The sequence below is a fragment of the Microplitis mediator genome, chromosome 7 (genome assembly GCF_029852145.1).
Source record: "Microplitis mediator isolate UGA2020A chromosome 7, iyMicMedi2.1, whole genome shotgun sequence".
Taxonomy (NCBI): Eukaryota; Metazoa; Arthropoda; class Insecta; order Hymenoptera; family Braconidae; genus Microplitis; species Microplitis mediator.
Genome location: NC_079975.1, coordinates 15,041,833 through 15,103,056, shown reverse-complemented (window position 1 = coordinate 15,103,056; position 61,224 = coordinate 15,041,833). Strand labels below are relative to the sequence as shown.

The 61,224-nt window shown below is 31.8% G+C and overlaps 2 protein-coding genes across 4 annotated transcripts; one reads left to right on the top strand and one right to left on the bottom strand.

The window, feature by feature from the left end:
• Nucleotides 1-12,251: 12,251 nt before the first annotated feature.
• Nucleotides 12,252-29,177, top strand: LOC130671788 (uncharacterized). 2 transcript variants are annotated; one of them, XM_057475866.1, is made up of 7 exons: nt 12,252-12,485; nt 13,810-14,093; nt 14,758-14,959; nt 23,294-23,487; nt 24,958-25,177; nt 26,082-26,514; nt 28,259-29,177. In XM_057475866.1, exons 2-7 carry the CDS (start codon nt 13,821-13,823, stop codon nt 28,983-28,985), a joined length of 2,049 nt encoding a protein of 682 aa, XP_057331849.1. In that variant the 5' UTR covers nt 12,252-12,485; nt 13,810-13,820; the 3' UTR covers nt 28,986-29,177. The 2 variants fall into 2 exon arrangements, with proteins under 2 accessions (XP_057331849.1, XP_057331850.1); XM_057475867.1 differs by having other exon boundaries at nt 13,804-14,093.
• A 16,667-nt stretch (nt 29,178-45,844) lies between these two features.
• Nucleotides 45,845-48,513, bottom strand: LOC130671145 (uncharacterized). 2 transcript variants are annotated; one of them, XR_008990476.1, is made up of 3 exons: nt 46,706-48,513; nt 46,413-46,605; nt 45,845-46,048 (listed from the first exon to the last, which is right to left on the bottom strand). XR_008990476.1 is itself a non-coding variant. In XM_057474868.1 (2 exons), exons 1-2 carry the CDS (start codon nt 48,161-48,163, stop codon nt 46,045-46,047), a joined length of 1,755 nt encoding a protein of 584 aa, XP_057330851.1. In that variant the 5' UTR covers nt 48,164-48,513; the 3' UTR covers nt 45,845-46,044. The 2 variants fall into 2 exon arrangements, 1 of the variants encoding a protein (XP_057330851.1); XM_057474868.1 differs by having other exon boundaries at nt 46,413-48,513.
• Nucleotides 48,514-61,224: the final 12,711 nt, after the last annotated feature.

Below are 61,224 nucleotides of genomic sequence, written 5' to 3'. Positions count from 1 at the left end.
TCTACTATATGATTAAAAATATACGAGTGACATAATACATTGTAAAGCAATATAAATAATTATATAGAGCCATTTATCATTAATAATTATATATAGTTTTTTTTACCATGTACTGGATAAATTCCGTATAAACACCTCATCAAATCAGTAGAATTGTTGTGTGAACTCGGTAGAAATGCTGTATAAATTCAGTAGAAATGCCGTATTATTACGCTAACAATGTCATATTATTACGGTAGAAATTTCGTATTAATATCATATATGTTATGTCCAAATAAATTTTTTTTTTTTTATTTTTATAATTATTTAAAATAATTATTTCTGAGCTCCTCTTTGAAAAGCGCGCGAAAACGCAGCGTCAGCTTTTTCACCTTTTTATGCGGCGAAGAATAGTGGGAAGACACCTGCAATAAGTTTAACGAATAAATGATAAACTGTCGTCACTTTCAACCAATGACAATAATTACAAAATTCCCCATCAAATCACCAACCAAAGGTTATAAAAAGCCTGAGCACCCATAGCTCAGGGCTAGTCGGTTCATAAAACTTACGGTCCGCGAATATTCGAACGTCGAAATTTCGTGTACTCTTATTGCAGGAATCCACCCTAGGCGTTGAAAAGTCAATAAGAGGATTTTTAATAATTTTTAACTTAAACCCTATTGCAGGAATCCGCATCTGCGTTGAAAAGTCAATAGGGCACTTCTTAAATAATCTAGACTAATTCTTATTGCAGGAATCTGCATCTGTGTCGAAAAGTCAGTAAGAAATAGTCAAAGATTGCTAAATTCTATTAACCTTACTGCAGGAATCCGCCCTAGGCGTCGAAAAGTCAGTAAGGGATTTAAATTTTATATTAAAAAGCCTCAAATATTGATCTACAATTCGATCTGACGCAACTGTAGTAATCGTTCGTCTAGTACAATATTTGTCGGATTTATAGAAACCATCCGGTACGATCGAACCAGTGACGCAAATCACGTGAATTTGCGATTCCATCTCGTGCCGAGTTAATTTGCGCATAAAATCACTTTTCGGGTGTGAAAAAGGACGCATTAAAAATAAATTGAAATCTTATAAAAATATCTGTTAAGAATAAATAATCCTATAATATAAATTAAATATAAAGTTGTGAAAACTTAGAGTGAACAAGTGACGTTCAGTAAAAACATTGTAATTTGAAATAATTAATAAAAGATCAAGTTCATCACTTCAACCTTGCGGTTTCATTCGAAAGTAGTACATAAGATATCATCCTACCAACCCAGCCGCACCCATTCTACCAACCCTCAGGAAGGTCGAGTGAGCTGTTTAGTCCTGGAGGGATAATAGCTGCCGCACTAGAAGAATTGACATCGAAAGGTAGGTGAAAGAACTATTTTTCTATCATCATAAAATACTTTGGCTTAAACAAGAGCACCAGTCTCTTCGAAGACGTTTGGGTTCTTAATTTTCGAAAAGATCCACTATAAATAATAAATTATAGGAAGATAATTTCTTCCTCGTATTCTTTATTGTTGTCCGCACCCTCCAACCCGCTTGTCCAAAATTACTATCGCTACCAAAGGGAGAAATCCCGGATAAATAATTAAAAATTAAGCGGCGGACATAACATATACATGAAGTATTAATCTTATAGAAATGCCGTATAAGCTTCGTATAAACGCAGTATAAGCTCTGTAGGAATACCGTCATTAAATTTCACAAACATACCGTATAAATACGGTAAAACTACTTGTTATCGACTACGTGTATGCTTTTTTAATACAGTGTTCAAACCGTATCATGAAAACCGCGAGGGTATTCTTCAGTTACGTTGGTTATATAATATATATATATATATATGTAAAATATATATATATTTATATATATATATATATATATATATATATATATATATATATGTAAAAATTCAAATTTCGCGACGACTGCGCGTGTCGCTACCCTCCTGCGCTAAGAACATTACCAGCGCAGAGATGGTAATGTATCGTTTATTTATTATATTACAGAAAGCTACTTGAAAGTAATCGATAAATAAATATATATTAGGGTGTCCGTTATTTCCCAAATCGATTTTTATTTACCGATCACCCCCTGAATCTTTAGTTAATGACCTCTAAAAAAATATCCAACACAATGAGGCTCTTCATTTTCACATTAAACCGTGCCCAAATCATTTTATATTTCCCATTTAAATAACATGGGATTTTTAGACTTTTGACTCTTAATTTTTTTTCTCAGAAACAAATGAGAGTAAAAATTCAATCAAATCATATTCTGATAGGAAATTGAACGTTCTACAAAAAAGTTCTCTTATGAATTTTCGATGAAATAACTCCTTCAAAAGTTATTTAACGTTAAACTTGTGTTTGTTATCAATCCTATAATATTTTTAATTCTATTTTCATTTTTACCGTTTTTGGCTATAAAATCGTTAAAATAAAAGATAGTTGTTATTATCACCAGAGTACCGATGATCATTTCTGTAGATTTCATGGCCTAAACAGAAAATCAAGGGAAAAAAAAACATTGTTTTATGAGAAATAATAGAAATAACATACCTTTCCTCATACAGACGAACTTTAAAATGAATTAATGGTAAGTGATGAAATAAAAATGTAATAACTTCTTTGTCTATAATATTATAAGCAGATTTATTATCATTTTTGCTTTCTCTATAATTTTTTTTTAAGAAAGCTATGGTCGCATTAGGATATTTTGTTTTGTACTCATTTACAACTTAAATCAAATATTGTTTTTGGTCTTCTCGTGTTGTCAAAACATTAAGTTGAAGGTCTTTAATTAAAGCTTATTAGAAAAGCTTTTGAATACTTTTTACTGGAATTGTCTATCAGTTTTAGTTTTAATGTTATATGAACTTCAACAGTGAATAAAAACTGATTTTTTCGAAAACTCGTGGAAATTTCAAACAGCCATAACTTCACAACTATTTGAACGATTCAGCCCATCTTTGAACTTGATCAAGATAATCGCCTATAGAATAAGTGTAGAAAATTTCATTAAGATCCGATAAGAACTGTAGGTGCTATCGTAATGACAAGACCAGCTATAATCATACGTCGTAGAGGTACATTTGATACATCATAAGTAATAAAAGAAATACTTTTAAAATATAAAATAGCTGTGAAATTTACAGGTTATTTTGTGCACAATAAAATACAACTGACGAAATTTGATTATAATGGGAAATGCATAAATGATGTTGAATGAAAACCATATTTTCAACATTTTTTGATTCCATTAAAATTTTCAAGGCTATCAAATTATTTGAAGAAATGGTCAAAACATCAAGTTTAAGGTCATAAATTAAAGCTTATTAGACAAGCTTTCAAATACTTTATACGGAGATTATCTATGAGTTTTAGTTTTGAAGTTATATGAACTTGAAAGTGGATAAAATTTTTTTTTTTTGAAAAATAGTGGGAATTTGAAACAGCCATATCTTCTAAACTAATCGAACGATTCAGCCCATCTTCGAACTTAACCGTGGTAATCGCCCATAGAATAAGTGTAAAAAATTTCATTAGGATCCGATAAGGATTCTAGGCGCAATCGTGTTCTCAAAACTTGGTTCTATTACATATATATATATATATATATATATATATATATATATATATATATATATATATATATACATACATATATAAATTTTTCAACGAATGGTATTTTCGAACTCTACTCAACTAATTATGATAGGTTGTGACAAAATTCCTTGAAAAATCGACCATGAAGACAAATACAATACCTAGATTTTTAAAAAAATCTACCTAAAAATATTATACACGGAAAAAAATAAACTTTAAAAATTACTATTTGAAATTATAACCCGGAACCCGGTTGTCAATATGGGGAATTTTTACATTCAAATAGTTAATTTTATAATACGTGTCGTCTATTTTCTGAGTATCAGTTATGATTTTTAACGTTCAAATAGTAATTTTTCTTATGTAGACAATAAATTTTCATACTTATCCGGTAATTATTAACGTTTTGATCATAAATGAAAAATTTACTATTTAGAATGAAGGTATTTACTGATCACTTCATCATTATATTACTTGTCATTCTCAATTTATATAGTTCATTTTTTTCCGTGTAGGATTGATAACAAACACAAGTTTAACGTTAAATAACTTTTGAAGGAGTTATTTTATCGAAAATTCATAAGAGAACTTTTTTGTAGAATGTTCAATTTCCCATCAGAATATGCTTCGATTAAATTTTTACTCTCATTTGTTTCTGAGAAAAAAAATTAAGAGTAAAAAGTCTAAAAATCCCATGTTATTTAAATGGGAAATATAAAATGATTTGGGCACGGATTAATGTGAAAATTAAGAGCCTTATTGTGTTGGATATTTTTTTTTAGGTCACTAACTAAAGACTCAGGGGGCGATCGGTAAATGAAAATCCATTCGGGAAATAACGGACACCCTAATATATATATACTTTTATTAAGAATTCTTTATAAAATTTATTATATTTAATTCTTTACGTATTTTTATCTTGTATTAATTTATTACATAATGAATTGAAATATTGTTAAAAATGTAAAAATGTATATTTTTATATAGATTCTTAATTATTATTTTTCCTATTATTATTTATCTTTTTTTTTTTATTTTAATATTTTTTATCATTAATTTCCTTTTTATATATATATATATATATATATATATATATATATATATATATATATATATATATTTATTTAATAACAATATCGATAACAATGAAATTTTAAATTTCCTTAACACATTAAATTACACATAAATATCGATAAAATATTTATTTTCTAAAATGTCGCGATAGTTTACCCAAGTATTCGCACAATCTTCATAAATATATCCCGGTTTTTGATATATTAACACTTCACTACACTTAATGCAATTTCCCGAAATTTTATACGGATATAACCGATGCCAATTTTGATTGCAATATTCAAATCTTTTAGTAAAAATCATTAGACAGTCTTTTAAACAATTTTCGCACATAGATGCGTTGTCAAAATCGTTACGATAAAACTCTTTGACTATTTCCTTTGGCATGGTACAACATGATGTTATCAAACTTGCGTAGAATTTGAAATTTCTTCCAGGAATTCTGGTGTGTGGAATTCCGTACAATGCGTCCAATTCTTCATCTTTTTTCATCTGTTTTAGTACTCCAGCAGGAATTTTCATCTGTAATAACACTTTTAATTTTAAGTATCATCACTAAAATATTTAAAAATTAAAAAATTTGTTAGTCACAAGTTGTTAGTAATTTTAGAATTGAGTTTAAAATTATTTTATGAGGATAAACGGAACATGCTAAATGTTTTTTGGATAGTTCTTGCTTCATTATTTCCTTCTTCATTTGTTGGTAAACTTGGATAAATTTTTTCATCTGTTGATGGTGCTGATGGTTCAGTATTTTCAATTGTTGTTTGAATTTCTTGATTTTGGGTTGGTTGTCGAATTATAACTAATTCAACATTTTCATCATTGTTTGAATTTGTATTATTATTATTATTATTATTAATACTTTTATGAATATCCTTAATGTTATTTTCTTGTGCTCTTATTAAAATGTAGTAGGTACAGGTATCCCAAAATGAAAAAAACAAATAAAAAGAGCATCCATGAGTTTTACGAATTTGAAAAGCATGAAGTAATGTGTCAAGTGAAAATTTTATTAGTCGTATAGTCATAATTATACTAAATATTCCCGCACTTGCAGATCCAAAAATAAAAAATTTTCCCTATGTTTCTTTCCATGCTGAATCAGCTAATTGTTGTAATGCATTAGTGTCAAATAAATTTAATATTTGTGACGGGTGAGCTGACGCTCATCCGTCTAATACTAATAACCAAATAATAGATAGATATATTTTAGTTCAGAAAGCAATACATTTTATTGTAGTTTCATGAGGCGCTATACAGCTGCACACAAATATCGCATTACATTAGTTACATTAAGTCTTACTTTTATAAAGACAATGCGATGAGCAGACGTTTCGCGCGGTTAGCAGTTTTGACTGTGTGACCATTTAAATATAGTGGAAACCTAAACATGCAAACCTCTCAATAAGACAATTTATAGATAAATTGAGAAAAATATAGATAGCCCGAACTGGGAATCGAACCCAGACCAATTCGGTATCGCGCCGAGTGCTCTATCAGTTGAGCTATCCGGCACTATACTATATTCCGTTCAATTTGATCTATAACTTATTGAGCCACACCGTCCTTCGTACGGTAATACACCATTTAAATATAGTGGAAACCTAAACATGCAAACCTCTCGAGAATAAAATTTTTTTTGATAAATTATAAATGGTGCGGTCAGTCAAACTGCTATTATTTTAGTAAAACAAAAAAAAAAGTATATTGTAAATAATATTACGCAGAAATTATTGAATTTTATAAACTTGGATTTAAAAAAAAAAAAAAAAAAAAAATTTAGTGTTGAATTACAGAACGTATTGTAATTTGACCATGGAATTTTTTATTCTTATACAAGAGTTGTATTTTGCAGGACGGCATGTTGATTTTAAAAAGGGAACACGCTTAAATTGCAAACGGCGTATGCATTGACGAAAAAAAATTATGTTGACTCAAGAAATTTTTTTTTTGAACCAAAAAAATTATTTCTGAAATATTAAAAGGGGGGAATGTATAAAAAAAATCAGTCTGTCAGTTGACCCTGCGGGCCAGCCCCAAAACTTCCCGCTGTTTTCGAGCTCGTTGAGCTCAACGATCAAAATCGGTTCATCCGATCAAGAGTTATGAATATTTACATACATACATACGTACGTACGTACACACATACATACACTCGGACATCATCGTGAAATTAGTCAGGATAGCTTCCTAGGACCTCGAAACGTCAACATCTGATGGAAATTCGATTTTCGTAAATCGGACCGAAACCAATAACTTCCCGAATTTTTGAAAATTTACAACTTTCTTAGCGGGAAGTTAAAAATGAGGTGAAATTCTGAATGAGTGTAACTTCGTGCAAGTAATAACGTGAAAACAATTGAAATTTTGCAAATAAGTTAATCGACCTGGTCACACAAGAGAACGCCGCGCTGAGTAGGATGTCGAGCATAAGTAAGGGTTCGGAGTGTTATGTCCAAATAATTTTTTTTTTTTATTTTTATAATTATTTAAAATAATTATTTCTAAGCTCCTCTTTGAAAAGCGCGCGAAAACGCAGCGTCAGCTTTTTCACCTTTTTATGCGGCAAAGAATAGTGGGAAGACACCTGCAATAAGTTTAACGAATAAATAATAAACTGTTGTCACTTTCCACCAATGACAATGATTATAAATTCCCCATCAAATCACCAACCAAAGTTTATAAAAAGCCTGAGCACCCATAGCTTAGGGCTAGTCGGTTCATAAAACTTACGGTCCGCGAATATTCGAACGTCGAAATTTCGTGTACTCTTATTGCAGGAATCCGCCCTAGGCGTTGAAAAGTCAATAAGAGGATTTTTAATAATTTTTAACTTGAACCCTATTGCAGGAATCCGCATCTGCGTTGAAAAGTCAATAGGGCACTTCTTAAATAATCTAGGCTAATTCTTATTGCAGGAATCCGCATCTGCGTCGAAAAGTCAATAAGAAATAGTCAAAGATTGCTAAATTCTATTAACCTTACTGCAGGAATCCGCCCTAGGCGTCGAAAAGTCAGTAAGGGATTGAAATTTTATATTAAAAAGCCTCAAATATTGATCTAAAATTCGATCTGACGTAACTGTAGTAATCGTTCGTCTAGTACAATATTTGTCGGATTTATAAAAACCATCCGGTACGATCGAACCAGTGACGCAAATCACGTGAATTTGCGATTCCATCTCGTGCCGTGTTAATTTGCGCATAAAACCACTTTTTGGGTGTGTAAAAGGACGCATTAAATATAAATCAAAATCTTATTAAAATATCAGTTAAGGATAAATAATCCTATAAAATAAATTAAGTATAAAATTGTGAAAAACTAGAGTGAACAAGTGACGTTCAGTAAAAACGTTGTAATTTGAAATAATTAATAAAAGATCAAGTTCATCACTCCAACCTTGCGGTTTCATTCGAAAGTAGTACATAAGATATCATCCTACCAACCCAGCCGCACCCATTCTACCAACCCTACAGGAACGTCGAGTGAGCTGTTTAGTCCTGGAGGGATAATAGCTGCCGCACTAGAAGAATTGACATCGAAAGGTAGGTGAAAGAACTATTTTTCTATCATCATAAAATACTTTTGGCTTAAACAAGAGCACCAGTCTCTTTGAAGACGTTTGGGTTCTTAATTTTCGAAAAGATCCACTATAAATAATAAATTATAGGAAGATAATTTCTTCCTCGTATTCTTTGGTGTTGTCCGCACCCTCCAACCCGCTTGTCCAAAAATTACTATCGCTACCAAAGGGAGAAATCCCGGATAAATAATTAAAAATTAAGCGGCGGACATAACAGGAGATATATGAAAATACGGAGGATGATCTGGAGAATATATGAAATAATAAGATAAATCACTAAGTTAGGAAATACTAGGAAAATAAATGTGTAACTTACGTCAACAAGGGCGAATCGCTCGCAACATTGTTCAAGAGTGGGGGTTGATTCATGTTAAAAATTTTTGTGTTTTGCTCGCAACAGCGAATAAAAAAAAAAAAAATTAACTTGGTAGAATGAATGATTGCAATTGTAAGAGACATAGAGAGCAGGCAAAGATATCGCGAAAACCGAAGCATCAGCTCAAGAGGCTGATAACGACAGACCGATCGTCAAGACGCACACGTGCAAAATAAAGTATCGGAAGAGAGAAATTAATATGCAGATAAATTGTTTTCTCTTCTTCGAAAAAATCAAGTAAAGTTTACACAAGAAGCTCATAAAATTTTAGAAATAATATTCTAACATTAAAGATCGTATTTTATTATTATGGAAAAATTGCATAAGGAATCCAGACGGAAGTTAGATGAATTTTTCTCTCTCTGAATAATTGTTTTTAAGTAAAGAACATAGAAATTAGTCTAAAAAGATTGAAAGTGGAAGCCCGTACGAATTTTTTTTTCTCTCCAAACCAAAAATAGTAATTCGAGCAAATTATATACAACTATTTCTTAGTTCTGGTGTAATAAAATTTTAATTTTACTAACAATGTTATCGATGAAAAAGAAAGAGGGAAATTGGTTGTCAAATTTCTGAAATCAAATAAAATGAAATAATATTTAGTACAACTCGCAAAATTACTTAGAACTAATTTTTATTATTATTCCTCACACTTTTTATTTTTTTTATATATACATTATAAATTTTCTTAAGTAGTAATTACACATACATGTAAATTGTGGCTAGAATTCAAAGAAAATAATAAGCCGTAACAATGGCCGGAGCCCAGTACTAATTAACAAATTGCATAAAATAGACGGCAGAACATGTACGATTTTAAGAGGAATTTTTTTTCATTACCTTACACTTTTAAAGATATTAAATGTTTTCTTAAATTATGATGAGGTTCAAAGGAGAAAAGCGCTGCTTTGAAGAATAAGAAAATCATTGTTAGGAATATTTTCTGGAAAATTCATGGTCTATGAAGCAATTAAGAAATATATTTGTCGCAATTTTTTTCAGTCAGAGTTGTCGATGCATTCTTAAAAAACCGCCTACTTAGTTTAAAAATACAATTTTAATTCTAAAATAAAGCTTTTTGGAAGATGAAAAAAAAATTAATTTTTGTTGGAAATTTTTTTTATTAGTTTTTTTAAATAAGAGGAACTGCTGTTGAAATTTTGAGTCAAAATTGTAGGGTTGTAGGTAGTACAAACAGTTAAATTTAAAATTCGGTTGATAAAGCAAAGACCTTATCTTGTAAAATTGGACAATCATATTTTAGAAAATTAAAGATAGGAAAGTTTTACCCGAATTTTCCGAGTAATCCTTAAAAATTAAAAGCACGTATCGAGAATTATTAATCTGGTAAATCGGTTTCGCAAGAAATATTTGAAATTTAATGGAGTACAATAAAGATACTTACCTGAAAATTACACCGTAACTAGGAATATTGCATAGAAACACTTGCGTAAGGAAATTAGCGTATAGTATAGAGTAAATGTGTAGTAAATATTGTTGAACCAGCAGTCTGGTCTGGGAATCGATGATATTTTCCTTTTGTTGTTCGTGTGGATAATACTCGAATGAAATAAGGTTTGATGTGGATGAAGCGATGGTACTTTTTTTGTCAATCAAATTAGGAAGTCGAATTAGCGGATATGATTTGATCAGTGATCGGCAGTATCGATATTTTTGTTAACGATATCGATAATATTACTAATTTTTTCAAAAAATTAGAAATTAGCAAAAAAATATTGCTAATTTTATTCAAAAATAAGTAATTAGCCAAAAATTATTACTAATTTTTCATAAAATTAAAAAATTCAAAAAAAAATATTACTAATTTTTTCGAAAATAAGTAATTAGCAAAAAAATATTGCCAATTTTATTCAAAAATTAGTAATTAGCCAAAAATTATTACTAATTTTTCATAAAAATAAAAAATTTGAAAAAAAATATTACTAATTTTTTCAAAAATAAGTAATTAGCAAAAAAATATTGCTAATTTTATTCAAAAATTAGTAATTAGCCAGAAAAATTTACTAATTTTTCATAAAAATAAGTAATTAGCCAGAAATAAATACTAATTTTTCATAAAATTAAAATAATTAGAAAAAAATTACTAATTTTTTCGAAAATGAGTAATTAGCAAAAAAATATTGCTAATTTTATTCAAAAATTAGTAATTAGCCAGAAAAATTTACTAATTTTTCATAAAAATAAGTAATTAGCCAGAAATAAATACTAATTTTTCATAAAATTAAAATAATTAGAAAAAAAATTACTAATTTTTTCATAAATTAATAATTAAACTGGAAATATTACTAATTTTACTCAAAAATTAATATTTAGCCAAAAAATTTTAGTAATTTTTATTTTAAATTAGTAATTAGACAGAAAATATTGCAAACTTTTTTGGGAAATTAATAATAAGTGAAAAATATATCTAATTTTTTGAAAAAGAAATTATTTACTGAAAATTAACAATCATTTTTTCTCTTCCCAAAACTTCATATTCTCTACTCAAATTATTTTCTCAAGATTGAGTGTGTTTAGAGTAAAAGTACATCAGTAATTTCTGATTGTAAATTTTATATATTATATTGCTATTTCTTATTTAAATTAATTAAAAAAATTAATTGACAGATTTGAAAAAAATAAATTTTTAAACTTTCTGTTTCGTTTTCCCAAACTTCATATTCTCTACTTAAATTATTTTTTTCTCAAGATTGAGTGTGTTTAGAGTAAAATTACATCAGTAATTTCTGATTGTAAATTTTATATTCTATTGCTATTTCTTATTTAAATTAATTAAAAAAATCAATTGACAGATTTGAAAAAAATAAATTTTTAAACTTTCTGTTTCGTTTCCCAAAACTTCATATTCTCTACTTAAATTATTTTTTTTCTCAAGATTGAGTGTGTTTAGAGTAAAATTACATCAGTAATTTCTGATTGTAAATTTTATATTCTATTGCTATTTCTTATTTAAATTAATTAAAAAAATCAATTGACAGATTTGAAAAAAATAAATTTTTAAACTTTCTGTTTCGTTTCCCAAAACTTCATATTCTCTACTTAAATTATTTTTTTTCTCAAGATTGAGTGTGTTTAGAGTAAAATTACATCAGTAATTTCTGATTGTAAATTTTATATTCTATTGCTATTTCTTATTTAAATTAATTAAAAAAATTAATTGACAGATTTGAATAATTTAAATTTTTAACTTATTTTCCTGTTTCCCAAAATTTCAGCTTTTCTATTCGATTCATTTTTTATTTCTTAATCGAGTTTATGTTGTGTTCAAATATATTATTTTTTTTTGATAAATATTTTTTTTGTTGTTTGGATTTTTTGTCACAACTCGAAAATAGAATTTATTATTGTGAATTACACGTTTTCTCTGTTTCTTCACATATTTTCTGTAGTTCATTCGTTGGTTATCGGTGGCGCTAATACTACGTGATTTCATCTAATACGTTAATATTTCAAGGTCAACTTAACTCTCAGCTATTTAAGCTATAGCTTGATACCGTTTATCAGCTACATATACTCGGTGTATCACGTGTATGCAGTTCTGCAGTCTTTATTAATTTTCACGCGCTCATCACGTGAGCATTAAGCGTCTGTATCGTAAGCTCTACAAGGTAGTAGTTCATTCTTGGTCGTTGAATAGTTTACATCTATTACGATTTATATTATATTTATCTCAAGTATTTGTTTATAAATCTCATCCATTATTGTTGATTATATAATATTTTCATAATCGCGATTTCAATTAAATGTGTTGCCTGTGATTCACATATATTTGCATTATTTGTACTCTGTTTAATATAATTTTTGATCAAGCACCACACAGGTAAGTTTATTTAATCTATTACGTATATATAACGAAGTTTTCTTGTTACAGTAGTATTATTTAGATTTATTTCTCTTAAAATATCTTAATATAGATCAACCACGATTTTTTTTCATTCTTAGAATGTGTTTTATTGAATTTTTTTAATACAAATAATATTTAAGGCTTGTTTACCATGATTAAAAGAGATGATATAAATCGATTTGAAAAAATTTATATAATTTCTAATGATATCAAATTAGTGAATTATGTTTTCAAATTTTTTAAATTAATTTAAAAATTCTTCGTTCCAAATAATTGTGAATCATCAAAAAATTTATTCGAAATTGTATTAAGAAAACCTTACATTATTCTATGATTCAAAATGATTCAAAGATTTAAATCAGGGTGGCCACAAAGAAATGATTTCAAAATTCCCTGATATTTCCCGGTTTTCCAGTAAAATTATTCAAATTTTTCCCTTATTTAGAAACTTTATTCGCATCGATATTCAAAGTTTTTATTATATTTTCATTTTTAATAATGAAATTCGATAATTAAATCATGCGAGAAACCATGAAAAATGGCAATAAAATTAATTTATATTGTCTACTTTTGTTTATTCAATGTTAAAAATGTGTAAGTTAAAATATTTAATAAGAAATTTTATGATTTAAATAATTTCAAAATACACTGGTTACAAAAATTAAGGGATATTACAATAATTTCAAATTTTTTAGTAATTTTCAATAGTTTGTTACTCGAAGAAAAATAGTCTTACAATAAAATCAAATAATTCAACTGTAGCTTCAAGTGTCTAGGTTTCTGATCTGGGTCTTAAAATTTTTTTATTATGCACGGTTTCGGAGCAATCAGAAATCAATCATAATTATTGAAAAAATTTATTGAAGCTCGAAGACCGTTTTTAAGACGAGCAAAAATTTGGTAAATTTCTTTTTCGATAGTTTTCTTATAATTACTCCGGAGCCGCTCATAATAAAACATTTAAAGACCAGATTAGAAAACTAGACACTTGAAGCTACAATTTGCTTTTTTTGTTTTTGTCGTATGACCATTTTCTTTCGAATAACAACCGTTAAAAATCACTTTAAAATTTGAAATTTTTCAATATCCCTCAATTTTTATAACTAGTGTATAATTGAAAATTTTTTAAGTTTTGAATTGTCACAATTTGATTCTTGGATACTTTTCGAAATTCCCAGATATCTCCATGAAATTTCCCGGTTGCATTAAATTCCCTGATAATTCCCGATATTCCCGGTTTTTTCGGTTTGTGGCCATCCTGTAAATAATTGTTTATCATTTCATGTCTTTCGAGGAGCAGAAAACTTAAATATGTCTGAAGATGACTCCATATCTTCAAGCCAGCCGGAAGCACCGATTGTTCTTGGTGTTGTTACAAACATAGAAGGAGCAAAGAAAGAATTGGCAAAACATTGTAGGAAGCGCCCTTATCTAGATGGCACATATTACGTGCCTGATCTAGATAAATCATCTTTAAACGGCATTATTGTAGGGATTTGTCAATTATGTCAAACTGAAAGTAATAAACTCCATACAATAAGTGGATCCCTACAAACTCCGTCTAATTATAATACGCACATTAAGGTAAAATATATACGCTCAAAATTAATAATTTTTCTTTTCATATCAGTTGAAAGCTCTAACCAATAAGTGTCTTACGATTTTTCTATAAATTCACTATTTCAAAAGTTATTTCACGTGCAAGTTTATTCATGGTCAATCGCAATATCATTTAATTTTTCGACGAGAATATCAGTTTTATCACAAAATGTCGTATGACCTTTTTTGTAGATAACTTCATTTCTAAAAAATCATCGCTGGTCTGAATTTCAAAATTTTAAAATGCTTTTTAGTTATTCAATTTACATTTACATGTTGATTTCTTCAGATCAATTGTATTTTAACCATTTTTGATTAGATTTAAGACTTAAAATAATAAATTTGTCGATTAGAAGTTATTTATTCATAATTCACAAAGCATACGAGAAAAAATCATGTTTTTTTAAGTGAAAATCGCCTACCAATAACATTTTCTATGGCTCAGAAAATTTTATCGAAAATTTAGTCAAACATCGAAACTATGGCTGTTTTAAATTTGGTTAATTAAAAAAAAAAAAATTTGCAATAAATATATTTTTCTTTATTTAATCTACCTTTTACTTCGGTTGAGAGATCAATTTTGTTTGATAAGTGAATCGAAGATTAATACTATTTAGAACACATATATTAATTAAAAACATAATTATAGAAAGTTCACGCGGCTAAACATGGAGAATATGTGGAGTATGTGGCTTGTAAAAAAAAAAAACTAAATGAACAAAAAGCGGAGCTGAAAACATATTGTAACTTTTCGCAATCAACGTTTGAAAGCAATATCGTCAATTTTATTTTGGAAACCATGTCTCCTATGAATATAGTTGAGCACCCAGCATTTAAACGAATATTCGATGGTTATAATAAACAAAATTATTTTGATTGATTTTCTTTTAAGTTTAATTAAATACATAATAGTTATTTTTCTCGGGAAAAAGTTATATACATATATATATGTATTCAACTTTTTTCTCGAGAAAAAATATAATTATATATATTAGGCTGTTCCAAAAAAAAAAAATACAAATATATCTCTTTTAACAGGAGTTATCAGAAATTTTCGGCTGGGTTTTTTTCGAAAACAAAATCTCTAAATACAAAACACAGACCGCACTTTGATGCATTACTGTCTAATCTAGCGAACTGCGCTTTAATTGTTTCATAATATTGGTTTGTTTAAGAGAAAAATTCGGCCAAAGTTTCCAATTACTGAGTGTAATAGAGAGAAAAGTGCGAAACCCTGTTAACGTATTTTTATGGGCTCAAAAGTTAATTTATATTATAAAAAAAAATCCTCACCAAATTTCAGCCAGATATCTTTAAAATTGAGCTATGACAAAGAGGGGTTCCCTGATTAGAAAAATGTATTTGACAGGATTAAAAAGGATTAAAATTTTAATAATTTCAAATCCTTCTAAATACTGTAAATCCTTTTTCAAAATTCACGATTAATCATATTAAATACTTTTTAATACTAAAATAATCGAAAGGAGTAGAAGGATTTGAAAGGATTCAACTAGCATTTAAAATTTCTAATGCTATTAAATACTTTTTAATCCTGAAATAATATTTTTATTTCGTTATCTTTTTAGGATATAAAAGGATTCAACCAGTATTTAAAATTTTTAATGCTATCGAATACTTTTTAATCCTGAAATAATATTTTTATTTCGTTATCTTTTTAGGATATAAAAGGATTCAACTAGCATTTAAAATTTCTAATGCTATTAAATACTTTTTAATCCTGAAATAATATTTTTATTTCGTTATCTATTTAGGATATAAAAGGATTCAACTAGCATTTAAAATTTCTAATGCTATTAAATACTTTTTAATCCTGAAATAATATTTTTATTTCGTTATCTTTTTAGGATATAAAAGGATTCAACCAGTATTTAAAATTTTTAATGCTATCGAATACTTTTTAATCCTGAAATAATATTTTTATTTCGTTATCTTTTTAGGATATGTAATATCGAAAATAAAAAGAGTGTACGCGCAAAGCGAAGGTCATCGGTTAGTATTAAGTCTAGTTGTAAGATTCTATGTCTGGAGTGTGGGAGTGCAAGAGAGAAAGAATGAGAGTGAGAGAAACAGAGCAAGAGTAGATGCGAGGTATTTTAGGTATGATTCTTGAGGGAGGCAAGTACGAGGAGTGGGAAAAGGGATGAGTGTCGAGGGTCAGTTGACCTGAGTGTGAAAATTTAGTTCTGTACGAGCATTTGACAAAAGACGTGCCATTTGTCTTGTAATACATTGTTTAATAAACTTACAATATCTTTAAACCTGACCAACTACTCATCACCTCTAGAAATAAGAACCTTATCCTATTTATTCCTGTAGGATATCACATTTTTGGGGGCTCAGCCGGGATCTAGAGTGCAGTGACAGTTTGAGTGTTAAAGTTGAAAGTTTTGACAGTGTAACCGGGGTAATATGGCAGACAACGGGGTAGCCAACGGAGGGGTAGGTTTAACTGATGAGGAAGTGGCCCAGATGACCATACCAGAGCTCAAAGCTGAGCTCAGAGGAAGACGCCTCAGGTTATCAGGTCGAAAGCGGGAACTTCTGCAGCGGTTGATGGCCGCGTTGAGATTAGAGCGGGAGCACGGTGCACGGGACGACGAAGAAGACGACGGCGACGACAACGAAGATGAAGACGAAGAAGAAGAAGAGGAGGAACCCCAAGGCATCCTGGAAGACGCCAGGGCTGGCCAGGAGGTGAACCCTCGAGACAACGACGAAGTTGGAGCTCAAGGAGACCGTGCAACCCCAGTAATCCGACGACCAAACAGACCCAATCGTACGCTATTGCTCTTAAAAGACGTGGAGAACTCATTGGAGAAGTTCAGTGGGGATGATTTATTAAATGTTTCCCGTTGGATTGAAGATTTCGAAGAAATGGCAGAAGTATGTGGGTGGACTGACGTGCATAAAGTCGCATTCGGGAAGAAGATGCTGACGGGTTCAGCGTTGGCTTTTGTGCGGCAAGAAAGGTGTGCGAAGACGTGGGCGAAGCTCAAAAAAGCCCTGAAGGACGAGTTCGAGGACGAGGTGACCGACCAGCAGATTCACCGAGAGCTGGCGCAAAGGAGGAAAAAAGCTGATGAGACCTTGCAACAGTACATGTACGCTATGCGTGAAATTGCGGGGCAAGGAACAGTGGATACACGATCATTAATTGAATATATCATTCAAGGTATCCCCGACGAAGTAGCGAACAAAAGTGCACTGTATGGTGCCAAAACGATGCAGGAATTAAAAGAGCGTTTCAAGCAGTACGAAGCGATGAAAAGAGATATGAAGGCGAAGCCAAAGCTTATCGAGAAAAAGGATGACAAGACGAAAAAGCCGGAGGTGAAAGGTCATCCGAAGAGGCGAATAGCTGGTGAGAAAAGTGACAAACCGAAGTGTTTCAATTGTGGTGGTGAAGATCACGTAAGTGCGGGGTGTCCTGATAAGGAAAAAGGTGCGAAGTGTTTCAATTGCAATGAATTTGGGCACATCGCGGCGCGGTGCCCAAGCAAGAAAAAAGAATCATACGTGATATCAAGACCAGACATGAAGAAGTACACTAAGGAAGTGTCAATAGATGACTCTAAGTTTGTAGCGTTAGTGGATACGGGGAGTGATTTAACGTTTATAAGATCAGATGAGTATGCAAGATTGGGGTCACCACCATTAGGTAACCGCAAAATTGAGTTTGCAGGCGTTGGATCCACTGGCAATGAAACTTGGGGTGATTTTTCTAAGGTAATTAATATTGATGGGCATAAATTGCCCGTAACTTTGCATGTAGTATCTAATAAAGTTTTGACAAATCACGGTCTGTTGCTGGGTACTGACTTCTTGGACCAGGTAGAGGTTAGAGTCAAACGGGGCGAAGTTACTTTTTTGAAGTTAGACGAAGCTGAGATTAACGTAGATGCACTCGAGATTTTTAATATAAATGTTGTAGATAAGACCAAGGAGGTAGACTTGACTCATATCGAAGATGAGCATTATCGAAAAGCAGTACGGGATATTATTAACGGGTATAAGCCGGAAAAGACGCGAGATGTTGGTTTGACAGCTAAAATTGTTTTAAGAAGTGAGAAGCCAGTAGTTAGACGGCCGCGAAGACTGGCTCCGTGTGAAAAGAAAGAAGTAGATGATTTAATGAAGACGTGGATTAATGAAGGCGTAATAAGACCGTCAAATTCTGAGTACGCGAGTCCGATAGTCGTAGTAAGAAAAAAGAATGGCTCTATTAGAGTTTGTGTCGATTTTCGCGAATTAAATGAGCTTATTGAGTGTCCGCATTTTCCATTGCCGTTGATTGACGATATTTTAGACGCGTTACAAGGGTTCAAGTATTTTACAACGCTAGATTTAAAGAATGGGTTTTTTCATGTGAGAATGCACGAGGACAGTTGTAAATATACGTCCTTCGTCACGCCAACGGGACAGTATGAATTTTTAAAGTTACCATTTGGTTTAAAAATTTCTCCCATTATATTTCAAAAATATATTACTATGATTTTTAAAGAGCTTATAGATAAGGGTATTGTTATAGTTTATATGGATGATATTGTTATTCTTGCGAGAAATTTGAAAGAGGCATGGGAACGTTTACTTATGATAATAAAGATAGCCGAACAACATGGGTTGGTAATAAACTGGGAAAAATGTCGTTTCCTATTGACAGAAATCGAGTATTTGGGATACGTTGTTTCGGAAAACACCATAAAACCGTCTACTCATAAAACTAAGGCCGTGGCTAATTTTCCCAAACCAACATCTGTTAAAAAGGTTCAAAGTTTTTTGGGTCTCACGGGGTATTTTAGAAAATTTATTAGGGGTTACGCGAAGATTGCTAAGCCGTTAACAGATTTGTTGAAAAAAGATGTAAAGTTTTATTTTGGGGACAAAGAAACCGAAGCGTACGAGGCCTTGAAGACAGTACTTACCAATGGTCCTGTGTTAAAATTATACAGAATAGGGGCTAAAACTGAGTTGCACACAGATGCGTCTATGGAAGGGTACGGGGCAATATTGATGCAATTAGACCCAGATGACGGGAGGTTTCATCCGGTTTATTTTGCCAGTGGAAAAACAACTCCTGCGGAGTCTAAGTATACAAGTTATGAGTTAGAAGTGCTAGCTATTGTAAAAGCATTAGTTAAGTTTAGAGTGTATTTGTTGCCTATACCATTTACTATTGTAACTGATTGTCAAGCGTTTGCGATGACGATGAGAAAGAAAGATTTGTGTTTGCGTGTGGCCCGATGGGCATTGTTGTTGGGTGATTTTAAGTATCAGGTACATCATCGGCCAGGTAAAAATATGCAGCATGTTGATGCTTTAAGCCGAAATCCATTGCCGAGTATCATGTATATAACTGAGAGTGAAGATGGGCTGATTGCACGTTTAAGAAGCACACAAAACAAGGACAATGAAGTCCGTAAACTTATAGAGGCCGTAACGTGCAGCCAGGCCAGTGGGTATGTAATTAGGAATAATATTCTGTACAAAATCTGCAAAGACGATTTGTTGATTGTAGTACCTAAGGCCATGCAGACTCAGGTAGTCAGGCAGGCACACGAACGTGGCCACTTTGGGGTCACAAAAACCGAAGCAATTGTCAAGCAAGACTTCTGGTTTAGGGGACTGCGAGAAAAGGTCGAGCACGTAATAGCAAATTGTTTAGACTGCATTTTAGCTGAGCGAAAGTTGGGTAAACAAGAAGGGCATTTAAATCCGTTAGACAAAGGAGACACGCCGTTGGATACGTACCATATTGACCATGTGGGCCCAATGACGGCTACAAAGAAAAAATACGCGCACATATTTGTAGTTGTGGATGCGTTTACAAAATTTACGTGGCTTTATCCTACTAGATCTACTGATGCAGCAGAGGTATTAGACAGATTGACGAAGCAAGCCACCGTGTTTGGGAATCCAAAACGAATAATCTCTGACCGAGGAACGGCGTTCACGTCCAATGCGTTCAAGGACTATTGCACCGAGGAGAGTATTCGGCATTCCCTAATCACAACAGGAGTTCCTAGGGGGAACGGGCAGGTAGAGAGAGTTAACCGAACTCTCATCCCATTGTTAACAAAGTTGACGGCGCCAAATCCAGATGATTGGTATAAACATGTAGAAAAGGTGCAAAAGTTTTTGAACTCTACGGTCAACCGAAGCACTGGGAAGACGCCATTTCAGTTGCTTATTGGAGTAGATATGCGGCTCAAGGAGGATGCGCAGATCAGGGAGTTAATTGAAGCAGAGTGGACGACGCAATTTGAAGAAAACCGGTGTGTTTTACGTGAGGAGGCAGCAAAGGCGATCACCGATGCACAAGAAAGAAACAGAAGAAACTACAACAAAGGAAGAAAGGATGCTAGGCAGTATGAGAGCGGTGACTTAGTGGCCATAAAAAGGACACAGTTTGGAGCGGGTTTGAAGCTGAAAGGTAAATTTTTGGGTCCGTATCGTGTAGTGCGAGCGTTGCGGAATGACCGCTATACGGTTCAAAAGGTTGGGGAGCATGAGGGCCCAAACCAAACATCAACGACTGCTGACTTTATGAAGCTCTGGGTTGACAACGACGGGGACGAAGATTCAAGCAGCAGCGAGGTAGAAAATGACATCTGAGGGCAGATGTGCATGCAGGGATGGCCGAGTGTAATATCGAAAATAAAAAGAGTGTACGCGCAAAGCGAAGGTCATCGGTTAGTATTAAGTCTAGTTGTAAGATTCTATGTCTGGAGTGTGGGAGTGCAAGAGAGAAAGAATGAGAGTGAGAGAAACAGAGCAAGAGTAGATGCGAGGTATTTTAGGTATGATTCTTGAGGGAGGCAAGTACGAGGAGTGGGAAAAGGGATGAGTGTCGAGGGTCAGTTGACCTGAGTGTGAAAATTTAGTTCTGTACGAGCATTTGACAAAAGACGTGCCATTTGTCTTGTAATACATTGTTTAATAAACTTACAATATCTTTAAACCTGACCAACTACTCATCACCTCTAGAAATAAGAACCTTATCCTATTTATTCCTGTAGGATATCACAGATATAAAAGGATTCAACTAGCATTTAAAATTTCTAATGCTATTAAATACTTTTTGATCCTGAAATAAAGTTTTTATTTTAATATCTTTTTAGGATATAAAAGGATTCAACTAGCATCTGAAATTTCTAATGCTACCGAATACTTTTTAATCCTGAAATAATGTTTTTATTTCGTTATCTTTTTAGGATATAAAAGGATTCAACTAGCATTTAAAATTTCTAATGCTATTAAATACTTTTTGATCCTGAAATAAAGTTTTCATTTTAATATCTTTTTAGGATATAAAAGGATTCAACTAGCATTTGAAATTTCTAATGCTACCGAATACTTTTTAATCCTGAAATAATGTTTTTATTTCGTTATCTTTTTAGGATATGAAAGGATTCAACTAGAATTTAAAATTTCTAATGCTACCGATTACTTTTTAATCCTGAAATAATGTTTTCATTTCGTTATCTTTTTAGGATATAAACGAATTTAATCAGTATTTGAAATTTTTAATGCTATTGAATACTTTTTAATCCTGAATCATATTTTTAGGATTAAAAAGTATTTAAAAGTATTTGACAGTTTAAATCATTTCAAATCCTATTAAATCATGTTTTCAGGATTAAATAGTATTTAACAGAATTAAAAAATTTGAATCATGTTAAATCCTTCTGAATCATATTTTCAGGATTCGATAGCATTCATAAGGATATAAATTTTTTTAATCCTTTCAAATACTTTTGTTTAATCAGGGTTCCTTTTTCGTTTAAAATACACGTGAAAATTTTTCATTTCAGTTTTTCCTTATTAAGACTATGGAAAAAATTTTTTTCTAAATTCCACTCAGTATATTTTCGTAGGAAATTGAATTTTCTTCAAAAAAAGTAAAAATGAATTATATACGTCAAACGAATAGGGAAAAAGTTACGGAGCTTTAAAGATCAACGAAAATTTAGTTTCTTGAGTAATAAATTTTATTTTCTTATTTTTTATTTTTATTCTATCCAAATTTTTTTTATCAAATTTTGACGAGCACTTTCTCGTAGGAAATTTAATTCCCTACAAATAAGTATCTGATATCACACGTACGTCAAATTTATAAAAAAAAGAGTTACAGGGATTTTAATGTCGGTGAAACATAAAGTTCACCTTTCGTTAACATTTAAAGCTCTGTAACTTTTTTCTCAAAAATTTGACGTATTTATGATATCAAATACATTTTGTAGGGAATTAAATTTTCTACAAAAAGAGCTTATCAAAATTTCATTGAATTATAATAAAAAATAATAAAATCAAATTTATTAACCCACAACTTTTTCTATATTTGTTTAACGTACACAATGCTTCCATATTTTTTTGTAGAGAATTAATTTCCTCCAAAAATATACTGAGTGGAATTTAAAAAGATAGTTTTGTCATAGCCTTAATAACGAATAACTAAATGACAAAATTTCACATGTATTTTAAATAGGAAAGAAAACCCCTCTGTCATAGCTAAATTTTAAACATATCTGGATGAAATATGGTGAGGATTTTATTTATAATATAAAGTAACTTTTGAGCCTACATGACTTTAAAAAAAAATTATTTGTTTTTTTATTTTAGGAAACCCCAATATATATAGATTTAAAATATTTCGATGTTGTCAAATTAATTATGAGAAAAAAATTCAATCGAAGTATTGCCGAATTAAAAAATTTTATTTTCACAGTAATTGTTATATAAATATTATCGATTGTCCAAAAAAATTGATCAATTATTTACAAATTATTGAGATATTTTCAAATTAGTTTTATATTTTGCATTATTTAACAGACAAAAAATATTTGAAACAACGAAATTTTGTTTTTTAAAGTATTTTTGGTACATAGGGTAATGAGACCAAAAATTGAATAGTTATAACTTTATAAGGAGCCTTCAAAGTTTTACGAAAAAATTTATTTTTATGTTAATGATGTATTAAATTCAGTTTAAATTTTATTAGGCGTACAATTATGTCTTTTTCTATAAAAAATACATAGATAAATAAAAGAAAACTTCTATTTGATTCCATGTCTTTTCAATTTATGTATTTCGCGATAATATTCTCGCAGAGCATGCGTAACACGAGGTATTTATATTTAAAACCAGTAAATTCAAATTATTTATAGATTTCTGTATCAAGAAAGGTGGTCAACCACTTACTCATTTATCTGCCAGGACAATAGAACGCCGTATTCATGATACTTATAATGAAAATATTAATAAATTGAACGAAATGATAATTAATACTCAGTATGTATGTACAACGGCTGATACATGGTCGAGTAAGACTCGCCGGTTTTTAGGAATGACGGTCCATTGGGTAAGTTATCTAGATTCAAATTTATCCTGTTTCGAAAATTTTACTAATATTTAAATGTACGGTATCTCTCATATTGCTAAGTTGAAAAAAAAAATTCTTTAAATTTGGAATTTTATACCTCAGCAGTGGCTCATTGTACAGATAATTTGAGGATGTATTATGTTCTCAAATTTTTTTGAATTAATATCCTATTTCATATCTTGTATAATCATATATTTTCTAGGGTGTGTCATTTTGAGGCTATATTTTTTTTTTTTACTGCTATACCAGAAAATCTGGTAGTATATAGAAAATAAAAAATTATGTCACTGGGCTAAAGGGTTTAAGTCCAATAGCGGCTTAGCTCATCAAAAAATTCGATTTCCCATTTAAATAACACGGGGAATTTTTTTTTTTAACTTTGAGTATTTTTAACTCGTGAATAAATCAATAGATCGAATTGACTAATACATGTGTTTGTAGGAAATTGAACGCTCTACAAAAAAGGTCTCTTATCATTTTTTGATCAATCCATCTGTTCTAAAGTTATTAGAGCTCGAAGTCAAGTTATCGTAAATTTCGAGATCTTTTTACTTTTCCGGCAAAACTATCAGACTTATCATAAAATGTTCGAGGATTTTATTTGTAGACAATTTTATTTCCTACAAATTATTATCAGTTAAATTTTTTTAAATTCCGCATTGTTTTCTAGTTATTTTCATTTCAATGTTGAGCTCTTGAAATCGATCAAAACACTACTTTTTTAAGAGCTTGAAATTAAAATGAAAATAACTAGCAAACAATGCGGAATTTAAAAAAATTTAACTGATAATAATTTGTAGGAAATAAAATTGTCTACAAATAAAATCCTCGAACATTTTATGATAAGTCTGATAGTTTTGCCGGAAAAGTAAAAAGATCTCGAAATTTACGATAACTTGACTTCGAGCTCTAATAACTTTAGAACAGATGGATTGATCAAAAAATGATAAGAGACCTTTTTTGTAGAGCGCTCAATTTCCTACAAACACATGTATTAGTCAATTCGATCTATTGATTTATTCACGAGTTAAAAATACTCAAAGTTAAAAAAAAAAATTTCCCGTGTTATTTAAATGGGAAATCGAATTTTTTGATGAGCTAAGCCACTATCGGATTTAAACCCTTTAGCCCAGGGGCATAATTTTTCATTTTCTATATACTACCAGATTTTTTGGTATAACAGTAAAAAAAAATATAGCCTTAAAATGACACACCCTAATATTTTCAAACAGTCGCATTTTGTTTTAATTGAAGATTATACTTTAAATTTTTCGATTGTTTACAAAGTAATGTTGTCGTACGACATGTCACGTGACATGCAAAATTTGTACTTTATGTAATCTAAAGTTGCTAATGACATTAAATTTTATTAAGTTTCAAACTTGATTGCACATATTTTTCTTCTTTTTTTCTTAAAACTATGCTTTCATAATTAATATTGATTTGTAGATTGATTTTAAAACGTTACAACGTAAATCTTATGCGCTTGCGTGTCGAAGGTTAACGGGTACTCACTCCTATGATCGAGTTGCTCGATTAATTGAAGATATTCATACGTCATTCGGTATGGATAAAACTAAAGTACTCGCAACAGTTACAGACAATGGATCTAATTTTGTGAAAGCTTTTGGTGAATCTGGATTAAACATTGGGGATTCATTTTTTTCTGGTAAATATAACTAATATTCAATATTTACTTAGACTGTAACATCATGAAAAATTAATGGTGTCGATTTAGATATATGGGGGGGGGGGATCTACGTTGATCTTCGTAGATTTATATAATTCCCATAAAAAAGTGGATAGACTGATGTACAAAGATTCATGTACATCCAGGCTTGCAAATTTATCAATTCAAAAATTTTATTAATTTTTAAATCATTATATTATCCATTTAATTTTGAATAACTTAATAAAAATAATTCGATTAATTATTTATAATCAAATTAATTATTTCAAATATTATAATTCATCATTTTGTTTCAAAATATTTGTATTAAAAATTAAAATTTATGTAGATGATTTAGAGTAATCTAATTAGCAATTTAATTTACTAACATGGGAAACAATTTTAAGTTTGGAATTTTATACCTCGACAATGGCTCGTTGTACGGATAAATTCCGAATATAATTTTATAGGAAACTAAACGCTCTACAAAAAAAGACTCTTATCATTTTTTGATGAATCCATCAGTTGAGAAGTTTTTTGAGCTTGGTTAAATTTATAGTGAATTTCGAGATCCTTTTACTTTTCCGGCAAAACTATGAGACTTATTATCATAAAATGTTGTGAGATTTTATTTGTTGATAATTTTATTCCCTACCAATTATCTCAGACAAAGTTTTTTCAAATTTCGCATAACTTCCTAGTTTTTTATATTTTAATCTCAAGCTTTTAAAAAAATAGTGTTCTGATCGATTTAAGGTCAAAATTTATCTCGTTTTTCTCGGAAAACTCAGAGAAAACTGTCTAAATAAATTTCATAGACTATTTGATTTTGTTAAAACTTCGCATATCTTTCGTTTTTTTTATTTTTAATATTAATTTATCTTTATTTTAATATTTACCAAAGAAACTGCAGAACCATTCGTGAACCAAATTGATAATGAAAGTAACGAAAACGACTATGCCGAGATTGAAGAATTTGTAAAACGTGATGAATTTGAGTCAATTGAAAGTTTACCTGAACATATCCGTTGTGCGAGTCATACCTTAAATCTTGTTGTCACAACGGATATGATTAAATGTATCAAATCTTATAAGTTTCTGAACTCAGGCTATACAGAAATGATTCAACGTTGCGAACTGATATGGAAGTTATTAGCCTCACCTAAGCAAAATGAAAAATTAAAAGATGTTTTGGGTCAAAGTTTAAAGAAACCAGTGATTACGAGGTGGAATTCGTTCTATGATGCACTTCTTCAAATTTTTGGGCTAAAAGAAAAAATTCTATCGAGTAGCGAAGAATTAGGGATTTCTAATCCACTGAGCGAAGCTAATTTTCGGTGAATATAAATTTTAACTTTACTCACTATACTTTTTGTATTTACTCTAACACAAAAAATGAAAGGAACTAAATAGTATATTTTACACCTCGGGCAGTAAAGTAAGAAATGTCTCATATCACATGTAATTGTTGGCCGAGGCGAAGCCGAGGTCAACAAACATGTGATCTGAGGCTTTCTTATTTACTGCCCAAGGTGTAAATACTATTTTTCTCCTCGACGGATGCGGAAAGCGGAAACTTCGTTTCGCACAGCGGGAGAAAAGTTGACGCTTTTCGCCCGGAGGGGAGAAAAAATTTTTAAATTTTTTGTGATATTTGGAAGGCTGTATCTTTGTGAAAAATAATCGTATCGAGAATTTGAAAAAAGCATTTTAAACCTTGAAATCTCTAGTTCAAAGATCGTCTAAATAAAATTTTTCAAAAGCTACAGTTATCTCGCAATCGTGAGAAACACCGCGAGACAAAAATTTTCGAAATTTTTTTAATTTTTCAAAGGACCACGGGTCGAAAAAAATTTTTTACAGCTAAACCATTGTATAGGTCAGTTAGAAAAATCATTCTTTAATTTTTTTTTTGTATTAACCTTGTTCGACAATATGTCGCAGAGATATCAGCTTTCAAACGAAAAATAGTCCTTTCGGCTGTGATCATCGATATCTCAGCTACCATTGATCATCCCGTAAAATGGAGAGCAGCTTTAAAAACTTTAATGAAATCACTACCAAGACCTTTTTATAATTTTGTATGAAAAAAATTTTTTTATATCCTTAACATCCATTAGAAATATGTTCAAAAAATTACTTTTTTTGGTTTGTCAGTAAATCAACCGCTCCTCTGGAAATATCGATGAGAAGACTAATGTTGCTAGGTTTTTTTTAGCTTAATGTACCCCCAATAACCCTGTAAATTTTTGAATTGATACATATGAACATTTTCCGGGGCGATTGATTAAAGTTTTACAAAACAATTTAAGAAACAAGTTTTGTTCCTTTAATTCTGTAATGATCATCAAAACAAAACAAAATTTTTTTTCGACTTTTTTTACATTGTTGCGTTAGCTATTCAGTGAACATAAGGTGAAAAAAACATTTTCTGTAAATTAAAAAAACAGGATAGAAAAACAATTATTCCTATTAAAAATAATAAAAAGGTCTTGTAGGAATTTCATTAAAGTTTTTAAAGCTGACCTCTTTACTGTACGATCATTAGTAACTATGATATCGATGATCACAGCCGAAAGGACTGTTTTTCGTTTGAAAGTTGATATCTCTGCGAAAAATTGTCGAACAAGGCTTATAAAAACGAAAATTAAAGCTGAATGAATTTGCTAACTGACCTATGCAATGATTTAGCTGAAAGAAATTTTTTTTGACCCATCGCCCTTCGAAAAATACAAAAAATTTTGAAAATTTTTGTCTCGTGGTGTTTCTCATGATAGCGAGATAACTGTAGCTTTCGAAAAATTTTAATTAGAAGATCTTTGAACTAGAGATTACAAGCTTTAAAATGTTTTTATAAAATCCCGATACGATTATTTTTCACGAAGATACGACTTTTCTAAAATAAAAAAAAAATTTCTAAAATTTTTTGTTCTTTTAATTTTTTGTGTTAGTGTTTTTTTCTAATTGTTAATCATTATGCTAATAAGAAAAAACCTATTAGATATATCTTTAATATACCTTGTTTCCTATTTAATTCCCTTAATGATACTCCGAATTTTCTAATAAATATCAATTTTTCAGGTTTATGGAAGAATATTTACACTGCAATCGATCAATTGCTGCGGCAATTAACATATTGCAGGGTGATGAAAATTCTCCATACGGCTATTTACTTCCTACCTTATTGACAATTAAAAATAAATTACACCACTGCAAGCAATTGAAATTTCAGCATTGCCAAAAACTGATCTTGGGTATAGAGAAAGGTCTGGAAACGCGATTTGCCAATGTATTTAATGTTGTCGATGAAGGGCGAACATGTGCAGTTGCTGCGGCTACACATCCCAGATTTAAATTACATTGGTTGAAATCACTAAGCTCTGATGCTCAATCCAATGTCATGGTAGCCCTAAAAGAAGCTTTAACAGCCAAGCAGCAAGAAACTGTTACCGAAGAACAGCCAATGGAAATCGCAGATGACTTTTTTGAATTCACTACGTTTCCTGGAAATACTCAGGAAACAGTTTTAAAAGTTCATAATTTCGGCACATCTGATCCGGAATTAATATACCAACAGTTTCTTGCAGACAAAAATAATGACATTTCATTATTAAATTCGTACCCAGTGATTAAGCAAATTTTCGTTAAATTTAATACACCATTGCCATCGTCTGCATCAGTAGAAAGGCTATTTTCTTATGCGACGATGTTTAATTTGCCGAAATTTAATCGATTGACTGATTCGAATTTCGAACGTAGAGTCGTAATGAAATGTAACGCTTCTATTTCTAAGCAAGACAAAAAATAACATTAAATATTAATTCTATTTATCTATCTATCTAATAAAACATTAAACACTAATTCTAAGCAAGACAAATAAATAAATCAGTAATTGTTATTAATAGATAATAGTTTCTGTTTATGGTAGGAATAAATTAATTTTCAAATATTTTTTTTTATTGTTTTAAGTATTGAAATATTTTACTAATAAATTAAAAATACTGAGAAATTTTATTTTCACTCATTTCTCATTTCCAACAAAAATTATTGGTATTCTATTTCTAGTTTTCAATTATATTCTATAAATATTACTAATCTGTGCAGAAACTCAGTAATATTTTGTGACTAATTAATAATTTTTGTGAAATAATTAGCAATATTTTTCTGTAAATTATTAATTTTTCGAAAAATTGGTTATATTATTTACTAATTATTAATTTTCCAAAATATTTGGCAATATTTTCTGGCTAATTACTAATTTGAAATATAAATTAGTAATATTTTTTGACTAATTACTTATTTTCGAAAAAATTAGTAATTTTTTCCTACTAATTATTTAATTTTATGGAAAATTAGTAATAATTTCTGGCTAATTACTAATTTAAAAAAAAAATTAGTAATATTTTTTGGCTAATTACTTATTTTCGAAAAAATTAGTAATTTTTTTCTACTAATTTTTTAATTTGATGAAAAATTAGTAATAATTTCTGGCTAATTACTTATTTTTACGGAAAATTAGTAATATTTTCTGGCTAATTTTTTAATTTGATGAAAAATTAGTAATATTTTTTGGCTAATTTTTTAATTTGATGAAAAATTAGTAATAATTTCTAGCTAATTACTTATTTTTACGGAAAATTAGTAATATTTTCCGGCTAATTACTAATTTTTTTCGGCTAATTTTTTAATTTGATGAAAAATTAGTAATAATTTCTGGCTAATTACTTATTTTTACGGAAAATTAGTAATATGTTCTGGCTAATTACTAATTTTTGAAAAAAATTAGTAATATTTTTTGGCTAATTTTTTAATTTGATGAAAAATTAGGAATAATTTCTGGCTAATTACTTATTTTTACGGAAAATTAGTAATATTTTCTGGCTAATTACTAATTTTTGAAAAAAATTATTAATATTTATTTGTTAATTTTTAATTTTTAAAAAAATTAGATAATGGAAATAGAAAATTTTTTTTTTGCCGATCACTGGATTTGATTAAATCGGAAGAAGTCAGTTAGGCGGACTTAGAAATTTTTTCTTCTCTTCGCTCTCCTTCTTCTTTCCTTTTGTCCTTTCTGATGTTAATTTGAGCGCATTGAAATAAAAAAAAAACGGGGTATAATAAATTTTTTGAGATAGATAGTAAAGTAATAAATAATATTTCAAATAATAGGATGAATCAATGGAATTATGCACAGTCACGATTAGCGATAATAATTGGTTTCGCTAGATAACAGAGGGTGGAAATGATAAGTTAATAATAAATTAATTGTGACAGATATACATGTAAATCGCGAAGTATTATAGAATTTTGCTAATTTACAAAAGATTTGTTTGAATACAGGACGGAGCGTAAGAGTAAAATGGTACTGCTTGCAATAATTCTGTTGGCCCAACCCCTGCAAGCACTATTGGGGTACGATTGCGAAGGCGTATCAATGAACGTCACCACTATATCAGCAAATAAGGTGGGCGAGTGTGACATACCGTTGAAAAATCCAGAGGAAAAGTCGGTATCGCTTCAATTACTTCAGTTAGCAGAATTTAGTAACACGGAAGTGTTTGAATGCCGGGTAGAAATAAATCGAGTGATAACATATTGTGGAGATTGGTATCATGCATTCGTAGTGGCAAATGGAAGAAGAGAATATATTTATGAATTAGAGTACAGGCAATGCAAAAGGTTACATGAGACTGGCAGCTTAAAATTGGGTTATAATGCAGAATTGGAGGGATTAACAACAAACGCAACACATTATCGGATAATTATGTTGGCAGGAACTACCACGGTGGATGGAAAATGTGCGGGAACACAATATAGTGACCCGTTTGGTACTTGGAGTCAAGTGATTGTGGAAACGACCGTTAGAGTAACAGTTAGGTACTATTTTGCCACAGTGGAACGTGCAAGCAATAAGGTAGTTCTTAGCAGTGGAGCAAGATGCGACTGGGCCGAAAGAGGGCGCATAGATCAAACAGGAGGTAATACATTTTGGGAGGTCATAAGGGAGGAATCATGTCAAACAGCAGGTCACATAATTTTGTATGAGGGACCTGGCACGCTACTGTCTGGAGAAAAAGGAGAACCAGAAATTTATACGATCAATACAGAGGATATAACATTTTCCCTAGCAAAGAAAATGGAGAAGAAAATATGCGGTTACACCTTAATACAAACGGAACATCCCAAACTATTAATTAAGGTACTCAAACCAGGTGAAGAAACGGCGAAAGTAAAATCAATCTCGACGCAGGACCTTGACATATTTGCTTACATAAATTCAAAATTTGTGTATGTAGAAAAACACATTAAACGACAAATGAGATCTCTATACAGAGATATATTAACACACAAGTGCGAGGTCGAACGGCAAGTAATATTAAATGCGCTGATGTTATCAGGACTAAAACCAGAGGAATTCGCTTATGCGATAATGAAAGGACCAGGATACTACGCAACAGTTGCAGGAGAAATTATTAACCTAATCAAGTGCATACCGGTAGATGTCCAATTGAGAAAAGTGGAAGAATGTTATCAGGAGTTACCGGTGATTTATCAAAATCAGAGTTGATTTGTCACGGCTAGATCAAGAATGTTGACTAAGCAAGGTACTATTATAGATTGCAACCAATTACTATCGGTCGGATATGAAGTAGATGGGGCATGGATCGTTATGAAACCGGGATTTGAAGATATCCAAGAACCACAAATGCTAAAACCAACGACCATACCAACTTGGGATTCTGAGGATACAAGATATTTGGCGACAAGTGGGATATACACGGATAAGGATTTAGAAAAATTGAGGAATAGAATAATGCTGCCGGTAGAAACCCCAGTTTTGGTTAATACCATAAAAAGAGGGGCAACAGGCCGCACTATTGTTGGTAGTACGGGAATATCTATGACGCAGTTCATGGATGAATCAGTTATTGAAAAGTATGCAAAGAAGCAATGGGATAAATTTTGGGGAGGATTTTTAATATTCGGAACGGCAAGTGCGGGATTGATAGGCATAATGATAAGTATAAAAATGCTGAAAATAATAATCGACACGGTAGTACATGGATACATTTTACATCGAGCATACGGCTGGAGTTTGTATTTAGTGGGCGCAATTTTGTCATCAGTAACACATTTATTGTTACAATTGGCGAAAGAACCGTTAAAAAGCAAGAAGAAGAAGAAATCAAAGGAACGTAAAAATAGAAGGAAGCCGGTTTCGGAAACCGCAAATTAAAAACAAGCGCGTGAAAAAAAAAACGGGAGGGAGATTAATTAAAGGACCGGTTATATTATTTTAGTGAAAAGTTCTTTTTTCTCTTAGAAATGAAAAAAAAAATATATGAAAAAAAAAAAAAAAAAACAAACAATAAAAAAACAAAAAAAAAAAGGAAGGAAGGGTGATTATGATTTTAAATTTGATGAATTAAATGGTTGCAGCGCCACGATGAGGACGGGAGAAGGGACTACAGGAAGGATGATAAGATTGGACAACAGACGGGGATTGTATTCAGAGGATTTCGGGGAATACAGGGTTTTGTCGCATGAGTGGAAAATAATAACATTCATAGATATGTATGAGGAAGAAGCTGAGACGGATCGGTTAGTGAAGGAATTGGACAAATTAAGGGAGCAGATCAAAAGTGAGGAGGGCCTTATGGAATGGGAAAAACGAGTTAACCAAATAAAAACCTGGGTAGAAGAAAGTAACAATTGGTGTAGGTGGAGAGCAGCGGAATCAACGCCCGATTTAATGGATTATTATGAGAAAATATCTAACTTTGTGGAAAATAATAATAGTTTAGTAAGGACAGGGGATAAAGAGGTCATACTCAGACTCCAAGAAAAATTCAGCATTGGAAAAGGAAATGAAGAAGACAAGGTGGATTTGTATCAGTTTGAAGGGGAGTTAGAAGTCCGCGAGTCTGTTAGTAAAAGAGTGTTTTTCGCCTCCTTTATGGTAACTGAAGGCCAGATTTTCAATAGGATATTGTCGGTGTCGGATTTTCAGCGGGCCATTGGCGTTATTTTGGAAGACAGTAAAGGAATGGAACTCCCTACGGGAACGGATTCAGATGGGATAAAAACATTGCTTGCGATCATAGATGCAGAGGTACAAGTTTATAATCAAAGAATTATATACATCTGGAGGGTGCCGCTTATGTTAAGAACAAAACATAGACTGATCAAACACTATTCATTTCCTACCATGCTATCAACAGCACCGATGTATGGGATGATCATAATGCCGACTACACCATATACTGCCATAAGGGAAGGTAAATATATACCACTTACAAAGGACGACATCGGAAGAAGTAAGGTAATCGGTAATCGATTCTTTGGAGTTAGTAGAGTTGTCGCACATGAGATGGAAAGCAGGAAAGGATGCGCAGCAATGTTGTATGCAGGGAAGAACGTCGACATCAACGAGTGTGACTTGAGAGTTGGAAAAGACATTTTGGATGAAGTTATACAATACGAATGCTTGGCTGTTTGTTGCCAAGGGCGATGAACTTGTAAAAATTGGTTGCGCCGGTAACAAGACCGAGGAAATGACAGTGAACGGAACGGGAGTTATGTGGATGCGGAAGAGTGTGAGGGAGTGACCGGTGAAATATTTTTAACTCCAACTCGAGGAATACATGTCGTGGCAGAGATTATGGATAGAGAGCTGGGTTGGCCAGAGATTGGGGAAGAGTTGGAAATGATCCCGAAAGGAACGCATATTACCCTGGATAAACTAATGGCCGCGGTGGGACAAATGCAAGGTGATGGAGCCACTGTGAAATAAGGAGGTGTCAGATTAGCAGAGGTGCGACAGGAGTTGCGCCACATGGTAGAGATTAAAAGAATAAAAGCTGAAATTGTGGAAATCAAGACCTTGGCCGTGTATTTCAGCATAGGACTAGGCGTCATTATATTTTTAATTTTGTGTGGAATGTGTTCAAGATTATACATAGAACGAAAACTTCAAGCAGAGAATGAGAGGCAAGCAAAAGAAGGTAAAATTACAACGTCAGAAGAGCCAGAGGTATCTACAGAACGAAGATCTCGGGTGGAAAACAAGAAACAGACGGAAGACAAGAGAGAGACACCTATAGAAGAACTTAAGATGGAACCAGTTCAGCAAAAGGATAAGATGTTAGGTAGTCCGATGCCGCCGCCAAAATCGAAACGGACAAAAACGGAAAATAAAGTAGATATACCCCGATTGAAGGAAGGACACAGCGCTATCAGAACTGACGAGGCACAGGAACAAGCGGGGGTATCGTATGCGGATTTGGAGATAATGCAGTTAACGCAGCTTCCTCATCAGAACAGCGAATCAGGAGGTTTGACCAGAGCTACTACTGCCCGTCGGAGTATTTGGCATTATAAGAACTTGAGATTGTAGAGGAGCTCACCATCAGCAACCTATCTGTTCCTTATTCCCTTTTCCCAACCTATTTGTTTTGTTGCAGGCACGCCACACAGAGGAGATGCAGCCAGCATGCCGGGTCGTTCAAGTCTATTGGGTTTCAGGATCACGAAAACTGCGGTCGATAAGGCCTAATTACAACGTGCAAGGCAGTGGAATGCAGAATTCAATTTTTTTATTATTAATTATCAATCATTATTATTCTCTTGTGCATTGTTCTTTCAACAAATATTCTATTTTCCTTAGTATGTAGAGAGTCTCTTCAGGGAACATAAGCTTACGTTAATATATATATATATATATATATATATATATATATATATATGTCGGAGATGAAATTGTAACTGGGTTTTCCCAGAGGCTTTGGAAAGTCCCAACTACATTTTAGTTTATATTTTTCTTAAACAACGATACTTAACAATAATATTTTACAACTTAATCGGATTGGGAAATTTTTTTAAGCTCGTTGTAAAATATTTTTATGACGGTAGGCTTAGACTTGGAGTGGCATCTGCTCACCAAACGTAGCCACGGTCAGAGGATAGTAAAATAACTGCAATATAGAATAAGGCAGTTTTTGGGTCTTTTAGGTAAAGACAGAGAGTTTTTTTAGAGTAAGAGTTCAGAGTGCAAACGCACTTCTGTTTGAGCTTGAGTCGACAGCACCTCGTATCCTGCTGACCGTGTATTCGTTCTCTATTCTAATTTTACTGTCGTGTATACTTTGTTAACTCTACGATATAGTTGTATATTAAATTAGTGAATACTGTTGTACTACTTGTGCATTATAATCCATATGGTTATTTGAGTGTAGTTATTGTAATCTTTAGCCTTTAGTGAATACTTAATATTGTGTAACGATAATCTTAAATTATAACACATTGTAATACTTTAACTATTTGTAATACTTTAATCATTTGTGAAATCTCCTCGAGAGTAATTTTTGTGCGTGACGATAATTATTTTGTTGTTTATCTGATATTTTATTGTTTAAATAAAAATGTCTCCAAATAATGGTGATAATAACGACGGTACCACGAGTACCCCTCAACTACCTGCTGACCCTCCGACATATATATATATATATATATATATATATATATATATGTCGGAAGACCAGTAATATGATGGGCATTACCCTGACCATCGGGTTTATTATTTTTGTCTGGCATTTTATTACAAATATAAACAAATAATAATTACACAGAACAGTAATTTATTATTAAAGTATTATTCACAAATAGTAGTAACTAAACAAACGGTATAACGAATATAATATCTCACAATTGTTAATACATACAGAATTACAACTAACACAATATTTGATACACATAAAATGATAACAATAAATTAATAATAATAAATGATATTAATCGTAGTATACAATCGCCCGATAATATTAATAATTAAACTATGATTAAATAATATACGAGTACTACGGTAAACTAGGCTCGAGAACGAATCCACGGTCAACAGGAAAACTTGTACCCGCACAACGAATGCTCAATCAGAACTGACCGACTCAACTAGTCCAAAAACTCTGTAGTCTTCATAAAAAACCTTTTAGTCAGAAATATTTGAAGAAGGACAACAATCTTATTATCTTACTATCTTGTCCTCTGTGTCTTACTATATCCATCCTGTGACCGTGGCTACGTTTGGTGAACAGATGTCACAGCGAGCCTAAGCCTCCCGTAATAAACATAATCCACTTAAGTTGTAAACAACTAGAGCTTAAGTTTTATTTAATTGTTACTGTAAAAACAAGTCTCGACTGTTAGGAATTTCCCGTCCCATTGGAAAACCCCATTTTATTCTTTCATCTTCGACACGGCTATCCTGACGATCACGTGTCCTCGAGTGAATCTAAAACGTTTATTATAAATCACATATAAGTTCCTTGTATTAAATACTATTTACAATGCAACATAATTTACAGATTTTTCCATTATCCAGTTCAGAAATCCATAGTAGTGTTAAAAGCTTTCAGGAGTGTTTCATTAACATTATATTTTCTTTTACTATACGATCTCTTAAGTATGCCTTTCATAATTCCCTCGAGCAGTCGTTTTACCATGTTCGTATTTTCGTCCACCATAGATCCTCACACTCAATGACCCCTGCATGCCACGTGCAGTCCGATACTACCATAGTTGTCATAACTAGGTACACTTTTTCAAGCCCCCGCCACACTATCAACTGCCACAGTATGATACGTGTAGTACGACTTCCAGAAATTCCAGACCCCCGCCACCTCACCAGTTGCCCATCGCCCCCTGATCAAACCACTCCCGGTTTGCAGTTACGACCTACAACCTGGTGCAAGTAGTGCGATCTTTTTTTTTTCTGTCATTAGTGCTTGACCTTTCCCCTGGTGGCTCAAGACTCTGCCTCAGAGTCTCTTTCATCAACACTCCCATCTGAAACATCCAACTCGCTAGGAATATGACTTTCCGGCATTTTTCTTAAGTTCTCATGACTATATTTGTAAGTTCTATTACAGCTTAAAGATTTTAAAGTATACCGATCATTATCGAGAACTTCTACTACCACGAATGGACCTCTGAACTTTGGATCAAGCTTAGTTTGATTTCTTTCTTCGTTTTTAATTAAAACAAAATCACCTAACTTGAATCTAATTACCTTTGCTTTATTCTTATCAAATCTAGACTTTTCATATTTAGCATTATTTTCTATATTTTCAATCGCATCTTGTCTTACATCAGAGATATCGACTTCTTTTTCATTATCATCGACTATTAACCCAAACGGTCGCGCTACTCTACCAATTAACAATTCTAGTGAACTAGCTTTGGTGACACGATTGGTAGTGCAATTCATCGCTAATTGAACCTCATCTATTGCCGCCTGCCATGAGCGCCCGTTTGTTTCAACTGTAGTAAACATATTTTTAAGAGTACTCATTACTCGTTCAACCTGACCATTTGCCCTACTAGCCCCCGTTGCTATTAAGTGTAATTTAATATTTTGAGAAGTACAAAAATCTTGGAACTCTTTGCCGGTAAAACATCTACCTTGATCTCCTATTACACGAGTAGGTGGACCAAACAAGGATACAGTGCGATTTAAAGCTTTGATAGTATTTGCCGTGTCTATTTTTCGAGTATGATGTAATAAAACAAATTTAGTAAAGGCATCTATCATGACAATAACATATTCTTTCGAATCGCTTTTACCACTCAGTTTACCTGTTATGTCTATATGCACAGTATGCCAGGGTATGCTGGTCTTGGGTATGGGATGAAGCTCAACTTGAGTTTTACCTGAGCTTGACTTGGAAAGTTTGCAAGCAAAACAGTTGTCTACGAATTTACGAACATACTTCGTCATTCCCTCAAACCAATAATACTCGCAAACCTTATCAAGTGTTTTCTCCCATCCCAAGTGCATAACTGACTCATGTACGTGACTAATCACTGACCACCTAAAAGCACGTGGTACGGTTGGTAAACAGAGTGTTTTACCACGCCTTTGAATTTTTCGATGAAGTACCCCAGCCCGCAATTCAAAGGTTTTAGCAAGATCTTCGGCTAAATCGTCATTTTCTAACTTTGTTACTATTTCAGATATCTCAGAATCGCGTCTTTGTTCTACGAGAAGCCAATCATCGGAAATTTCTGCGATGTTAATGCGTTTTTCGGTAACTTTATTGAATTCTTCTCGCGATTTTACTGGAATAGGATTTCTCGAAAAGAAATCTACGTGATCCATACGCTTGCCTTCTCTGTAGACGATATCAAATTCAAAAGTTTGTAAGAAAGCCCACCAGCGATGAACTCTTGGAGTCAATTCAACTTTACTACGCGACGCTTTCAACGAGTTACAGTCAGTTATCACAATAAATTTACGACCGTGTAAATAATGACGAAAGAATTTAACAGAATTAAATAACGCTAGGGTCTCTAGCTCGTATGAATAATATTTTGACTCGGCTTTACTAGTTGCTTTACTATAGTATTCGACAACTCGATTTGAACCGTTTAATTTTTGCATAAGAATTGCACCATAACCATCGGAACTAGCATCTGTGTGTAATTCTATCGGAAGATTCGGATTAAATATCATAAGTACTGGTTCGTTTGTCAGTGCTGATATTACTTTTTGTCGAATATTTTCATGTAAAGTCGTCCATTCAATATTTTTTTTATTACCTGACGTTAATTGGTATAAAGGTTTCAGTATTTGAGAAAACTTAGGTATAAATTTACAGAAGTAAGACGAAAGGCCTATAAATTGTCTCAGCTGAGTGACACTTTGGGGTGCAGGTAGTTCTGTTAGCGCTGAGATTTTACGAGGATTGGGTCGGACTTCGCCGGCTTTAATCTCATGCCCGCGATAATGAACTGAGGTCTTTAGAAACGAACATTTTGAAAAATTAAAAGAAAATCCAGCTTCAATAAGTATACTCGTCACTTCTCGTATTCTTTCTAATGCTTCTTCTATTGTAGATGCAATTATCATAATATCATCGAGGTAAACTATAATATATGAATACGCGAGTTTTCCGAGAGCTCTCATCACAGCTCGTTGGAAAACAGATGGCGCATTTTTTAAACCAAAAGGCATTGTTAAATATTCATACTGACCATCAGGGGTCACAAACGCGGTCCGTTCGATAGATTCTGGATGAACAGGGATTTGATGGAAACCACTTGCCATATCTAAACATGTAAAATATATTGCGCCGCTAAGTCGGGCAATTTGGTCAGCAATAAGAGGTAACGGGAATCTATCGGTAACAGTATTATCATTCAGCCCACGATAGTCCACACACAGACGATCCGAACCATCCTTCTTTTTTACTAGTAATATTGGGCTCGAAAAAGGGGAACAACTCGGACGAATAACATTTGCTTTTAACAATTCATCTATTCTGTCCCTGACTACCTGCCTTTCTTCCGAGCTAAGCCGGTACGGTCGTCTTTGTACCGTAACATTAGGATCAATTAAACGTATTTCCAACTCTCCGGTATTAACACGAGTATTTGGAAAGCCTTGAATAAAAGATTCTTTAAACTCTTCCAAAGTAGATATAAGTTTAATTTTTTTATCACCGGTTACGTCTGTATCTACATTATTGAAATCGATTTTATCATTTAACTCCGATTTATCACACGCATAAATGGTTTTACTCTTGGAAATGGTAAAGTGATCTAGGGTTATATTAACATCAAATCCTTGATTAAGAATTTCACGACCAATCATGACGTCGTTCTTTAAATAATTATCTAATACAACATGAAAAAGAATCTCTAATGTATGACCATTTATAGTTACAGTGGACAAAATTTGTACCGTACAATTTACACTAGCATTTCCTATACCTCTTAAAATTATCAATTTATTTTCTCTTTTACCTGAGAATCTAGCAGCAATGCTCTCTTTAATTAATGAACATTCTGCCCCAGAGTCGAAACAAAATGAAAATGACTCAAAATGACCAAGGTGTCTCAATGATCTTGATGGAGCTGCCACAGTGCAAACATCCACACGACGTTCATTGCTGTTGTCATTCTTGTTTCCCATCGATGATGTGCATTTTGAGGCAATATGACCGCTCACGCCGCACTTGAAGCAGGTAACAGGCTTGTAAGGTGTAGTGATGTTACTTACAATCTGGTTGTTGAGAACTGATTCGTGTTTTCTAATCTCGGGCCTCGAACGACATTCTGATTTCTTGTGCCCCGATTTTCCACAATTAAAACACTTAACTGGCGTTGACGGCTTCAGTCGTTTCGTATCAGATGATTTCCAGTCTTCTTGCATTGGTGCCGACCTTTTTCTGGAGTACGAAAAAGCTTTTAACTCGTTTTGCAACTGAGACTGAGTTTTTATGTCGGTAGTGAACGATAAGCGCTGAAGTCGGCTATCAAACTGTGAAGCAAGAGCTAGCACAATTGACACAGCGATTTCTTCTATATTTGAATTTTTCCACTTCGATGTGAGTGACGACAAAAGACGGTTTGAATATGCAGCTAAACATTCACCATCTTTTGGGCGACTATTTTGAAGATTTATCAGTGTAGCTGCCGATGTTTCAACGCCACCAAATCTTGTCAGGAAAAAATCTTTGAATTGAGTCCAAGTTATTCCCGGAAAACATACCTGGGATAGCCATTGAGATGCAGTACCCTGGAGAGCTTCACTTAACACAATAATAAGTGCACTACCTTCCAGTGGACGTTCACTTAAACACATATCTGCTGTCACGCACCAAGCAACAGGATCTGCACTCGAATTTTCCGGGTTGAACTTTGGTAGAGAGATATTCTTAATACTTGACTGCGGCTTTGTCACGACTTTCATCAGCTCGATAAGATTTCGATTTTGAGCTTCTAACAGAAGACTAAACTGTTCCGCAGAAATTCCAGTTGACGATTCAGATCCTACTTCTGATGTCGGAAAACCAGTAATATGATGGGCATCACCCTGACCATCGGGTTTATTATTTTTGTCTGGCATTTTATTACAAATATAAATGAATAATAACTACACAGAACAGTAATTTATTGTTAAAGTATTATTCACAAATAGTAGTAACTCAACAAACGGTATAACGAATATAATATCTCACAATTGTTAATACATACAGAATTACAACTAACACAATATTTGATACACATAAAATGATAACAATAAATTAATAATAATAAATGATATTAATCGTAGTATACAATCGCCCGATAATATTAATAATTAAACTATGATTAAATAATATACGAGTACTACGGTAAACTAGGCTCGAGAACGAATCCACGGTCAACAGGAAAACTTGTACCCGCACAACGAATGCTCAATCAGAACTGACCGACTCAACTAGTCCAAAAACTCTGTAGTCTTCATAAAAAACCTTTTAGTCAGAAATATTTGAAGAAGGACAACAATCTTATTATCTTACTATCTTGTCCTCTGTGTCTTACTATATCCATCCTGTGACCGTGGCTACGTTTGGTGAACAGATGTCACAGCGAGCCTAAGCCTCCCGTAATAAACATAATCCACTTAAGTTGTAAACAACTAGAGCTTAAGTTTTATTTAATTGTTACTGTAAAAACAAGTCTCGACTGTTAGGAATTTCCCGTCCCATTGGAAAACCCCATTTTATTCTTTCATCTCCGACATATATATATATATTTATTAGACTGTTTCATATTAAGCGACTATTTTATTTTTTTTGAAGAACTTTGAAAAATCGAAAGGGTATGTTAAAATATGTTGACAGTTAAGATATAAGCTCTTAATATTGATATTTAGAGGTGGCTGTTTATAATTTTCGGTTTTTTATTTAGTAACATGGTAAAAAATACATAACTTCCGAAACAATCAAGATCCAGAAAATTTCTTCCCTAACATTTTGATGCAAATTTACCGATCTACAAAAAAGGTCTTTTATGATTTTTGCATAAATTCAACCATTCACAAGATAACCGACGTCAAAGTTTGATACAATTCGAAGAACTTGTTTTTGCTCGTTCTGAATTTTATGCCATGTCGACTAATGAGAATTTAGGAATTCTTAATAAAGTTTTTTGTAGGAAATTGGATTCTCTACAAAAAAATTCCCTTATCATTTTTTGATAAATCCATCTGTTCGAAAGTTATTGGAGCATGAAGTCAAGTTAGAGTAAATTTTGAGATCTTTTTACTTTTCCGGCGAAACTATCGGACTTATTATAAAATGTCATAGAATGTTTTTTGTAGACAATTTTATTTTCTAGAAATTATAATTGATAAAGTTTTTTAAAATTCTGCATTGTTTTCTAGTTATTTCCATTTTAATGCCAAGCTCTTAAAATCGATAAGAATTATTTTTTTTCGGTGCTTGGCAATAAAATGGAAATAACTAGAAAACAATGCAGAATTTCGAAAAACTTTATCAATGATAATTTCTAGAAAATAAAATTGTCTACAAAAAATATCCTATGACATTTTATAATAAGTCCGATAGTTTCGCCGGAAAAGTAAAAAGATCTCAAAATTTACTCTAACTTGACTTCATGCTCCAATAACTTTCGAACAAATGGTTTTATCAAAAAAAGATAAAAGACTTTTTTTGTAGAGCATTCAATTTCCTATGAAAAACTGTATTAAGAATTCCTGAATTCTCATTAGTCGACATGGTATGAAATTCAGAACGAGCAAAAACAAGTTCTTCGAATTGTATCAAACTTTGACGTTGGTTATCTTGTGAATGGTTGAATTTATGCAAAAATCATTAGAGACCTTTTTTGTAGATCGGTAAATTTGCTACAAAATGTTTGAGGAGAAATTTTCTGGATCTTGATTTTTTCGGAAGTTATGTATTTTTGACCATGTTACTAAATGAAAAACCGAAAATTATAAACGGCCACCTCTAAATATCAAATTAAGAGCTCATATCTTGACTGTCAACATATTTTAACATACCCTTTCGATTTTTCAAAGTTCTTCAAAAAAAAAAAAATAGTCGCTTAATTTGAAACAGTCCCATACACTTATCCAAAAAATTAAAGGAACAAGAAAATTTTATAAATTTTTTAGTGATTTTTGGAAGGCTGTATTTTCGTGAAAAATGATCATATCGGAAAAATAAAAAAAGCAAATTGAAGCTTGAAATCTCTAGTTTGAAGATCTTTCAGCAAAATATTTTTTTGAGCCACGGTTTTTGCGGAATCAGAAGAAAAAGATCGAGACAAAATTTTTCTAAATTTTTTGGTTTCGTTTTTTAGGTCTACGGGGCCGGGAAAAATTTTTTCAAAAAAACGAATTCATGGCTTGTTTAGGAAATTTATTCAGCTACAATTTGCTTTTTTTTGTTTCTTTGTACGACAATTTGCTGCTGAGATATCAGCCTTCAAATGAAAAAGGATCCTTTTGTCTTTGATTATTGATATCTCAGCAAGAAATGGTCACACAGTAATTTAAAGGGCAGTTTAATAAACTTGAATAAATCCCCTACAAGCTCCATTTTTGATTTTAAAAAAAAAAAATTTTTTTTCATCCTTGATATCCATTTGAAAAACCCACAAAAAATGGCCATTTTCTGGTTGTTTAGTCGACTCATCGCTACTCTGCAAATATTGATAAAAAAAATAATGTTGCCAGGTAATTTTACAGCTTAATGTACCCCCAAAAACCCTGGAAATTTTCAGATTCATCCATTGAACCGTTCGTCCGGTCCGATTGCTCAAAGTTTTACAAAACAATTAAAGGAACAAGTTTTGTTCCTTAATCTGTGTAATCATTACCAAAATGAAAAAATTAATTTTTTTTTTGATTTTCTTTCATTTTTGCGTTAGTTATTCAGTAAATGTAAGGTAAAGAGGAAAAAAAAAAAAATTTCCAAAAAACGAGACCAAACAAGAATTTTTTCCAATTTTTTTTTTTTTATGTTTTATTCGGGGGGTTATTTTTTTTTTTTCGTTTTTCGGAAAAAAATTTCTTTTTTTTCTTTACCTTAAATTTACTGAATAACTAACGCAAAAATGAAAGAAAGTCCGAAAAAAATTGATTTTTTCATTTTGATAACGATTACACAGATTAAGGAACAAAACTTGTTCCTTTCATTGTTTTGTAAACTTTGAGCAATCGGACCGGACAAACGGTTCAATGGATGAATCTGAAAATTTCCAGGGTTTTTGGGTGTACATTAAGCTGTAAAATTACCTGGCAACATTATTTTTTTTATCAATATTTGCAGAGTAGCGATGAGTCGACTAAAAAACCAGAAAATGGCCATTTTTTGTGGGTTTTTCAAATGGATATCAAGGATGAAAAAAATTTTTTTTTTTTTAAATCAAAAATGGAGCTTGTAGGGGATTTATTCAAGTTTATTAAACTGCCCTTTAAATTACTGTGTGACCATTTCTTGCTGAGATATCAATAATCAAAGACAAAAGGATCCTTTTTCATTTGAAGGCTGATATCTCAGCAGCAAATTGTCGTACAAAGAAACAAAAAAAAGCAAATTGTAGCTGAATAAATTTCCTAAACAAGCCATGAATTCGTTTTTTTGAAAAAATTTTTCCCGGCCCCGTAGACCTAAAAAACGAAACCAAAAAATTTAGAAAAATTTTGTCTCGATCTTTTTCTTCTGATTCCGCAAAAACCGTGGCTCAAAAAAATATTTTGCTGAAAGATCTTCAAACTAGAGATTTCAAGCTTCAATTTGCTTTTTTTATTTTTCCGATATGATCATTTTTCACGAAAATACAGCCTTCCAAAAATCACTAAAAAATTTATAAAATTTTCTTGTTCCTTTAATTTTTTGGATAAGTGTATATATATATTAGGGTGATCCAAAAAATAACAAATTTTTTTTTTTCTTCCAAACAGGTTCAAAAGTTTCATTTAGATAAAAAAAGACGCCAGTAAAAATTAGAGCTCTTAATATTAACATTAAGAGGTTACTCATCGCACTTTTCTATTTTCCATAAGAATAACATGGAAAAAATTTTTTTTACGTCTTCTGATTTTCATAAGTAGCTAACGATGCGTCATAGGAATAATTGGCAGGCATATTTTTGTAGGGAATTGAATGCTCTACAAAAAAAGATTCTTATCATTTTTTGAGGAATCTAATTGTTCAAAAGTAATTTGTGGTTGAAGTCGAATTCATATTAACTTTTGAGATTTTCTACTTTTCCGGCGAAACTATCAGACTTATTACAAAATATCATCAGACCTTTTTTGTAGACAATTTTATTCCCTAAAAGTTATTTTTCATTAAGTTTTTTCGAATTCCGCATTGTTTTCTAGTTATTTTTATTTTAATGTCAAGCTCTTAAAATCGACCAGAAGACTATTTTTTTATGAGCATGACATTAAAATAAAAATAACTAGAAAACAATGCGGAATTCGAAAAAACTTTATGAGAAATAACTTTTAGGGAATAAAATTGTCTACAAAAAAGGTCTGACGATATTTTGTAATAAGTCTAATAGTTTCGCCGGAAAAATAGAAAATCTCAAAATTTAATATGAATTCGACTTCAACCTCTAATAACTTTTGAACAATTAGATTTCTCAAAAAATGATAAGAATCTTTTTTTGTAGAGCATTCAATTCCCTACAAAAATATGCCTGCCAATTATTCCTATAACGCATCGTTAGCTACTTATGAAAATCAGAAGACGTAAAAAAAAATTTTTCCATGTTATTCTTATGGAAAATAGAAAAGTGCGATGAGGAACCTCTTAATGTTAATATTAAGGGGTTAGGGGTACTCAGGGGTATGAAAAAATGATGATTTTCAATAATTTTTTTTTTGTAGTTAATTACTTTATTTGACAAAAATAAAAACATAGCTTTATTAGAACACGTTTCGATTTGACTTCACGAAAATTTCAAAAAAAAAAATTAATAATTCAAAAAGTTATCGCTGTTTTTGTAGAGCCCGTTCCTCCCGAAGTCCTTTGCGGTGATCATCATAAGTCCTTGGAGATTCATCTAAAATCAATCGGACAAGAAAAATTAGTTTTATTAATAGATAATCTTGTGCCTGATCGAAGCTTTTTTTTTTTTTTTCGAAATTAACAAAATGGCGGCCTCAGGAAATTTTTTTCAAATTTTCGAGAAAAAAACCGACAGTTTATTGTTAAAAAAAAATCGAAATTTTGAAAAAAAAAAAAAATCCTTCGATCAGGCACGAGTTTTTAATGTATTTCAAAAGTACAATAAATTTTATTGAAATCTACCGAGCAGTTTTTAAGTTACAGTGATCACCAGTTCAGAAAACATAGTTTTGAGAAAAACGCATTTAAAGTTTTGCTATGGATTTATGTCGAATTATAAGAATTATTTAATAACTTACACTGAGTCATCTATTCCTGGACCATATAATAGCTCTTCAGCCGACATAGCAGCTTCCAAAATATCGATTTGCTGGTGCCTACGTTGCAATCGACCTTCTCGGGTGTTATCATTAGCGCGCTTATCTGCTACTTTGATACGTGCAGCATCCATTCTTTCTGCATACCGATGAGAATTAGGCCCACAATTAAGTCCTAGTGTATTCATCAAGACTAATAATGAATTTATACCCTCATTAAATATACACATAGCAACGTATGCAGCTATTTGTACGATAGTAAAACTAGTATTTACCGTTTTTGGGCATATTTTCCATACTAGTTGGTTAAAGCTTTCATTATTATTCTGATTGAATCCACCTACACATCTTGAAAGTAAATTTTCATTACTAAGATCTTCGTATATAGGCTTGATAGCTTTTAAAACATCAGAAGGTAAAGGAGAATAATCGTGAGAAAAGGTATCAAGCTCTCCTCTTGCTTCAGCGCGCTGGTAAGAGCACCAAGATTCTTCGCCTTTTGGACACATATCATGATTCGGTTTTTCATCACTCGAGCCGTAGTGATAAAAGGTTGCCATTATAGCAGATTTCATATTTTCAATAGAATCACAATGCCGGCGTATTGCTAAACCATAGTACACAGTTAGTTTGTCTATTAATTTTCCTGTGAGCTTACCTCGACCACCAAGACCTTTTTGTTTACTCTTCAGCGTACGTAATCGACTCCCCATCCGCTTTTGGACATGCCCTATACATTCCTTTTTATTTACAGTTGTATTTTCGTAAGGATCTGATTTTATAATTCCTGAATAGGTCTTGGAGTCACCATCACCAATATAGTTGGCATACTTAACTCCATATTTAGTTTCAGAATACGAAAACATTTCGACCATCGCATCCACCTCCATTTTCCCAGAAGACCCTTGATGATTAGCAGAACACACATCTTCATGCGATTGATACCATTCCTCGAACTCAACAGTATTTGTTTTTTTTTTCCAATACTCACATAGCTTACAATATGCACTTTTAATGTTTATGTCAAGAATCTTTCCAGTAAAATAGCCAATTATAGAAGAAACTCCAAATGACGATGTATATCCCCGTTTTTGCCAGGTTCCATCTCCCGATACAGTTAGATGATTTATATCTTCATTTTCAGTTGTTGGCATTGCTTGCTTTTCTTCATTCACAGCTTTCGTCATGAAGGTTTCTGCGACGGCTTTACTACAATTCAAAATCTGTTTCAGTAAAATTGTATGCGTAGATTTATCTAAAAAAGACGGCATGTCCATCAGGCCGCAAAACTTGCACAATCCTTCGTATCCTATTCCTAGTATTCTCATTACAAAAATGAAACGTCTGTTTATTTCATAAGAATGCCCAACGAAAGAACAGGAAGGAATATATTCATTTCCACAGTTATTACATGCAACTACAATTTTGAATCCCAGCCCACGTGTACTTGCTGTTTGAAACACTACATTTCCATCACATTTTTTACATTTTATAAGAGCAGAAATTGCAGTGAATACCTGAATAAAATTTATTATTCGAAATTCAGTACTGCTGTCTTCAGGTACATCATCTTCAGTGTTTTGTTTTAATTTTTTAGAAGATGTACTCTGAATACTTTCATCACGTTCGGCTGTTTTCGGATTAAAAACATTCTTTCTTTTGACTGAACGCGACTTATTAATTTTTTCAGAACTCCGAAGTTCTCTTGAAACCTTTCTAGAATCACGTCCCATGGTTAATAATTTAATTCACTTGAGAAATAATTTATCACAAAACTATCGACTGATCAGTGCAACGACTACAGGTATACTGGCAACCAAAAATTATTTTTCAGTTCTTGTACTACCTACAAATTGTGAATATATGTAGAAGGATATATATATATATATATATATATATATATATATATATATATAATTATAAATACATTAAAATGGGGAGATATTCATGACAATGAAACCCGAAAAGTCGGTTGCTTGCAGCTGTTTCTAGCTACCTGCTCTCGAATGCCACGTAGCACCCGAGCGTCCTTTGGTCATTGTTAAATAACTCGAAAAGAATTTGTCGGATTCACTTCAAATTTTCACACAATATTTTTAAAATATTATACTTTAAGAAAATGCAAAAAAAAAAAAATCGATTTTTTGAAAATTCTGACTACCCCTAACCCCTTAAGAGCTCTAATTTTTACAGGCGTCTTTTTTTATCTAAATGAAACTTTTGAACCTGTTTGGAAGAAAAAAAAAAATTTGTTATTTTTTGGATCACCCTAATATATATATATATTAGAGTGTCTCAAAAAATCGACTTTTTTTTTTTTTCTTGAAAAACATTGGAAAATCGACAGAGTATCTCTAGACAAAGACCCTGTTAAAATATGAGACCTTAATATTAATATTTAAAGGTGGCGATTGATGATTTTCTATTTTCCATTTAAATAACATGGGAAAAAAAAAATTTTAATTTTGGAATTTTATACCTCGGCGATGGCTTATTGAACAGATAAGTTCAGGATATATTTTTGTAGGGAATTGAACGCTCTACAAAAAAAGTCTCTTATCATTTTTTGATAAATCCATCTGTTCAAAAGTTATTGGACCTCGAAGTCAAGTTAGAGTAAATTTCGAGATCTTTTTACTTTTCCGGCGAAACTATCGGACTTATCATAAAATGTTATAAGATCTTTTTTGTAGACAATTTTATTTTCTACAAATTATCATTGATAAATTTTTTTCAAATTCTGCATTGTTTTCTAGTTGTCTCCATTTTAATGCCAAGCTCTTAAAATCGATCAGAACACTACTTTTTTAGGAGCTTGGCATTAAAATGGAGACAACTAGAAAACAATGCAGAATTTGAAAAAAATTTATCAATAATAATTTGTAGGAAATAAAATTGTCTACAAAAAAGATCTTATAACATTTTATGATAAGTCCGATAGTTTCGCCGGAAAAGTAAAAAGATCTCGAAATTTACTCTAACTTGACTTCGAGTTCCAATAACTTTTGAACAGATGGATTTATCAAAAAATGATAAGAGACTTTTTTTGCAGAGCGTTCAATTCCCTACAAAAATATATCCTGAACTTATCTGTTCAATAAGCCATCGCCGAGATATAAAATTCCAAAATTAAAATTTTTTTTTTCCCATGTTATTTAAATGGAAAATAGAAAATCATCAATCGCCACCTTTAAATATTAATATTAAGGTCTCATATTTTAACAGGGTCTTTGTCTAGAGATACTCTGTCGATTTTCCAATGTTCTTCAAGAAAAAAAAAAAAAGTCGATTTTTTGAGACACTCTAATATATATATATATATATATATATATATATATATATATATATATATATATATATATATATATATATATATATATATATATATATATATATATAAATACATATATAAACTTTTGAACTGAATGTATTTCCTGACTCAGCTCGTCAAGCTGAGTTTAGAGGTAGAAAAATTTTTAAAAAATTCCATCATGATGTTACGTCCTGGCTGATGTTTTGGCGCTGGCGTAGTTGAGCGGTCGATTTAAATTGGACGTGATGGAAACTTACATATAATTATAAATAATAATTAAGTATGGGTTGAACAGCCACCATTTGGTGGTTGAAATAAACTGGTTAAATTTATATGTTATTAAATATATTATCTGGATCTGTTTTATTCAATGAATAAAGAGATAGTTGGAGAATTTGTGAAACGTACAATTCTGATGTTATAATATTGTTAAGTTATTCTTAACAATAGCTTCGAGAATGTGAGAACAAAGTTGAGTTTTTAATATTGAGCCTGACTGCTCTCTATGATTCTATATCTCAGACTGACTTCTCTTGATCGAGAAAAACTAGAGTAACTTTTATCAATACGTTTGGGCATCAGACCCGCGCATCGAGTCATATGGAGGGGTCATTCGAGATAACGCATGTTCTCGAATGATCCATTCTAATATTTATTGAAAATACTTAGTTCTCACGATCTCTCCACTTTTGTTACTAACAAATGAGTCACTTATCTATTAACAAAAGCTATCTTAAACAAAATAGATATTTGTGCAGCTGCACGTCTCGAGGATTAACTCGAGGCGTCAGCGCTTATTTATATTTGATAAAATATAGAAAAATAAGTTTATCAACTATTACTCATATCCTTAACGTTCAAATATCTTAAGTAATATTATTTTATTATTATATTATATTATTTTATATGATTAATTAAATATAATTGGAATTACTAGATTATCGATATTCGATATAATTAGTTAGGTTTCAGGTCGGTAATTAAGGAAGTAAAAGCCTACGTCATCTGCCATACAGGCTGGGACGTAACAATGAGGACAAATACAATAGTTAGATTTTTATGAAATCTACTAAAAAATTAGACAAAATTCTGGTGTCATCAAGACACGTTAAAGAATATGATTCTTCGGTAACAAAAATTGTATTACTATTTTTTCAAAAAGTTATTCAATTATTAATTAACATTTTTTTACGGGTTTGTGTTGTCATAAAAGGCGGTATAAAAGTTTAAATAATTAATCAATAAATTTTTTGCTTGTTGGACCCCTTTGTATAAACATACTTAACAAGATGACGTCATGAACGTTTATATAATACTTTCATTTCATTCATTATTAATTTTCGAAGTAACAAAAAAATTAAAATTATAAATAATGTATGTTAAATAATTTTTTTTTCAATTTTCAGCTTTTACTGATTTCATATACTTGTTTGGCATTATATGATTACTTTTCAAATATTTTTATGCCATTTGTTTATAAATATTTTATAAACAAATAGATTATTTACATATTTTTGAAAACTTTTTTTTCACCATATTGTTAGCGTAAGAATATAATGATTTTAAAAAATAAATTTTATCTTAAAAACAATATCTTATTGTTTATATTCGTTTTTTTCATATTTCGATTATTTAAATAAATAATTAAGGAATCGTTTTTTTTTTTTAATCATAATTTGCATTTTTAAACAAATGGCAGAAAACATTGTTTTTGTCAACAATTTGTTTATTTATTTATTTAACGATTTGTTATAAACAATTGTTTTTTTTATTTTAATTTTTTTCTAGAACATAAAAAAATACAAACACAGCGACCGGCAAAAAAATAGCAAGAAAAGATTTTTTTTTAATTTATTAAGAACCATTCTGATTTTAGATCACGACAAAGTCCCAGCACTGACTTGATTTGTCAACAAACAAATTGCTGTAACTTTGCAACTATTGCAGATACAGTTTTTGATCTTCAAGTCGTTTTTATACGGTATGGCTGAAGCTTTCTTATAAATTTTTAACCTAACATTTATCTGTTATAGTTCTCTAGCTACACGCATTTGTTTATAAGAATTAGCATATTTCTATTTCTTACAATGCTTATATCTCATAAACAAATAATGTTATGACAAATATGCTTCTAGACTTTTTTGTTACCCGATTATTAAACTATTTAAATATATTTTTTTTAATTTTCTAACCTCATTTGTTTATGTTCTTTTGGAATAAAAGATGTATAGCTGAATAATTATTTTCAGTATACCTCGAATAGAACTTGAAATTAATATTTTTATAATAAGGAACTTCGTACCTATCTGGTGTCCCACGACACCACACCGTTTTTTTTTTTTTGTTAAACTTTTTCAAAAATCGAGTGTTAGTCGAGAAATGTTGATGACTTTTGTTTTATGATACAAACTATTAAAAATTTGTTTTTCTTCCATTGTGTCCAATAATCATTTAAAATATAATTTTTCTTCATGTTAATTACATACGAAAAAATTTGACTTAATCAAATTCATTTACAATCCAGAAATTGTTTTTTCTTTTACCTTTTTTAGGGGGTTGCCCATTTTGTACGCAAAAATGAAAAAATTTTTTTTTTGACGGCAACTAAAAATTTTTTATATTTACAGCTTTTTTAAAAAAGATTAATAAAGTTTTCAATTATTTTGTTCGTTTTATTTTTTGCACAAAAATATGTATTAGTCAATTCGATCTATTAATTTATTCACGAGTTAAAAATACTCAAAGTAAAAAAGAAAAATTTCCCGTGTTATTTAAATGGGAAATCGAATTTTTTGATGAGCTAAGCCGCTATTGGACTTAAACCCTTTAGCCCAGCGGCATAATTTTTTATTTTCTATATACTACCAGATTTTCTGGTATAGCAGTAAAAAAAAATATAGCCCTGAAATGACACACCCTAATATATATATATATATATATATATATATATATATATATATATATATATATATATATATATATATATATATATATATGGGATATAACGCAGTTTTAAGGACACGATTACGCTTACAATTCTTATCAGATCTTAATGAAATTTTTTACACTCATTCTATGGGCGATTATCACGGTTGAGTTCAAAGATGGGCAAAATCGGTTGATTAGTTTAGAAGTTATGGCGTTTTGAAACTTCCATGATTTTTTGAAAAAATCTATTTTTTCCACATTCAAGTTCATATAATTTTAAAACTAATACTAATAGACAATTTCCGTAAAAATTATCTGAAAGCTTGTCTAATAAGCTTTAATTTATGACCTTAAACTTTGTATTTCGACCATTTCATCCTATAATTTGATGGCCTTGAAAATTTTAATGGAATCAAAAAATGTTGAAAATATGGGTTTCATTCCACATAACTTATGAATTTCCCATCATAATCTGGTTTCATCAGTTGTATTTTATTGTGCACAATACAACCTGTAAATTTCACAGTTATTTTATATTTTAAAAGTATTCCTTTTATTACTTATGATGTATCAAATGTACCACTACTCCCTATGATTGTCACTGTTTTTGTTATACAATAGCACCCAAAGTTCTTATCGGATCTTAATGAAATTTTTTATGCTCATTCTATAGGCAATTACCTTGATCAAGTTCGAAGATGGGCTGAATCGTTTGAGTAGTTTTTAAATTATGGCTGTTTAAAATTTTCACGATTTTGCGTAGAAATCAGTTTTTATTCACTGTTAAAGTTCATACAACATTAAAACTAAAACTGATAGATAATTTCAGTAAAAAGTATCATTAAGCTTGTTTAGTAAGCTTGTTTAGTAAGCTTGTTTAGTAAGCTTCAATATTTGACCTTAAACTGTATGTTTTGACCATTTCTTCCAATAATTTGATGGCCTTGAAAATTCTAATGGAATCAAATGTTGCAAAGGTGGTGTCATTCTACATAGCTTATGCATTTCCCATTATAATACAATTTTGTTAGTTGAATTTTATTGTAAATAAAATAACCTGTAAATATCACTGCTATTTTATATCCTATAAGTATTTCTTTTATTATTTATGATGTATCAAATTCACCTCTAATCCCTATGAATATGACTGGTCTTGCCATCGTAATAGCGATTACAATTATGATCTCATATTAATTAAATTTTCCACACTCTGTTAACGTGAATGTTAGTTTAATACATTACCTGTATAATGTTAGTTTAATACATTACCTGTATAATGTTACATATGTACATTACCTGTCAAATCAACTATCTGAAGTTCTCTATCAAAAATAGTCGTTGTCTTTTTTTCCCTCACTCTTAAAAAACGAGCCTAATTCAATATCATGACTATACACTGACATGTATCACAAGATATTTATGTATGTAACTTTTTATATAGATTAATTGGGAAATCTACCTTCCATTTCGGCTGCCAAATGGCCTTTTTTTATATACTTCAGCGGTCAATTAATTTATATTATATTTTTTTTCGACTATAAATAATTATTGAAAGAGTGATAATTATTTCTTCAAAAGAATTTATGTTATAACTTTGGAAATTTGGTGAATAAGAGTGAGGGTAAACCGTATCTTTCTCCCCCTATAAATTGTAAAGGGGTAATCCGGATAAGTATTGTGATTATTTTATTTTTATTAATTACTTTTAATGACTTGTTTATCCTGTTTAAAGGAAGTTATTATAATATATTAATTATTATTATTGAAATTAAATTTGAACTTTTGAAATTATATAGAATCTACCCTCAAGGGTCTATCGATGATTAGAATTTATATTTAAAATTAAACTACTGTATTAAAGGTTTTGGTAATTTATATAAATAATTAAGCCAACAATCTCCGGGGAAATACTTAATATTTGTTTTTCCTGGGTCTTTTTCCTACTGTATTTAATTTGCTTTATTATTTTCTATATATTTGATTGTATTTATTTTCTGATTATTTCTTTTTAGTAGATTTTATAGAAATCTAACTATTGTATTTGTCCTCATAATGGAATTTTCGAAAAATTTTGCTATATCTCAACTCAGCTCGACGAGCTGAGTCAGAAAATACATTTGGTTCAAAAGTTTATATATGTATTTATATATATATATAAATACATATTTTTTATATACAATAGAACCTCGATAACTCAAACCTCGATAAGTTCAAAACCTCTGTAACTTAAAAATTTTTTTGATTCCCTTCCCTTCACAGCTTAAAACCTCTATTACTTAAAGTACAAAACCTCGATAACTCAAACAATTATTTTGGGCATTGCCCTCGATAACTTAAAATAATATTTTGGTGACCTCCATAACTTAAAGTAATATCATTGAGTCATCGTATTAAGTCTGTATGCAAACAAAAGGTTTCGCCAAAAGCATAATTGATTTTCACTTTAGTCTTTCACTTAATCGGGAACTAGGGAAATAAAGGATAAAGGGGAGGGGGAGGACCTTTACTCAGTAGGAATTTGCATATAAGAGTAAATATATATGTATAAATAAATAAAAATCTATCATTTCTATTGAATTATATGTATCTTTTTCAAACTCAAGTTTCCAATCAATAAACCTTGTTAAGTTAAAAATTTTACTTTAATAACCTCTCTAACTTAAACTCTCGATAAGTAAAAAACTCGATAACTCAAATTTTTTTACGTTTCCCTTGAATTTTAACTTATCGAGGTTTTACTGTATATATATAAATTTATATGGATTCGGAGTTGGCGCTCGAGCTGACAAGTCGTAATTTCTGGCTGCCCAGTACTACCTAACTGTTTTAAATTAAAAAATCGAGTCTAAATTAAATCTATATTGGCAACTAGGCCTAATAGCCACTCGGCTTTAAAAATAATTAAAGGATTTTAATTTTTATTTGCAATTTATTTATTTGCTATTTATTTTTAGTTAGAGTGCCCTTTGAGGTTAGAATTTACATGTGCGCATATGGTACTCAATCATTTTAATCTTAAATCCACGCCTTAAACTAAATCTGTATTGTTAACTAAAATTAATTGCAGTTGGTCAGTTAAGTAATTAAAACTTTCTAAGTGTCATTTATAAATAAAGCAATTTAAAGTACGACGACGGTGGAGTGCTTTTGTATGCAATCAGTGTATAACCTAAAAGTTTATACTCAGGTGAGTCACTTCCAGCTTGCTATTAAGGAGATGCTTATCAAGAAAATGGTGTCCCTGGTCTTCAAGATCTTCCAAAACCATGTTTAAGAAAAGCTCTGAAGAATCTGACTTGAACGCTAAACCAAATACACAAGTAGACGAATCAATTGCGCATCGTGAAGACACCTGCAAGACGTCAAGGCTGGATAAAAGAGGACGCCCTTCCAAACCCCAGCAATTTCAGCTGGACGCCAATCATCTCCAACGAAATCAACCTCTTATAAATCAATTTCTCTCAGTCCCCAAAAATCCACTTAAGAGACCTCACTCAGAAGTATTACAGGAACCTATAATCTTTCCCCTGCACTCTCAAAAGAAGAGAACTCTAAGCAACAGTATGGAAGATGCATCAGAATTAAATGTACCAGGTGAAATGACCTGGCTTGTCAAGCTTCTAGACAATATGAGAGAAGAAAATAAAGTCTCCTATACCACCATTAAAACCCAGTTTGAAGACATAGCGAAAAAGCAAGATGAGATCATCAGAAGCTTTAAAGAAGATGTTGCAGAGCTTCGTGAGTCTATACAAGACCTCACCAAAGAAAAATCATCTCTTGCCCACAGACTAACCAAAGTAGAAGAAGTGATCACGACTGGGAATCTCTCCAATACTTCTCTTCTAAAAGAAGAGATTAAAGAACTCACGAATAAGAATAATACTTCCTCACAAGTTCTCAATCAGGCTCTGAAAAAACTCGAAATATGCGAAAAAAATCTAATTAGGAATAACATCATTATTAAGGGCCTTCCAGTGCTAGAAAAGTCTCTTAATCTAAGCGCAGAAGTTAAAGCGCTATTTAATAACATCCTGGAAATAAACACTGAGCCTCTCGAATGTTATTGGTTAAAGAAAACTCAACCATCCATAATACGAGTTAAGCTAGACTCCTTTGAGACTAAACTTCAAATTATGAAAGCAAAAAACAAGCTTAAAGGAAAGGAATCAATGCAAAATGTCTATATAAGCTCAGACCTATCTCTAAACGAAAAATTAATTGAAAAGCACAACCGTAAATTTGCGTATGAGATGAAAAAAGAAGGTAAAACAGTACAAATCAAACACCAAAAAGTAATTGTTGGAAACACTGAATTCTCCTGGAATAACGAGAGGAACCAAATACTCCCACTCACCACACGTTCACCAAGCAAACTCAATAATAATACATCTGATAACTCGACACACCTTGATACAAACTCTAGCAATACTCGACAAAACTGCAATAAGACAACAAACTATCCATACTACAAAAAGTGGAACAGTTCTCAACCACCAAAAAACTAGAAATTCCTCGTGACCTCTCAAACTCAAAAATCTGCTTTTTTAATGTAAACGGCTTCAGTAACTTTTTCGAACTCTTCAAAGAAAATTCTTCTGCCATATATTTACTCTACGAGACTTGGATACCAAATTCGATCACACCCGCGGTGGGATTCCTTGTTGGATATACATGCTTTTGGACCCCAACAAGCAAAACCTGTACCAAAGGCCGAGCCAGTGGTGGCCTAGCAGCGATTATACATGAAAAATTTGCTCCAAAACTGATTAAATCCACTGCCCACTGGAGTTTCATCTACCTGCAGCTAAGACATGATATGTTCATAATAATTGGATTCTTCTATTTTACACCTAATCTAATTGATTCTAATACTTTCAGGAGTCTGCTCACCAAACTGAAACAAGACATAGAGGATATACAAGAAAAATGGGATGATGTCCCTATCATCCTAGGAGGTGATGCCAATGCGAGAGTGGGTACATTTGACGACAGTGACCGAGATATTCTTTATTCCTCAGCTCTACGTGTTGAACGTACAGCCACAGATCTCTTTGTCAATGAAAGGGGCCGTATTATAACTGACTTCATGGGACAATTGGGATATACACTTTTAAACGGTCGCACCATCAGTGATACTCCAGCACACAAGACCTTCTGTAACCACAATGGTTCCAGCACGATTGATTTAATTTGGGCGAGTCCTGATGCTCTTCCCATTATTAAAGATATGCAAGTTTTGTCGGAAGTGACCGGTTCAGACCACCTCCCGATGCAACTGGAACTAATTGTATCTAGCTCAGTTTCTTCGCATACATCACACAGACAACCTAAGATTGAGAAATACAAATGGAATCATGATGCTAGACATAAATACATCTTCTATCTGGCCGCCGCAGAACCTGATACAGCCCAATTCCTCCAGTCAACCGAAATAGAACTACAAATGAAAGTACTTGCCAATGCCATCAAAGAAGCTGCTGCACACTCTGATATGAAGAACCTCCAGACTCTGAACCAAACCAGAAGACAGCGCAAACCATGGTTTGACCATGAATGTATAATAGCCAAAAAATCAGCTGCACAATACCTAAAAAAATGTTTCAAATCCAATTTCTCGGCTGAAGACAAAGACACATACATCAACTCAAAGGAAGCATATAAAAAGCTAATAAAAAGAAAAAAAGTTCAGTACGTGGAGGATATCAAAGAAAAATTTTCTAGGGTCAGAAACTCATCAGACTTCTGGGCAGCAGTGAGAAAAGTTCACAAAAAAGACCGAGATTGCAAAGGTCCTAGCATTGACTCCTGGAACGACTTTTACCAAAAAGTTTATCCCAGGGTGCAACCGATGTCCCTACATATAACTCCAAGATCAGTACCTGAGTTAGATGGTGAAATCTCTTACCTTGAATTAGAAAAATGCCTTACCAAGCTTAAAACAGGTAAATCCCCAGGGCCAGATAATCTTTCTAACGAATTTTTCAAAAATCTGCCTACAAATTGGAAATGGTGTCTTCTGGCACTCTTTAATAATATCTTTGACCAGGGAGTCGCACCCACTGAGTGGAGTGAAGTATCTTTAATCATGATACATAGGGCAGGAGATAAAAATGACCCTAAAAACTATCGGGAAATTGCCCTTGTAAACTGTATCACCAAGATCTTTACGGAAATACTGCGTTCGAGACTTGCAACCTGGGCTGAAAGTAACCACATCATACCTGAAACACAGATGGGATTTAGATCTGGTAGAAGCTGCATGGATGCTTACTACACTCTGCAATCAGCCATTCACTTCAGACTGAGGCAAGCCTTGGGCAAGGCTTATGGTGTATTTGTTGATTTTACCCGAGCCTTTGACTCAGTCCCCCAACACAAGTTATGGACCAAGCTATTTTCTCTCGGTGCAAGTCCTAAGTTCATTGACATTCTTAAGAATATCTACGATAAAGCAACGGTACAAATACGTCAGGGTGCCGACTACTCTGAAAAATTCCAAGTTACTGAAGGCGTGCTACAGGGAAAGAGTTTAAGCCCCCTGCTCTTTATTTTGATCCTCTCAGATATTGAGGACTTTTTTAGGCGTAGAGGTCTTACAGGTATCAACCTTAACAACTATATCGATCTCATCATGCTTTTGTACGCGGATGATATGGTCCTACTTGCTGCTAGTCTCAAAGACCTCATCACCCTACTCAAAGTACTAGAAGACTACTGTGATTTGAATGAGTTAACGGTAAATATTGGAAAAACTAAAGCGATGATATTTAGTTCAGGCGGTAACATAAAATATACTAAAAAAAATAATCTGTTTTACAAAAAAGAGAAAATAGAAGTCGTCTCCTCGTACAAGTATCTTGGTATTATAATATCCAGCTCAGCGCTTGGACTTAAAGCAACTGATACAGCTATAAAGAAAGCAAAAATAGCCTTGGGAACTGTGATTTCCATTCTCTCCAAGGCAAAAAACGACTCCTGGGATGCCTGCACCAAATTATTTGACGCACTCACCATCTCAACGCTAATGTATGGGTTTCCTACTTGGGGATTGGCCTACACGGACCGTCTGGAAACCATTCAGGCAGAATTCTTCAAAAAAGCCCTTAAACTACCAAAAATACCCCAAACAGTGGCTTAAGGCTAGAACTTGGGCTCATTAAACTAAAACACAGAGGACTTAAAATGTTGTGGAAATTTCTCATCAACATACTCATGATGGAAGATCACAGGCTTCCAAAAGTCTGTTTCATGAGACAAGTTGAGCTGTATGGGGACTCCAGCGAAGTAGTAGGAAAAGTGAAGTTCAATTGGGCTGCTCTTGCAAAATGTTTTCTCCAAGCTGCTGATGCTGACCACCTATGGGGTATGTGGGACCCGGTATTATGGCAGAGGCATATGAAAGAAGTGCTAGGAAAATTCGCAAACGTACTGAGACAGGAAGATTACGTAGAAACGATAAATTCTACGGCGTGGCAATTCGATATTCTAAGAATAAAATCCGAGGATGCAGCGTTCCAATTAAGGAACAATACCTCTATGCTGCAAAAAAGGATCATTACCCAATTAAGACTTGCCAACAAACATTGGTGCTCTCTCGCGAACACCAAAATTATACCAAGAAGGCCATGCCCGGCCTGCAACCTGGGGGAATTAGAAACTTTTGACCACTTCCTGTTCCGATGCCCATCTTACGAGGATATCAGATCTCAGTATATTTCTTCATATTTAGATACTATAAAGTGCTTTGGTTTGGTCGAGTTTAATATTCTAAATATAAAAGAGAAAAAGTGTAACGTAGCTATATGTAAATTTGTAACTGAGAGTCTCAAAAGAAGAGGTGATTCCTAATTTTTGATCTGTATCATCTGTATTTTTTTGGTTATTTCTGTTTTAATTCTTTTTTTTTTTTTGTTTTTTATTATTTTGTAAACTAAATATTTAGTAGCTAGTTTTTTTTTTTTTAAGTTATAAGACTTCGAATCTGTATTTTGTGCTGTAAGAATATTTTTTTCCGAAAAGCATGTATTTAATAAAATATATAAATTTATATATGTATTTCTATATATATATATATATATATATATATATATATATATATATATATATATATATATATATATATATATATATATATATATTGTAGTGGTTGGTATCTTAAATTAATATCACTTATACACTACAATGATAACACACTTAAATTATAAATAACAACACCACAATTAACAGCAGTAAAAGAAAGCAAGGGCAATATATAGTTTATTGAGATACAATGTTTGCTGTTTAACTGTCAATATAAGACTGACTGACTTTAATCGCGCATCTATAAAACAAGAGAAGAAGGCATTTGTTTTCTAGCTATTCAAATATTTAAAAGATCAGTTTCACATTCGTTACACTACCCCCTTCTCAATAAAATTATCGTCCCGATAAAATTTGTGTTGAAAGAATCGAACTTAATTGAAATTAAAACTATTTACAATCTTCGTTCGATTCCGCTATGGTCCCAACACACCCTATTTATCACCCTACAGGGAAAAAAACACCATAGCC

Coding starts and splice junctions, on each gene's coding strand:
- LOC130671145 (XM_057474868.1), bottom strand. CDS start 48,163: ATGGGACGTGATTCTAGAAAGGTTTCAAGAGAACTTCGGAGTTCTGAA.
- LOC130671788 (XM_057475866.1), top strand. CDS start 13,821: ATGTCTGAAGATGACTCCATATCTTCAAGCCAGCCGGAAGCACCGATT. Junction 14,960..23,293: donor ATTTAAACGAATATTCGATG/GTTATAATAAAC, acceptor AATTATTTATAG/ATTTCTGTATCAAGAAAGGT. Junction 25,178..26,081: donor TGGGGATTCATTTTTTTCTG/GTAAATATAACT, acceptor TATTTACCAAAG/AAACTGCAGAACCATTCGTG.